This window comes from Rosa chinensis, chromosome 4, assembly GCF_002994745.2.
Source record: "Rosa chinensis cultivar Old Blush chromosome 4, RchiOBHm-V2, whole genome shotgun sequence".
NCBI lineage: Eukaryota > Viridiplantae > Streptophyta > Magnoliopsida > Rosales > Rosaceae > Rosa > Rosa chinensis.
In genome coordinates, this window is record NC_037091.1 from 9479350 (window position 1) to 9550235 (window position 70886).

Below are 70886 nucleotides of genomic sequence, written 5' to 3' on the forward strand. Positions count from 1 at the left end.
TAAATAGGTTTGGTATGGGCCTTTTGGCTCAAGTCCTTTTGCAAGAGCTGCCTTGTTTATGCTTAGAAGAACAACAGTCAGAGTCAAATTTGTCAAAATATGATTAAGGTGGGAGTAGTTAAATCGTTGAAACAATACATGACAGAGAAAATCCAAAAAGCACCAAGCAAGTTCAAACAAAATGGCCATTTTGTTTACAATGGGTTGGTCTTGGACTCATTCAATTGTCTTTACAATGGTTGATTCAGCTTTCCAGATTTTTTTCTCTCTTTATTTTCTTCGGATAGAAGGAATATGATCTTCATGAACACTATGTTTTGGATTGGAGAACAGTAGATAAATTTATAATTATAAACTCTAACACCTAATTGTACCATTGTTGATTAGATTAGCATATTAGAAATTTCTTTGGGTCCATTCAAAGACTTTAGAAAAGGGGGATAGACTCCCCGCAAGAAAAAAAGAAAAGAAAAGAAAAGAAAAAGGGGATGGGCCAAATTTGTAAGACTTGTAATATACTCATATATAAGGATATTCTTCAGTGGACTTTTTTACAAACCCTAAAAGTAATTATTTTTTTTTAAAGGATTTGATGTTATCAGATATCAAAGCGATGAAAACAGGTTAGAGTCTAACATGTACTTACATAAGAATCCGGTGAAACCGGAGAACCTATCTAAGTCAATACTAAACTCATTAGAGTCTAAAGGAACACTTGCTGGAAAACAAGCCTACAACGAGCAAGAACAATCTCGCTATTCTAAGGCAAAATCATTCATCTAGTCTAATTTGCCAGCACGCCATTGTGGTACAAATACCAACTAGAAACATCTTAGAACAACACATAGAGATTACTTTAACCCTACAAGGCTTGTAACTAGATGTCTAATAGCAGAGATTTAGGAAAATACTAGCTCCTCCCCCTTAGGGTTGGAGCCAGCACTATCCTTAGCCTCTTCAGGAGCCAACAACCTCGGCAACAGGTTGGTCTTGCTCTTCTTGTCCAAAGCAACTGTAGCAGACTCAACTAGCCCAAGCTAGAGCGGCCCGTTGACCCAAGCCCACTTCTCAAACCTACTGAAATAGGCCCAAGAGAGATTAGGCCCATTTGATCCAAGCCCATGCCCAGAGGCCCAAACCCAAGCAAGGATGCTAGCCTGAGCATCATGGCCCTGCCAGCCTGTCGCCGCTACCGTCTCTGCCCTGTCTAGGGGTCGTCTACCCCAGGCAGCCATCCTCAGAAGCAGCACTGCACTACCACACCAGTGCCTACCGATCAGTAGACCTCCAACTCAGATTGTCGATCGCCTTGACCTCGATTGCACCCAGACTAGATGAGAATCTAATATGTTAATTCGCCAGCAATCGTCCAACGCCGCCGTGTTTGCCCTTCACCCAAACCCCAGTCACGGCGGTACTAGTCCGACGAACCTACGATTGATCTGACTCGATTCACAGCACCAAGAGTCCAAGACCCAGCCACTAAGATCCTAGACAAGCGGATCCTTTCGAAACCTCTACCACCACCAAACAGACCCTGAGATCTGCCACGCACGACCAATGACGCAGGTTCGCCGGTGAAGACTACCACGCCGCCGCCGCCGCCACCCTCTGCTCAGAAACCCTAGGGCTCTGCTTTTTTTATTTCGAGGTCCTGACACTCACAAAAAGTAATTATATATAGTCTTCTAAGAGATTAATATAAATCAAGGAAGCCAAAAATTACAAAATAAATAAATAATAATAATAAAGATGATAATAAATAACTTCTACAGTATGGAATTGAGTCTTAAATTTGAATGTACATATACTATATCCTTCTGTAATTTTCATATTTATTTACTATATACTAATTCTCAACGCACTGTTCATCGGCTTATGAATAGTGCCGGCGGGAGCCGAGCCGATTGTGGCTGAAAAGACTATTTTATCCCTGCATAATCTCTCTTGCCCGACACCTGTTTATCGTTTCAAAGCTTTCGTGTCTTTGTTCTTCGCTTCACACAGTGTGTGTTTCTCTTGCTTTGACACCTAGGGTGCTGCTCAGCAATCGTGTCTATGAATCTATGATACCTCACTCCACTCTATCTATCTGGGGATAGAGAGAGAGTTTGAGACCGAAGAAGAAGGAGACGGGAAGAAGTTGATGGTCGATTCGAACAGAAATTGAGTGAACTGATCAACGTCCTGAGTTTGGCTTTGATAGTTTATTCTAATTGATTGCCATTTAAAGTGGTCTGTGCTTTGGGTTCATCTGTTTCTTTCGCATTACCTTTGTTATAGATTTTGTGTTCACATCGAATAGAGCCTGCAACGTAAGACAGATTGTATGCCTACTATTTTTAATTTTTCTTTTTCTTTTTTGAGGTTCTACTTATCGTTTATAAGCTCAAATGGTTTTTTATATGGTTTTTTTCATTAATTAGTAATTTCTTTATTCAGGGCACGAATGAGTTTTCTTCTCTGAATTTCTTGACTGCCAATTCTAATCCCTTTAACAGAGGTAAACTTTTAAACCTTTTTTCCTTTTGGGAATTTGATTAAAATTTGTTCCTTTTGCTTTGTGTGATTGAAACTTGGTTTGTTATCGATAGTTTTGAATCAGTGGTTCATGTTTTAGGGCATTGAACTGGGTTTTTTGGTGATTACAGAGGTTTGGGTGTTTTCTTTGTCTTTAAGTGGTAATGACTGTTTTGTTTTTACTCTGTAGGTTTTATGCAAAGGAGTATCTGGATTGTTCTTTTGCCGCTGTTCCTGGTTTTGTTAATTGTTGTTAGTTGGGTGTCCTGTTGTGATTCAGGTATCTAACTTTTGTCTTTAGATTATTGAATGTTCAGGTATTTTTGTGATTACTTGGCAGGGGGTATATTTGATAGAGTGTATGCAATGTTATGGTTGATTGTATAGAGATGGTTTATTTGGCCGTTGTTGTATTTGGATGATAGAATTTGTTTATGTTAGGGTGGTTTATATAGTTGTAATAGATGGTTTGTTTGGTTTTGTTCAGCAGATATTGGGAACAGTGTGCGATCAAATTTTGGAAGTGCTTTGGATTCAGGTATGTAAAGAGTTATGCTTAGTGTTATTGAATCAGTTTATTTACAAAGTTCCAACTATTGATCTTTATGTTGATAAATGTTAGTTTTATCATCTTTCTAAAAACTATTGATCTGAAATTTTTTTTTCTTCTATGATTTGCAGTCTATAAAAGGTCAAGCACTAAGATACGAAAGAGAAGACAACAAATCAGTTTGGGTTAGTTCTGGAAAAGGTACATGGAAATATTTTGATTTATAAGATTGATTGATCTAACAAGTTAGGTGGCTTTAAAATTCGAGTCAATTAAAGGATTGCAAGCCTGAAAATGTAATTTTGGATAGGAACCTTTTTTTAAGCCTGAAAATGTAATGTTGGATAGGAACCTTTCGTTAAAGGAAACGTTGGGGACAGAAGATTGTAGAGGTAAAAATCTATTGAAGCATAAACCAATGCCGACTTTTGCTCTGTCTCAACCAGATTTTATGTTTTTGCCTAGACCGGTTAAGGAGCTTGATGATGCAGCAGTCAAAGTTCAGAAAGTTTTGCATATCGAACTCGAAGAAACCTTGCAGATCGTGCAGTGGTGGCTGAGGAGGTATTATAATTATTTTGTTACTTGCTTGGTATGCTTAAATTTAAGTTTGTTTTGATACAAAATGGTTTGGTTAATTTGGTTATTTTCAAATGGTTTAGGTTTTCCAGCTGGGACTAAAGAGCTATGGTAATTACTATGGTAATTATCTAAGCACTTGATTATTATCTCTCACCATTGAAATTGTACTTGAATTTGGTTTTGTTTTATTTATTTATTTATTATTATTATTATTTTTATGGAAATGGTTTGATTGATTTGGCTATTTTCAAATGCTTCAGATGGAAAACTTTTAGATTCTGCAGCTCTCAAGCAGAGTTCTGTGACATTCTTCATGTTGAGAAGCCGGAAACTGCCTCTTTGTGGTGGGCAAGGGCTAGGACTAGGCTGCGAAGGTTTGTTCTTTTTCTTGTACATACTACTTTCTCATGTTTCTATAGCTTATTGGACATTCATTTTAGTAATAACTCTTGCTTTGTTATTTCAGATTGGAAAAGGTTTGTCTAAGGATGAGAAAGCACAAAAGTTAGCTCTTCAACATTGGCTTGAAGCTGTAAGTTCACACTTCATAATCCCGAAAGAGAATAAGGCTAGATATTTCTCTTGAAAACTTATATTCCTTGCAATGTAAAATATGCATGGTCTAATATTAAGCCGTTTACTTAATATTAGCACAACTTTTTTGTTTTCTGGAATAGAGGCTGTATTTGTTTTACGTACGTTGTTTGTTTCTTTGTTTTGTGTGTTTTGCTGGTTGTTTGTTAAAAAATTGTTGGGCTACTGTCATGTATGCTAGGGACACTTAACCACAGCTTTGTACTGTTATAAGTTCCTTAACCGAATCAAATGAGAGACAGATGGTGGGGCACTTTAAAGCACCAAAAAAATTGATCCAATTAAGGACAGCCTCTATAAGATCTCAAGCACAGCCTCTATAAAATGAGAGACAGATTGTAAGGCTGCTATAAGTTCCTTGATTGAATCAATTTTTTTCTACTTTAAACACTCATTCCATGGTTGTGGTTTTTGTTTAGAAAGTCATTGACTGGAAAAGTCAAAGGACAAGCCATTTCTATGGAGAGCTCTAAGAGGAGTTTCCACAGTAATATGTCCAAATGTATGCAATATCTACACCTGGAACTTACTGACTTAATTTTTGTCTTCCTATATTATCACGTAAAACATGCTCTGTACATTATACATAGATCCCAATTCACCAACTTTATATTGCTCTTACTTTTGATATTCTTAGATTATAATTTTGCTGTAAGCATGATATTGTAATCTATATCTACTATTGCAAAGCCATTTAGTTTCTTAGTTGTCGCAATCTTCTTGACATCATACTTCTTTTGAAACTGAAACTTTAAAAATGTCTTTTGAATGTTATTTCTTTTATCAGGATGGTTTCTTATCTACTGTTGGGACCTTGAAATGGGTAGACCATGTCATTCTCTTATCTCAGGTGCCTCTCTCTCTTCCTCTCAGTGTTAGAAACATCACCACTATAAGAAAGGAATAGTTTTTTTACTGTGATTAATAAGCTTAGCAGTTATCTGTTTACAAAGGTGCTGGTGGCATTCATGCTCTCATGAAAAGCAATGAAAGAAAATTAGCCGAAGAAGATGGGTCAATACTGATGGCCTCCGAAATCCCTTACACCATCATCAGGGCTGGTTTGTTACAAAACTCTCCATGTGAAATTCAAGGCTTTTGACTTTAAAAAGATTAGTTGATACCAAAGTTTTCTCCTCCTTTTTTATTTCTTGCAGCCATTAGAGAACTAACCGAATATATGTGGATCAATTATGCATAGTTTCTTCATGTCCTTTGCCAAATTTAAATCAGTCTGCTCTCTTTACATTGCTGTAATCTAATATACATGGGGAAAAATATGTACTGTTCACATTTTGTAAAGGAGGCCTGAATTTTTTTAACAATTGTAAGCAATCCTAGACGATGTCTGAATAGATCATTGTGTAAAGTTCACTCATATGATACAAAAGTGCATTGGTCGTAGGAGATTCTATGTGTGTTGCAATGGCCCTTTTTTCAAATGAAAGAGAAACAGTCCACAAACGAGTAGCTGCTGAAACATCCCATCCAGAATGCATACTTGGTCATATTCCCAAATTTTGGATTCTTATGATATGTTTGATAGATTTGCTTATATTTACCATGTGATCATTGGTTTCTTATGAATTACTACAATTTTTTTTTTCTATTGGTTTAGTCTGATCTTTATTTTAGCAAGAGTTTATATGTAACTAAGTGAATCACTCTCTTCATATGCTAGGCATGAATTTCAAATATTTAAATCATGGTGGTTCTGTGGCAGGTTGAAACTGAATTTGAACAACAATGGGAAGATGGTAAGGCGGAAGAATGGGAAGATGTGATTCACAATGGTGAACATGTTTGGGGTTAGTAGACTGTTATTCATGTTCACTATTTTAGCACAGTAGAAGATAAAAAGCTAAAAGAGGTAATGGTGATATTAGAAACTTAAAGTGAGTTAATAACTACTTTTAAAAGCTTAAAATCAGTAACAGGTCTGAAGGAGATGAGATAATTGATTCCCTTGAACTAGAGATAGGTCAGATATCTCATTCTTCACCAATATGTTGGTCTAAATTTGCTGATGGGATTCAGAAGTCTACAGTTTGTTACCAAATGTTTTAATTTTTACAGGTTACTCTTTTTGATGCAAATGTTCCAAACTGATAGCATCCACTTATCACAACCTAAAAACTTGCAGCAGTTTTCTTTTCAGTTTGATCTTCAGCTTAGAAAAAAAATTTGTTTACGAGGAACTACAATCAATAAACTTTTAGTAGAAAATGCAACTTCAGAATTCTACAAAGGGATGCTTTTATTCATATCTAAACTCCTTATCTGATGTTTATACTTCTTCACTACTTTAAACTCACAGTAGTATTGTTTTTTCTTTCATGTTCACCTTACAAAAATGATTTGTTGAGAGTTTAAAATTTCTTCCATGTGCTCACTTTCAATAATTTGACGTGCATTTATGCTTTCTATTTTGTATTTTGTGAATGAGTTAATAGCAATAACATGTTATAATTGAAATCATGCTCTGTTTTAATGTGATATGTCGTCATGTGTGGTTAAGCTGTTCTGACCATAATGACATTAAGAGATTGACTGTAGTATCTTGATGTCAGGGTCAAGTGAGAAATTGTTTTTAGATGAACAGAACAGAAGTCAATGCGACAGGAATAACTGAGGGAACCCATTCAAAGTAAGCTTTGTGGTTCAAGTTTTGGTCGCTCTGTATTTTCTTGCTTCTTATATTAAGCTAGCGTTTAATTTGAGTACATATAGGAAAATCTTCAAATTCTATTGTGATTCATATACCAACTGAGAGCTCGACTTCTGTCGCAGTTGTTCTGACCACTTCTTGATGTGCATTGTTATATCGAGCATCTGAAGCATGGATAGAGTGCCTAATGAAAAAATGAAAAGCTTTTCATCAGCAAGGTGATGTGGGAATAACAGCTTAGACTGAGGAACAGCAGCATGAGATGAATATCCATGCAGATCGTGTATCATTATGCACCATCCATCAAACACTTCTCATTATTGTATTCTGTTTATTCCTTCATTAAATTATGTATACCAAGTTTGATTTCTCCATCAGAATTAGTAATAAGTTCAAACCACAAACAAAATCTGTAAATTTCAACAAAGACAATTGGTACTATGTAATGTTACAAGATCAATCATAATCTCCACCATGTAACAATAAGTCCTGCAGCAAAGCGCGGGCACCTTTTCTAGTAACCTGTAATTATCATGTTCATTGATATTCGAGAGTTTTGGAATTAACTTTCATTGCCTGCATGCATGTTCACCATCTCTCTCAATCTCAATTAGAGAAAACATAATACGCGATTTTTCATATATGTTAGTCATGTTCTCATATTCAATCAATTTTGTGCTCAGTTATGCTCAACTGTCGTAAGACATAAATCCAACAATAGATAAAAGTCAACAGATAAAAGTTAAGAAAATATGTAAATTCTAACTATCTCATTATTCTCCACATTGTGATATGAATCCAACAACAGCTGAGCACATAATTCATCAGTAAGTGAACAAGATTCATATATGTATGGCACTCACCATAACATGTCAAAAATCAATGGTTATATTCCAATGGAGACAATTCACCTAATATAGTGGCTTTCTCCCTTATCCAATTCTTGATTTGATTTGGTAAGACATTTTATCATTAATTCCCAAGATTCCTTCTTCATCAGTCATGATTAAATATACACCATCACCTCGCATCACCTCTCCCCCTAATTTCATCTCCACATTCTCTTGTTTGAATATTTCTTCTAATGACATATATATACCTCTAATTATAATACGTGCTTTGCACCAAACAAGTCAATGCTGGATTGGCTTATTTATAATCCAGCTTCTTAAATCTCATCATCTTCTCACCTGAAGCAATAGGCACGGTCTTACGGTGGGATAATTGATCATTTTTTCATTTCGATGAATTGACTATCTGTACGTAATCGTTTTAATATTTCAATATGAATTGACTATCATCACATACTTTTCTTAAGATTCAAGCATGATAATTATTACTTGACCATAATTATTTATTTATAACTTAAAATATATAGAGGCCCCTCCCTCTTCTTCAACTCAAAAGACTCGTGGCCTTTGACGCAAATGTAGCCAAATGATCACATACACTACAACGTTCAGGAATAAAATGAAAAGCAATGGCCACCTTTTACACCTTCATAACTCCAATCATAAACAATTTGTTGAATAATTAGTCTCAATTAAAGGAAAAAGTTTTGCATCGATGGATTTCTCAATTTTGGTATTAGTTTTACAGTTACACCTTACCATATCTAAAAACAATGAGGTCTTGATATATGGAAACTCTTAATTAATAGTTTCTCTATTCCTTAACTCCATGGGTTTTTATATTTTTCATTTTTGGTAAAAACTTGAACAAGCAAATCTATTTACTCTTTACTCAAGTTTTGGATGAATGGATAGTATTTCTGTTACTTTACTCCATGGATTTTTTATCTTTCATATTTGGCAAAAACTTGAACAAGCCAATCTATTTACTCTTACTCCTCAAGTCAAAACGCCCTTTTTGGTTAATCAAACACCAACCACTTGCTAAATAGAGAGTGGGGGGGGGGGGGGGGACCCTGGGAAGGGCCTCAACGGTACCATTGAAAGGGACATGGGCAAATTCGTAATTTCAGTCCCTAAACCCTCAATCACTGTCACCAACTATATTATGATATCGCTCGTATATAATATGAAAATTTGTCCCTCTCGCCCCGGCACCTTTTTATGCTCTCCCTAATTTACCCCTACCTTGTCCCATATCCATATGTTTTTACACTAAGGCCTAAATCAAGCTCCTTTGTTTTTTTTCTTCTTCAGAGAAATATGGTCTCTGGTTGAGTTGGCATCCAAAGCACACTCCTTTGGATCCTCTCTCTTTTGTTAAAAAAGCAAAAAGCTTCTCGGTTTTTTTGAGCTAAACCAGGCACTTTCTCATTTGGGTTTCTTCTGAAATTGCCTCTATCTTTTAGCTCTGAGCTCATTTTGCCATATGGCTTTGGCTTCAAAGTTCTTCACTTACCCAATCAGTCTCTGATTTTTTCACTTTCCCAATTCATAAAGCCTGGTTCTTTGACCACCCTTTAATCGATTTCTTCTAAAAATGAGGTCTTCCACTCGGCTCGACTCTGCTCTGTTCCAACTCACACCCACTCGGACTAGGTAAAATCCTTTGCTTTTCTCAAATGGGTTGCCATTGCTTATTGTTTGTTGGTGAAGATTGGATTTGGGTTTTTTTTGGGTTTTGAGCTTATGACCAATGAGTTGGAAATGCATTCTTGTTTCTTTAGTGATCTGAGTGGTTTTTGATTTTGGGATTTGATGTTTTTGGATTGTATTAGTCTCTGTGATTCTTTCATTGTTTGGTAGTATTTGTTCATATCTAGTGTGTTGGTTTTTGGAATTTATTAGGTAGAAGATAGAATTTTGCACAAGGTGTAATCATATCACAGTGTCCTCATTTTGATTTGTACTTGTTGATAGGTGTGACCTGGTTATATCTGCAAATGGAAAGATGGAGAAGATAGCTTCGGGTTTGTTGGACCCGTTTCTTTCCCACTTGAAGACTGCGCAGGAACAGATGGCCAAGGGGGGCTATTCGATTATTCTCGAGCCGGAGTCTGGCAGTGATGCAGCATGGTTCACAAAGAGTACTGTCGAAAGGTGTGTTGTGGAATCGAATAACTCCGTCCTGCTTAGAGTATTTGCCACTTGTTTGATCTGCTTAGCTTAACTGTGCCAAGTAGGAACTGTTGCATATGATGCATGCATGTATGTTTGGTAATTTGGAATCAGTTCCTCAGTTTACTCGTTTTGTTTTTAAAATGTAAGGAGAGTGGTTACGGTGCTTCTATAGGCTAAACACTTTTGCCTACTAAGCTGTGACTGTTTAGAGCGGTTTGCCATGCAATATCCTGCACTACTATGATAACTCTCTCCCTGTGATATTGACATGCTGTACTAATATGTGGGGTGGCTTGTAGATTTGTTCGCTTTGTGAGCACTCCGGAGGTCCTGGAACGTGTGTACACTTTAGAATCTGAGATCCTACAGATTGAGGAGGCTATTACAATTCAAGGAAATCATGATATGGGATTTAATCCTGTAAGTAAAATGTGTCGATGTTCAGTGATCTATGTACGATCATTGCAGAAATGTAAATTGCAGTTTCTTTGTGGCAGGTAGAGGACAATCATGGAAAACCTATGGACAGCATAGAAGGTAATGTTATAAAACTAAGAATGCATATGTTCACACAATGATATTACTATTAGTAAAGCAACAGATGTTTGCCTGTGTTTGTTTTCTTTACATGTTTGCGCCTGACCACTGATTTGTGTTGTTTCCCCTCTGCTTTCTCGACACACTTTATGCCAATAGCTCTGGTGGCACCAGATTCTGCCTCTTTCAGGTGGCAACAGCCCCTACCTTTCCCTACCCTATTTACCAAAACCCATTTTTCTTCTGTGTATTTTAGCTTTTCGCATCTGTATGAATTAAAAGGGCTGGGTATTGGGGTGTGAGAGGGGATTAATGAGGAAGCTTTAGAAAGCTTGCTCGTTTCAGGACATGAGATCAGCTGAAAGTTTCACTATTCTCGTAGCTTCCTTCATCTTCAGTGTTTATCTTTTCATATATAGGGAGGCAAAGATTCCATCAACTAGATTCAATACTGTGATTTTGTTTTCATTTGCGTTTCTACTTTGGAAGTCTATGATTATCTTTCTTTTTTGTTAATAATTTTACCATTGGATTTTGAAACCCCAAGTTATTTTTGACAGGAAACAGGCCAGTGCCAGATACTAATGAAGAGAAAGCAATAGTTCTTTATGAGGTGAGATTTTATATCCTCTTATAATCTTATTTAAATTTTTAGTTTGATTAATGTCTTTTATAGGGGGTTTCATTTGATAAACTGACAGGCTGGTGCCCGTAAACCTGAAGCAAATGGTTCCGCTGCACAAGAGGAGAACTCAAAGTATGTACCATTTCATATTTTCATTTCATATGTAGTCTTTAATCAGTGATTGCCGTAATCTAATTTGGTTTAGTTTTTCCATAAAACTAGTTGAGATTTTTGTGGGTGCTAATTGTTTTTTTATATCTGATGTTATTGTAGAGTTCAGCTTCTAAAAGTTCTGGAGACACGCAAAAAAATGCTGCAGAAAGAGCAAGGTATGGCTTTTGCTCGTGCTGTAGCGGCAGGTTTTGACGTTGATCATCTGCCACCATTAATATCATTTGCTGAATGCTTTGGGGCTTCACGCTTGATGTGAGTAGAACTTCCTTCTTCCATCCGTTTTAATATATATTTTTTAATTATAATTTCTTTGATATAAGGCGTATATCAACATGTGGCAGAATATGTGCTTCAAATCTTTACTGGATTTTAAAATTTCAATGTCACAGGGATGCTTGTAGAAGATATAAGGAACTGTGGAAACGAAAGCATGAGACTGGCCAATGGCTTGAAATTGAAGCAGCTGAAGCAATGTCTAACCGAGCAGACTTCTCTGCCATGAATGCATCGGGCATAGTGCTTTCAAGTATGACCAACAAGCCAAATGAGTTGGCAGAGAATAATGGAAAAGCTACTTCTGCAGGTAAGACTTCAATTTCTAGGGGGGTGTCCTACAAATAGGTTACTAACCTAGTACAATTACTTTTCTCAAGAACTGCCATGATTTAGCACTTTCCTATTACCTCTGGAGTCTTCATTAGTTAGACTGGTCATCATTTTGCAGTTATAAAAAAGAAGTGTGAACACCAGCTACATTACTTTATGTGTATATATGCGAATAGTTTTGATGCTTTGACTGTGAGAAAGGCCCCAATCTTCTTTCATAATTAACTATGATATAGTTTATTGAACGTCTTAATCCACTACTCTTAGTATTTAGCTGAAAGTATCTGTTTGTCCATCTGTCCAGATGAAAAGCCTCCCTTGGAGCACCAACCATCGTTAAGCCACCAAGAATATTTTCCAGGCCAGTTTCCCCATCAGATGTTCCCTCCCTGGCCTGTTCATTCTCCAGGTGCATTGCCAGTCTATCCACCATATCCCATGCAAGGCATGCCCTACTATCAGAATTACCCTGGAAATAGCCCATTTTTTCAGCCTCCTTATCCAACAGCAGAGGATCCGAGACTCGATCAAAGTCAAAAAATGAAACAGAAAAGGCATTCCATGGATGGTAGTCCCGACAATGATGAATCAGAAGCCTGGGAGATAGACGCTTTGAGAACAAGATCGTCAGATGATACAGAGTTGGAGAGGGAATCACGAAAGAAGTCTAGCCGCTCTGGTAAAAAGAAATCAGGCACGGTTGTCATTCGGAATATTAATTACATCACCTCAAAGGGGAAAAATTCTTCTGACGGAGAATCTCAATCAGGTTCTGACTCTCAAACTGATGAGGAAGATGGAAATCTGCAGGATGGAATTCTGGAGGTTATGAATTCTCTTAAATCAACCAAAAGAAAAGGAAACCACACACAATCTATAGATAAATTTGATTCATCTGAGAAGGAAGCAAATGGGGACAACTGGCAGGCCTTTCAAAATTTCTTACTCAGAGATGCTGATGAAGACAATCGCAATGTTGACCAAGAAATGTTTTCTATGGAAAAGAAGGTCCAACAAAAAAGACGACAAAGTAACCTTGGGGATGATCCTTTACTTTCTGGCAATCGACATAGGGGGGAAAGTCGAGAAGGAAGCACAACAGATATAAGTGACTTTAGTGGAAATGTTAATCGCATGCCGAAGTCATCAAATGGTGAATTGTTAATGTCAGTAAGAGAGGGCCAGTTGGGTCACAGTAGGATCATAGATGGCCAAATGGATTTACGTTCAGAAATAGATGGCAGAAGGGTTGGCTATAGGAGGACTGCCAATGATGATTTTATGATTCATGGACAAGATAAGCAGTCTGGTTTTATAGGTTCACCATCCGATCCACTTGCTGTAAATGGATTCGAGCATGCAACCCGTAGTTCAGATAGAAGGTCATCACACAACATGAATGATGATTCCTACATAGTTCCGTTACGTTCAATGTCACTAGATCATGTTGAAAGCAGCGACAGAAATGCTATTGATATGGACTCTGAGTTCCCATCTGAAGACATGACTCATAAGATTGCGGCCCAAGTTAATTATGAGCCAGATGAGTTGAGTTTAATGCCCCAGCGTGGTGCAGAAAGGGGTTCAACAAGCTATGACCCTGCTTTAGATTATGAAATGCAGGTTCATATAAATGGTGGTGCTGCTCTGGATAAGAAACATAAGGATGTGGTGAGTGACGTTAAAGGGGCTAAGAAGCCTAGCAATGACAAGAAATCTAAGATCGTTCAAAATACTTCTGAAAAGAAGATTGGGGGGCCAATAAGAAAAGGAAAGCCCGCAAAGTTGAGTCCTTTGGAGGAAGCACGAGCACGAGCTGAGAAACTAAGAAGCTTTAAAGCCGATCTTCAGAAAATGAAGAAAGAAAAGGTTAGTCACTAATTTCTATTTTGTTTTCTATTCGGCAAGGTAAATTTACAAAGATAGGAGGGAGGTTAGGGTGACTTCAACTTCTATAGGTCAAGGAGAGGGCGAATACTTTCTGGATGGGTTGGTATAATCTACTTCTTTTTGAACTTTTAGAAATGCTTAATTCACACTGAAAAGTAGGAAATTAACGGAAGGGTAACCTTGCATATTCATCCATCTTATATTGCATGTTAAATCAGATAAATGTGTCAGAGAACAATGAAGCACAGACACTTTTACAAGCAGGCATGTCCTTATCTGACAATAGTTGATATAATCAATCATTTATGCCTTCTTCAATCATGTGAAATGCGGTATAAAGTTATGAAGCATAAAAGAGTATACAAGGTGGAGGTGGTCTCCCCCGCATTATTATTTTCACAGCTCTATATTCGTAGACTTTGGGTTGGTTTTCTTTGAGGGAAAATATTGTGGTCTCAAATATGAGTCTGAGACCTGAAAGGTTAAGGAGAAAAACCGTAGTTACAAAATTAAGGAAAAAAACAAAAAGTTAACATAACATTAATGCTTGTCTGAGTCGTAAATGTTTTATATTTGTAATCTCACCATATCTGTTCCATGTTGTACATTGCTTTCCATGTCTTTTTACATGGTTTTGTGGTGGAAACATTGCTTCTCGAGGTTTGCGCTAGCAATCTCATTTGGTTTGTTTATATGATTTTTATATGTTTGAATTTTGTTTTCAGGAAGAAGAAGAGATCAAACGACTTGAAGCTTTAAAGATACAGAGGCAAAAGAGGATTGCTGCTAGAGCCGGTAGCATCCCTGCTCAGTCACCATTGCCCTCACAGCAAACCAGGAAACAAGGGCTGACAAAACTATCACCAAGCTCTCACAAAGGATCAAAATTTAGTGATTCAGAGCCAGGATCATCATCTCCTCTACAAAGGTTCCCCATCAAAACTGCATCTACGGGCGGCTCTACTGATTCTCAGAAAACTGCCAAATCTAGCAAACTGAATACTGGAAGCCACACGGCTGGAAACAGGTTAAGCCGGTCTGTATCTTCATTGCCTGAAAAAAAGAAGGAAAACTCCGGTGTTACAAGTGATCCCAAGTCATCTGTGGCACGAATTAGAAGATTATCAGAGCCTAAGATGCCTAACAGCAATCTTGTTTCTTCAGTTAAGCCACGGAACACTGTAACAGTATCAAAGCCAAAAGCATCTGATGGGTCTGAGAGCAAGAAAATATCTGCTATCGTGAATTATGACAAAAGCAAGGCTGCTAGCCTTCCAGAATTGAAAATCAGAACATCCAAGGGACCTGCTGTTGCACAGAGCACATCAACAGCCAAAGAAATGAGCCAGAAAGATGTTTCAGTGAAACCTACCTCTGGAGGTGCTCAACTGAAGAGGAATGATGACAAAAGTACACATCGTAGTGATAAAGATGACAATCCAGTAATTGAAAAAACTGTTCTGATGCTTGAGAAACCTTCCATTCCTATTGTACATGCACCTGGAGGAAATTTGGAGGTTGGAAAGGGACAGCATGTTCAGGAGAAAACAAAGGTGGTATCAGATTATGCTGCTGTTTGGGCACCAGTTTCACCACTTACAGTAGATGTAGTCGATAGAGAACCCATTCATGAGCTATTACAGCAGCAGGTTCAATCTCATGAGGTACGGTTGGTCAAATGACAAACAACTCACTTGAGCTTTATATTTTTGGTTATGCCGACTGCAATGGACTATTATGGATGCACAGCTGGAAATTTGGAAATCTTTAACTAAAACAATTTGCATTAACCATGGTGTCTGATTTGCATTTGACGAGCTTACAAGCAAGCATATACGTGTGAAGTCTTGAAATCTGCAAAACTTGGAACTGTGATAAAATTTGTAAGGTTTACTTGTATGCATTCTATCTATATTTGGTTCAGTGCTCCCACCTGACAGAATGAAGTTGTACGTGTGCCCCTAGTCCCTTACTATTATTATAAGTTTGTGATTAGGTTGTTCACATGCCATAGCATCAGAAATTCTGAAATTTTGTTGTAAATCTAAGGTGGGACCACTGAACCAAATATATGTATGTTAGGTATAAGTGTGTATTTATATATGCAGGGCCCTTCCACTTCCACTGAGGGTTGTACATAACTATATCTTTCCTGGAAAAATAAATTTATTGTAGTCATTTAATTAACTTTTGTATGAACTTCCCATTGTTGTTGTGCTAATATCTCTTGGTAGTCTTAACATTTTTGTATACATCTTTGGTGAATAGGCCCTGGCGGATAATTCAGAGAAGGAAACCCCAAAGTTTTCCAGCAATAGTACTGTTGAAAAACCATATCAAGCCCCTTATGTGCGGCAATCCTCACTGGAAGATCCATGTACTGTGAATTCTGAGTATGGAAAAGCACCCTCAACAAGCTCAGAAACCATGGCAACAGGCACAGCAACTATTAGAGCATATGTATCTGAGTCTAGTAACAAGCTAGAAAAGATACCAGAAGCTGTTGAAAAGCCCCAGGTGAAGGAATCATCAAAAGGGTTTAGACGGCTGTTAAAGTTTGGAAGAAAGAACCATAGCTCATCATCAGGTGAACGTAACGGTGAACCAGATAATACCAGCATGATTGGTTCTGAAGCAGATGATAACGCGACAAACACTGTTTCTTCTAGTGAAGGTAACTTGCATTTGACCCAGAACGCACATTCTTTTTAGGTTTCTTTACATTCTCCTCTTTGTTAGACACACATTGAAAGTAATACACTTCAAGGTTTTTTGCCCCCCTGTTTTATCTGTCTTCTGTCTCCTGACAACACCAATCAATGAGTGGTCAGTGCTCGCGTGTAATCTTAGTTAGTGTTCAATGTGGCACTGAAAGGCCTGAATCATTTTCTCGTGCCATCCTTTTTCTTTTCTTTTTGTATTATCTAGGCTCTTTTTCATTGACTTGCTATGTTGCTGTATGTTTATGCACATTGCAAGTTGTGGATCTGTCAAGACTTAAAATCTAATATGGATGGGGTCTGTTGAGGCCAAAAGAGTGTTATATATGAAATTTGATAACAAGTACTTGCATAGTAAGCTGACAGCTTTTTGTGCTCATGATCAGTCTTTACATTAAAGAATCTGATATCGCAAGATGAAACTTCCAATTCCTCTGCTACATCAAAGGGTAAGTGTTTTATAACTCAGAAACATGCTTTGCTTCATTCATTCTTTTTCTCTTTCAATAATTGTAACAAAAGGATTTCTTTCATATGGTTACAGGTTCTCGCCATTTCTCCTTGTTGTCCCCATTCCGAAGCAAAACTAGTGAAAAGAAGCTGACAACATGAAGACGTAAATGCTTTACAAATTTGAAGATGAGGATGCGGCAAGCTAATCTTTCTCCACTCATCAAGTTATACAGATTCTCCGGTTTTGTATGTGTGAAAGTAGTATCCTAGTTTTGTTGTTGTAGAACTTGCTTTGTACATTCACATTCAGGGTTGCATGGGGAATTAGTTTGTAGTTCCCCTCCTGCTTAATCAAATGGTTGCAGGCTTGACGAAAATTGTTACTGGAAATAGTTTGCTGGAAATGCTTTGTACATTCACATTCAGGGTTGCATGGGGAATTAGTTTGTAGTTACCCTCCTGCTTAATCAAATGGTTGCAGGCTTGACGAAAATTGTTACTGGAAATAGTTTGCTGGAAATGGGATTGATATATTGCACTCTTGGATCTCACATGAAAATCAGAAGAACAAGTAGATTTCCCAGAGTAATCACTCATAAACTGGATTTGCTCCTCCAATAACATTTCGATGGTCACCCTCTTAAACGGGTATAATTTACGAGATTAATCATCTCGTTTGTTTGACTATTATGTTCTATTTGAATGTATGGTTCGAACTAGCAACATTACATGTTCGCTGCCTAGAGAGAGGACCCTCATCCTAAAATCTATTTTCCCACTTCCCATAGAGAGTTGAACATAGAAAAAACTTGGTATCTGTTCCAATGTATCCAACATGCGTCTCATCGCATGCTCCATTGCTAATTCAGACCTGTTTTGCACCCATGGAATAAAAACTGTGTATCTCGTCCCATATGAACAAAAGACAACGCGAATTAAGAAATGATATGTCAATCAAATCGAATGACCAAGCAAGAAATGTTGCTTCTGCTCATTCTATTTGAAGCTTCACTTGCCAAACACTCGGCAGCTATTTCTGGATTTTCAATGCGCCTTATGAGATTCACAGCCTCTTGATACTTCATCACCTGAAACACATGCCAGAGTCGATGAGTTACATGTAAGCTAGCTAGCTAGAAGATTTTGAGAAGTGAGATGCCAAATGCACATCTTACCTCCCATATGCCACTGCTTGCTAAAATGACAAATTCACTATCGTTCTCAATCTTTTCGGCCCCAACAACAAGATCTGAGCTTTTAGATTGCTTATTGTTTGCTGCATTGCCAGTATGATACATAAGAATGTGAACTAGTAAAAGTATGTGCATAACTTAAGCAACCACAATCCTATAAATGCAAAGGCGAAGTACCATCTACATACCTTTAAAGAGTCTATGTGTCCAACTCATTTTGGGTGATTGCTTCTGCCTAATGCCTATTTCATGAGCCAAACCCTCTCTGCAAACAATTGCTCTGTAGTCTCCCATATTCGCTAATACTAGCTTTTCACCATTGATCACCATTGCCGAAACTGAACCGACTCCAGTTGTCTCCTCTGTTCCCTGGGCATCTCTAAGCTTTGCTTTAGCATCAAGATATGCTTTTCTCATCGTCTCGTTGCTCTTTCCCTTTATGATAGACTGCACAGAAGAATATGACATCAAAATTTTGAGGAGTATGAAACTTGTCTTTGCATGCATCAAGTTAAATATAGCTGTGACATTGGTTTCAAGCAACATATAACCAGGTCTACACAATTGAGTGAATTGACTTTGGAACTCATGCTAACCACACTTTTATTTTATTTATTGTAGCTCCTCCCATTGAGTAAAACCTAACATCACAAGTGTTTTTTAGAAGACAAGATGTTCAATGAAATACCACGTAACTTTACTCATATTCAATTTCGTAAGCTATATACTAGGCCTTCTTAGTCAAATAGGGTCAATTCAATACTGTCATAACTAGGTGACCAGTGAAGAAATTGCTTGATGAAAAGAATTGTCATAACTTGAAACTGTGCTGAAATTAAAGGTAAGCAGTTGGTGTGAGGAAAGGTCTCCTACCTCTTTTGGCTTCTTATCAAACAGATGTGCCTGCATGTACTTGGTAATTCCGCCCCCAATCCGAGGATCGGAAACTCCGAAAAGCCACACCTCAAGCTCTTCAATCTGCTCTCTCTGAGCCACAACATAGTCACAGTCGAATTCATCATAACCCTCAACCACATGATGCCCATGTGAGACTGCTGGCATCATCCATGAAGGTTTTGTAGTAAAATTAGCCTCTTTCTTCTTAACCCCAGTTTTTATCTTGAGAATTCGCCTCAGCTGAAAGCCTTGCTGAAACAGAACATATAAACATTAGCACTTTCAAATTCTGATTGATCCAGAAAATTTTCTGGTGTTCTATTTAAGCTAGTACATAAATTTCTGGTGCATTATGTATCAGAAAGAACAAAAACCCAGAACTTTTTTTGTGAAACTTGAATGTTAATAGTGTTCATGTGCATAAAAAGCAAACAACTTTTGGATTTAAAAAGGTGATAATATGCATTATCTTAATGAAGAACCAAAACCCCAAAAAAGAATCAAACTTTGATTCTGGGACTATCATGGTTTTTGATAATAACCTTTGTTTCTAGGTTTCTCCATCTTCCAAACATAACTGCCCTCCTAAAAATTCTAACCACTATATCAAACAGAACCCAGAAAACAGAGAAACCAGAACACTCTGATCAATCCAATATGAGAAAAGGGTGTACATATATGTACATATGAAAATGAAAATGAGACATGGGGAAAAAAGGGTGTACCTTAAACTTGAGATGAAAATCTTTGAGACCCATGAATTTGCCTGAAATGTTATGATTATCTGCCATATCAACAAAATAATCACATTCAGGCAAATACAGAAAAAGGGAAAAAGAAGAAAGAAACTGTATCACAAGCAAGGTAATTTTTTTTTTTTAAATCAAATATTCAAATTACAAAGGAAAGAGAGGAGGAGAGAGAGCTATACTTGGCAAAGTTGGGTGGCGAGTCTGTCTCTCTTAATCTGATTACAATTCTATATAAAGTCATTATGGAGTCTTAAAAGCTCCGAGATATTTAGTCATTACCAGCATCTCCTATTGTTGGTAAAATAGTGAAAAGTTGTTAAGGCATTAAACAATAAGATTTATTAGCTTTAATCCTCTGTTAGAAACAAATTTAAAACTTGTAACTGCTCACTGCCTTTTCTGTTTTTTGTTAGGGTCCCTGAGTTATGGCAGCAGGTGGGCAAATCTTTCTTAATTTCTTCTCACTGCTTTCTATAAGTCAGAGTAGTAATGATGACTTGGAGAAAATCTAGGATAGTATCTATTTTTGCTTAGACAATGTTCATGGACTTTTAGGAGGCCAAAATGGAAGGGATATGGTCTTGGTATGGAGGTAGATGCAGTTAATTACCTACCCCCACAGTTAAATTCCAAGCTGTAAAACAATGTAACTTTCAGATTCAGCTCAGCGTATAAAAAACTCTAACTAGGCCGCAACGTGATACCCAAGACTGGACATTGCTCTTGTACAAATCAAGTTAGACACGTCTGTTTAAATTTTCTCATTGTAATGTCAAAATTTCAACCGTTTATTTTCAAATCATTCTAAAAAGAATGCTTATGCAAATAGATCCTTTAAATATATCTACCATATCAACATTTTGGTAAAAGTTAACATTTTAAGAATCCCTCACTATTTTTGAAACCATTTTTTTCATTAGACCACCTCGCATGCATCATACTTATCTTCCTCTTGACAACTTGATATAATTTTGAAGTGTATGGTAGTTCAATGACAAAACAGAATAACCCATTAAGAAACCTCAGACTGGTTTATAAAAATTTTCCCACTTTGGGATTTTTATGGCAAATTCCTAGCTGGGGCAAATTTGGTTTGTGAATTAGTCACAATTTCAGTTTGGTCACCAGCTTAGTAGCAATGGAGTTATGCGTACGTCTTGAAACTTGATGCCAAAGTCTTGATCCATAAGACACGTCTACTTGCCCAATAAGAAGGTCAGATCTCAACAATTATAAAGAAGTTTAATGAATCATAAATGAAAATGAAGTGCAATAGTGACATTCTACTTGCCGTATATAGATTTTTACTGCAAGATAGGGTTGATAGTTCCCTTGGGATCTTCGTATTTATTGACGTATCTACAGGTGAAGTCTATCTCCGTAGCATTAGAAATTTGGTTCAATCTTCCAACTTTTTCATTAACTGTAAGATGCTCGATCAAATGTCTAAAAGAAGAAGATGAAGTTGGAAATGTTCCGCGCTTGCTTGATCAAATTGTTTGAAGATTCTAGGGAAAACAAAGTTACTCTGACATTTTCAATGGGTATATTTCCAAGAAAAATTTTGAAGTACACAAATTGGCGTCTGTCTCGAGCCATGAAGTCATGGAATCAGACAAATATTGACTCGTGATGGACGGCAAAAAAGGTCTTTTTCTTTGATTCTTCTTCTTCTTCTTCTTCTTCCACTGAGGTTGAGATCTGAGGGCGTGGAAAGAAATTGTGAAATTGTCCTTGTCAAAAGTGACACGACCAACTTCTCTTCCATGTGGAAAATGACCATTTGCTTTTCTACACATAATTACAAACTTGACTTTCACGGCGACACATGGATTAAGATTGGCTCATAATCTTTCATGCCTATATATCTGATGGTTGAAAGTGATTTTGAAGTTCTAGTTAACATGATCAAACAGGGTGTGAATGATTTACATTCTTTCTAAAACTCTTACTGACTGCTGCAAATTCTCGATCTGTGAAATTAGCCACATCACGATAAATCAGGTTGCTGATGTGCTTTCTAAATCTAGAGTGGATGTTGAGATTGGAGTGCATGTTATGGAGCAACCTCCTCCATAAGTTACTTCCTTCTTGTTGGATGACTTGTGTGAATCTTAGAGTGTATTTTTTTATCTTCTTTGTTGCTAGGCCATTTGGTCTCCATTTATTTAATTTTTTTATAAAAAAAACAGTGACATAAAAATTTCGACTTTGTAGTTCTACCATTTGGTTCTCATCATCCTACAAAGCACATGGCATGTCCCCAGCAACAAGAGATCCGACGTCCATTGAGATTCAAATCGAAAGATAATTACTTGTAAAATACGAGAGTTTCACAGTGACAAATTAGAAGTGGAAAAAGGGAAAAAAAAAAAACCCTGAATGGCATCTAAACAAGGTTTCAATGAGGTTGCTCTCTTGACAAAGCTATCACTTGCATTTTGGCCTATACAGAAGTATAGCTACTGTAATGGCCTATGCAGGTTAATCTTCACCCACCCAATGATCGGAGGATGCCAAATAACCTCAATCACTCTAGGGGCTCTCCGCAACCGACACTTGCACCTCATGGAGAAATTTTTGGCTCGGCATAGCTTGAGTAAAGGCGTAAAGCTAATTTCTGGACTTGTGGGGTGGCAGCAATTCTGAACCAGCAAAGCCACTACTCCACCATACAGCTTATTGTGACATTTTTTTACTGTCTTGTAACCTGCATATGTCCCATGCCAACATGCGTTAACAAAACCAGTGAATTTATTCGCAGCCCCTGCGGAAGCATCAGTCTACCTGATGCATACATATTCACAAGTCACAACAAATTAAAAGTTTAGTTACTCAATTACTCTTGATTATTGGTAACACTCATAATTAGTTTCCTCTGTATCTTTCATTATACTCGAGTTCCTAAATGTTCTTGAAGAAGTGTTTGGACTTTGGAGTATTACATACTCCATCTAGTATCAAAGAGAAACTATATCTATCTGTTTCATTATAATATTGGTCACATTTGCCTACAAAACATCAACTTCTACATATAAAAAGTGAAAAATCCATTTGTCTTAAAAGTTGCCGGCTTGCAGCAGAAACATGTAACTAAGTCTAAGATTAAGAATAAATATATTTTGACGTATCATTTTAACCTCCTCTCCTTTCGAAACATCACAGACTGAAACTAATGGATGGACTGTAAGTGCTCGATTCAGGTGCCACATTATAAGCCAGTGATACACTCTTACCTGAAACTATTTGTTTCTTGATTAGTTGATTGTAAAAGATTTCAATCCCCTTGTTCTCTTGATAAGTTGGCACTTGCATTATAGTTACAATGATGGCTAATTAAAAAAGCTAGAGCTTTTTCGCTAATTAAAAAAGCTAGAGCTTTTTCAGTCTTTAATTAGTAACAGAAGGAAGCACAACTTATACAGCAACCAGTAATTGAAGAATCTTTGAATCATCGAAAGGAACCTGTGTCAAAACATTAAATTGTTGACACTCTGGGAACCCCATAGCTATGAAGAATCTTGGAATCATCAGCTGGGATATGGCTGCTCACTGCCTGAGTTATGTCTTATGGACTTGTGGGGTGACAATTCAGGAACCAGCTACCACAACCACTACTTCCTTCAGTAAACACAGCTTGTCTTCTTACTATCATCTTGACCTGCATATCATATGGTCACCATGCCAAAATGAGTTGACATTAAATCAGCCTAATTATACAAGGAAAGTCAACTACACAAGTAGCATATTTGAAATAGTGACTAATGAACAATACATCTCATAACAACAAAACATGCCAAAATGAATTGACATAATCAGCCCTTCCGGCCGGTTCACTTCCATGTCAATAGTCAATGATCAAAGCATCAGATTTTCTAAATAACTAGATACATGCATCAGCAAATCAAAGGCATTAAAGTTGTTATGGGCTGTGTAAGTTCATATAAGGAGCCTAATTGATAAGACTTGCTTTGTTAATAGTACATCCAATACAACCATAGAAACTTAGACAAAGCTTTACATTTTTCAAATGTATCATTGTTCTGGTTTGAGTAATGTGGACTCTGTCACACCTACCACCTCTTCAAGTCTGATGACAGAGTATACCAAAATTCAAACTCTGTGTAGCATGCATGTATATGAGAGCAGATTAGCATAAGGTTGTATACTTGGAACAAGTGAATTCTAGTACCTCCAATTGCATACTCTTAAAGCTACGGTAGACCAACATCATAGGTAGAAAAGCTAGTTATTGCAGATACCGGAAGGATCTGCATTCTTCATTATCCAAGGGTGTTCCATGATCTTCTGAAGAGAAAGCCTCTTAGAGGAGTCCTTCACGAGAAGCTGCAAACAATTCAACTTTTGTAAGTAAGGTAACCAATACTGATACCAACCACTGAAGTTCTGCATACCCACCAATAATTACAAACATTATGGCTGAAAGACTTACCTGGGTAATGAGATGTTTAGATTCTGCAGAAACTTGAGGGCTAGAAGGAAAGCTCAGGTCAATGTTCGTAATCCTGCATTCAAACGCAGTGATTATCCACTTATGGTTAAGATCATTGTCAAGGAACCACTTTAACCGAAGCATACAAACATTCATTTCATACCTTTTGAAAGTATCTCTTTGACTTTCAGCCTCAAATGGAGGAGTGCCATAAAGAAACTCATAGCAGAGAATTCCCAAAGTCCAGTTATCCACTGCATAATCATGAGCTCTGTTCTCCACCATTTCTGGTGCTAAATAATCTAACGTTCCACACATTGTTCGTCTCTTGCTGCTTGACTGTACAGACCATCCAAAGTCTGCAATTTTCAGTCGACCCTAGAAAAATGGTTTTGCAAACGATTAATTGGAACACAGTTCTCTTGAAAATTCGTTCAATGACAATGCATAAGTGCAGGCATAGAAAACAAGCATAAACAGCAGGCAAAAAAACCAATATCTGTTGAATATGTCTGTTCTCAATCTTGCAAAAAACATAATCACATAGCATTATTGTAATAGCAGTGCAATTGAAGTCTTAGCCAGCCACGATTTTATCAAACTATTTCTTGAACACAAAAAGAAATTACCAAGTACAAGGACGAAAAAACAACCAATATGCTTATATATACTAAACAACCACTTTCCTACAAACTTGCACGAAGAAACTTCATCCCTATAAAGCTAATGCTAGAATCAAAATGTTTAGCTACCTTTTCTGTCAAAAGGATCAAATCAGCTCATAAGACTAGTGGTATTATTACTTTTTGTCTCAACATCAAATTCTTGTCCATTCTTTTCTGTTCTAGTGCAACAATATAGAGTTGATCAACTGAACAAAATAAAAATAATGCCATTGCTTTTGTTTTTGGTAATTCAAATATAGAATATAATATACAGAGAAAAGAGAAGGGCTCAAAACGAGAGAGAAAACAAGACAACCACTTGGCAAAGCAGCGAGAAAGCACCAAACAAAAGAAACATAAAGGCACACAGGCCTTGCTCAATCTCAGACAAAAAAAAAATCTAAGCCTTTTCAATAAGAAGTCTCCATTCAAACACAACATCAGCATTAAATGAGTGTGTTCTTACTATCTTCTTAAGATTACCATGTATATAAATTACTTGACTGGTGACCATTTAAGCCCCAAATTCGATACTTCCCTTCTGTTCTTAACTTCCAAGCTCGAACACGAACCAAAACAAATATCAGAAATGGTGACAGTAAAGCACATACCTCATGATCAAGCAACAAATTTTCCGGCTTGATATCCCTATGAATCACATGCTTCTCGTGACAATAAGCCAAAGCCTGCGCCAGGCTCAGTATATACTAAATAATCACAAAAAAATTCAGATCAATTTCTCGATTCCGACTCGAATCACACACAAAGAAGCAGAGACAAAATATTACCGTGGCGGTCTGTTTCTCAGAGAGGTGAGTGTTCTCCCTGAGCAGCCCATACAGCTCGCCGCCGTGGGCGTACTCGAGGATCAAGACGATGCGTTCGTCGTCGTGGAACCAACCGTAGAGGCGAAGAATGTTGGGGTGTCTGAGACTGGTCTGGATCTCCATCTCTCTCTTCAGCTGGTGGTGAATCTTGTACTTCTTTATCTGCTTCTTGAACAACACCTTCAACGCCACCACGTACTTGCTCTGCATCAAAAAAAAAAAAAAAAAAAAAAATTTCCCCCCCAAATTTTTTCAAAACCCTAATATATGCGAGATTCGATTTTGGAAGAGAGAGTCCGAATTCGAGGTACCTTGACTTCTCGGGCCACGTAGACCCGCCCGAATTTGCCTTTGCCGAGAGGCTTTCCGATCTCGAAGTCGTTCAGGGACCACTCCCTCTTTGGGGAATCGGATTTCGTCGCCATGAGATGGATTTCTGGGTGGGATTTGAAAAAAACCAGAGAAACTGAGAGAAGGGAAAGATTGGATTTTGAAATCTGAGAAGCCACGAGTGTTTGATTTTTATCTGCAGAAATTTGAATTTTCATGAGCGCCCTACTGAAACGCACCGTATTGATGTGTTAACGTATCGACTTTATTTAAAATCACCGAAATTTGGAGATTTTAAAATTTTTGACTCTTTTCTTCCTCCTTAAACCAAACAGAAAAGAAATAGTTGAAAACATATTCTCCCAACACGACGAGACCAATTAACATAATAACTAGATAAAAGGGTTACACAGCTAGACAATGAGCAATCCTATTAGCATGACAACAACCATGGTGAGAAGTAGCTAAATTAACAAGTTCTCATATCAAGATGCAACAAAACATGCATCTCGGATATCCGATTCTGCATACATCTAAACACGAACATATGTTAAATGTCAAGGAGAGACCTTGATTGAGTATTAGGGAATCAGATAAAAAACAGACTGAAACCAAAACCACATATGTGAAAGCGATTTTCAAAACACATATATCACCTTCTTACTTTTTTATGAACACATTATCTCCTGATCTTTAACGAATCTTCCTTTGAGAAGTGTTGTTGCCCCAGCAGAAATGTTACACCTAAGTACATTTGCATGATGCTATTGTTTTTTTTTTTTTTTGAATTGAACATAGTTTTTACTAACATTTGTCTTAGACATGATTTTATAGATATATGATAAATAGTAACATATGGTCTGATATATGGGTTTTTTTTTCTTTTCCTTCTTCTCTCATACAAGAGGTTTGGCCACCGGCATACAATTGGCTGAGCTACGGATGTGAACACACAGTTAAGAGGGTGGGGATCTACTCCCTCCTCCCGTCCGGTTGGCTCAAGGTGAACAGGGGTGGAGGACTTCCTCAACGTGTTTCCCTGATTCAAGGCTTCACCTAATCCTAGCCGTCAGGCGAGGAGTGTTGTTTCCAGTGCCGACTTGGTGCATTCTCCTCTTAGTACGAGTTAAAGTGAGAGGATTGCAGCCCCCCCGGGGAGGGGGGAGGGAAGGAATGGAATGACCCGAATAGTCTATGCTAACCAAATACCTCGCCTCATAGGAAATTTATTTACCTGATTCCATCTGCCAAACACATCATTGTGGTCCGATGAAACAAGTCCTTATACAAAGGGTCCTAGAGATGATTATACTAGCATATATAGACTCAAGACAAACCGATCTACCTAATCGTGCTTGTCGTCTAACTAAACTAAGACACTAAATTAGGACAAAATCCACCGAAAACATAATGGCAATTTATTAGAAATACAAAAAGTAATATTGACATAAAAGAAGCAGCTCAACATAGCCGGAAGATGATTATCAACCCAAGGCCAGGCCCAAAAAGGTTGACCCAGCCCAACCCATCCCACCAATAGCAACACGATCTCAACACCGTCCACGACCATTGTCGCCACCATTCCAGAGTCGCCAGCTTAGGCCTCATCAAAAAGCCCGCGGATCAAGTGGGCCGATGGAGGCCCGCCGGCCCTGAGGGCTTTTAGCCCGGCCCGGCCCGTCAAAAAACCCGCAAAAGCCCGCCTTGGTGGGCCGAGGGCCGGCCCGCGAAAAGCCCTCAAAAACCCGGCCCGGCCCGCCAAAGGCCCGCTAGGCCCGGCCCGTAAAAGCCAGTAAAATATTATATATATATATATATATGTGTAGATATGTGTGTGTGTGTTTATAAATATATATATACACACACACTCACACATAGATATATATTTGTGTGTGTGTGTGTGTGTTATATATATATAGAAAAGATATATATGCATTACCACATAATAAATATATATATAGATATATATTATATGTGTGTGTGTGTTTATATATATATAGATATATATATATATATATGTGTGTGTGTGTGTGTGTGTGTGTGTGTTTATATATATATATATAGAGATATATGTGTGTGTGTGTGTGTGTTTATATATATATATATATGTGTGTGTGTGTGTGTGTGTGTGTGTTTATATATATATATATGTGTGTGTGTGTGTGTGTGTTTATATATATATATATGTGTGTGTGTGTGTGTGTGTGTTTGTGTGTGGAAGTTCTTATATTTCTATTATTCTATATAGAATATGTGCATATATATATATTCTACATATCGGTTGACCAATTCGATCGGATTCGAAAATATGGTGAAATTGGCTAAATTTTGTACCACACTCATAATTTATTGTAATAAACTCATCCAACGGTCGGTTTTTCTATTTTCTTTAAATTGATATGGGTTGCTCTTTGGAGTATATGATATATAAATATAGGTTTATAATAGTAACTAAGTTTGACCTAGTTGATCGAATTCGAAACGATAACCAAATTGGCTGGATTTTCTACAACCACCATAAAACATTACAATCTCTCAATCGAGCGGTTGGTTTCTCTGAATTCATTTTCCACTTCATGATTGCTTTAGAATGAACCTAAACAATTTAAATACAATGAATATGTCATACAACTTTAGGAGGAAAATTGGTATAGACCAATGTGTTTGTAATTTAAATTAATTTTTTTTATCTTATGTCCACGCACATCCATTGATGGAATATATACAAACGTGATGTGAAAAAATAAGCACGTTTCGAGGTTATCACAGCATCGGTTAACCAATAAAACATATAAGTGTCTACGGTTGACTAATCCGATCGGATTCGAAAATATGGTGAAATTGGCTAAATTTTTTACCACACTCATAATTTATTGTAATAAACTCATCCAACGGTTGGTTTTTTCATTTTCTTTGAATTGATAGGGGTTGCTCTTTGGAGTGTATGATATATAAATATAAGTTTATAAGAGTAACTAAGTTTGACCTAGTTGATCGAATTCGAAACGAGAACCAAATTGGCTGGATTTTCTAAAACCACCATAAAACATTACAATCTATTTATCGAGCGGTTGGTTTCTCCGAATTCATTTTCCACTTCATGGTTGCTTTAGAATGAACCTAAACAATTTAAATACAATGAATATGTCATACAACTTTAGGAGGAAAATTGGTATAGACTAATGTGTTTGTAATTAAAATTAATTTTTTTTATCTTATGTCCACGCACATCCATTGATGGAATATATACAAACGTGATGTGAAAAAATAAGCACGTTTCGAGGTTGTCAAGGCATCGGTCAACCAATAAAACATATAAGTGTCTACGGTTGACTAATCCGATCGGATTCGAAAATATGGTGAAATTGGCTAAATTTTTTACCACACTCATAATTTATTGTAATAAACTCATCCAACGGTCAGTTTTTTCATTTTCTTTGAATTGATAGGGGTTGCTCTTTGGAGTGTATGATATATAAATATAAGTTTATAAGAGTAACTAGGTTTGACCTAGTTGATCGAATTCGAAACGAGAACCAAATTGGCTGGATTTTCTAAAACCACCATAAAACATTACAATCTCTTCATCGAGCGGTTGGTTTCTCCGAATTCATTTTCCACTTCATGGTTGCTTTAGAATGAACCTAAACAATTTAAATGCAATGTATAAGTCATATAGCTTTAGGAATAAAATTGGTATAGACTAATGTGTTTGTAATTAAAATTAATTTTTTTTTATCTTATGTCCACGCACATCCATCAATGGAATATATACAAACGTGATGTGAAAAAATAAGCACGTTTCGCGGTTGCCACGCCATCGGTCAACCAATAAAACATACAAGAGACTACGGTTGACCAATCCGATCGGATTCGAAAATATGGTGAAATTGGCTAAATTTTTACCACACTCATAATTTATTGTAATAAACTCATCCAACGGTCGGTTTTTTCATTTTCTTTGAATTGATAGGGGTTGCTCTTTGAAGTGTATGATGTATAAATATAGATTTATAAAAAATTAGTGTCTTAAAAAATTTATTTATCAATAAATTAGTATCTATATATAAATATAGATTTTTTGGGTACAATATAGTTATATAGATATGTTATCTTTGGTTGTATTTGATCATTATCCATTGAATTTCCAAAGCTTGATTAAAAAAAAAAATACTTGTGTCTTTAAATATTTATTTATAAATAAAGCCCGCAAGGCCCGGCCCAAAAAAGCCCGCAAGGCCAAGCCCGGCCCGGCCCGAAAAAGCCCACAAGGCCCGCTTTATATGGACGGGCTTGGATCCTTTGATTTTTAATAAAGCCCGGCCCGGCCCGGCCCGAAAAAGCCCACAAGGCCCGCTTTATATGGACGGGCTTGGATCCTTTGATTTTTAATAAAGCCCGGCCCGGCCCGGCCCGCAATTATTTAAAAATATAGCAAGGCCCGGCCCGGCCCGGCTCGTTGACGACCCCTACGCCAGCTTGCTTCCGCCGACGCCACCACCCAAGCCAACACACTTGTGTACCCTTCCAATCCGGTCCCAACCAGAAATGAGCCGCAAAGTACACCAAGCCGCTTCGCAGAATGCCGCTATCACCTCGAGAACCAGCATCTCTCCAAGAACTCGTGCCTTCATTGCCCATGCCGTCAGTGAGAACGAATTGCACTGACCAACCGCTACCAAACTCCCTCCCCCACCAGCAATCCCATCGAACCACAGATAGGGCCTGGAAACACCACTACTCGTCTGGCAACCGCAACTCAATTAGCCTAACCAGAGGCCGACGTCATTGCGGGCTGCTGCCAAGCTACTTCGGAGAGTTGCTAGACTTCCACTTCGAGCCGCTAGGGTTTTTCTCTCTTGAGTTGATCCAAACTTGAAAAGTGGCTCGATTGTCTTTGAGTTTTGATATGTATAAAAATATTATAAAATTCTTAACAATATAGCATTTAATGAAATTCTTAAAAATCTGTATACTTTTGAATATCACCAGATTTGCATAGATAATTTTTAATCATAATTTTAAATGGACTCTTTAAAATCTCAAACAAGTGCCCACAGACTTTTAATTGAATACACCCAAAATGTAAACTCAGGGATGTAAATAAAATTTAAATTAAGTAACATTGACGAATATTGTTTTAAATTTGTGGTTTTTCTTACAAGTTTCCAAGTCGAGTTTTTCTTTTCCACTGGAGCACAAGGAGGGGTAAAATTTTATAAATCTATAAAATTACCTATTTAGAAATTGAAAGTATGCACAAAAGTAGGTTCAACGCCCTTGGAAAATATAAAATAGTTATCCGGACATTTCGGGTTGCTCCAGTTGACTACTTTTGGGTTATAATATCCCTTTTTGGCCACAATAATGCCGTTAAGGATAGCCAACCTACTCGGATTGACAAAAAAAAAAAATTAGGAAAGTATTCTGATTTTTTTTTCATAATTTTGTAATTTTGGCATTAGCTTTTGATTTATTTCCTTGAGGTTAATTAGGTTGCTTGTTTTAGCTTTATTAGGATTGGATTTACTTTCCTCTTTGTTCTTTTTCTAGTCTTATAAGATACATGCATTCTGAGTGCTAGCTCTCTATAAAACATGCAGCTCGAGATTGTATTATGCAATTCATTCAATCAAGTTCAACTAATCAATCAAAAAGTAAGAGAATTTTCAATGGATTTACCACCTTTCACCTTAGCTGGGCAGATCTTCGACTCATCGTACGAGGACTTGACATGGTCAGACCATCAAGTCGGTGATGATTTACCCCCCATAACCATGGCTGGGCAGATCTTGGGCTCATCGTACGAGGATGTGATGTGGTCAAACCAAAAAGATGGTGATAAGGGAGGATTGGATGGTGAAAACTCATGTCCCATATGTGGTCGTGCAGTCTCTGGGGGCATTAATGCTCTCTATATTCATTACTCAGACTCACACTGCTTACAAGACGAGGTCATGACTTGTCAAATGCCTGAAGTAAATCCTCTACCTCAAAATCCAACTCCCATTCTTCCTCTTCCAAATCCCTCCTCGCATATACTCGATCAAGATAACCAATCACCTCAGTTTCTTCAAGTCGAGGATCAATGTTTGACTACTGGTTATGCAGCATGCAGCTACGATATCATGGTCTCAGGTGAAAATGAAAAAGAGGTTTCGAAAGAAAGAAAACTCGATCAACGACTATAAAGACGATCAAGGGCCAGGGACGCACTCGATGAGTGATGACTCTAAATGATGTGGTTGTACAACGGTGTAGTTCTTATTGTTTTTTTTTTTTTTTAATGTTTTTTTTTTAAATTCAAATGTACTTGGTGTTATAGATTGTTATAATGAGATGGGGTAGGTTGCCTTAGTGGAGTGGACCCTTCGCTTTCAAGCTTGAGGGTAAAACTTGTTCCTTACATTGTCCGCCTCCAAGAAACTAATATCGCATAACCATGTATTTGCTTTGAGGAAAAAAAAGTCGTTAGTTTTGTTTGTATATTTTTGTTGTTTAAGCTTAAGAATTCAACATTTTAAACATTTCATTTAAGCCACACTGCTCCAATGGTTCTTTACAGTGTACAAAATAAATGCAGATTTGGTCCGCTATGAAAGGTTTCCATATGTACTTGATTACTAGAATATATGCCTAAGGGGGATCATAATGTATGAAAGTTGTTTACACAAACATTCTTCGTACTGCCACCCCCGAAAGAAAAAAAAAAGTCGAGGCTGGTCAAGTATATCCAGAATATGTGTCTGGTCCAAACTCTAGGTTACTTCTGTAAGTTGTAATAGGGTTAATCTTAGAGATATTCTCAAAGATATCTTCGTAGATATCCTTCATTGTACGATTATGTTTCCATATACAACTCTGATTCTATACTTGTAATCCTCTATATAAAGAGGCCCCTATTATCAATGAAAGACATAGCAATTCTCTCCTAATATCGTTTTCCTTAAACACGTTATCAGCATGAAGCCCTAACCCTGAAACAAATAGCTAAACCCTAAATCCGAACACAAAACTTTGAAACACTTTCTGCCTCCGATGCACAACTTGAAGCCCTCGACCCCAGTAATCCAGAACCAGCAGCAGAACCACCAAAATCGGTCGGAAACCAATTCAACCGGCCACCGGAAACTCCAAACCTCTTGTAGCAAAACCTCCATCGGTTCACCGCCTTCTGGACCTCTGATTGCCACCAAATTTTGTCAACAGTAGCGCCTCGAACTCATGATTCCAGAACCGGTCCAAAACCTGCCGAACCGGCCACCTGACTGACTGGACCGTAGGCAGAAAAACATGACAAAAACATTTTTAGGGTAATTCTGACCACAACCGACTAGCCATCAGCCGCCACCGACCAGAAGCACCTTTTTCCTGCCAAAAAGCTCTGGCGACCCCCCATTTGTCTATTTCAAGGTAATTTTTCATTAAAGTTCCCACTTTCAAGTACTTTCAACTTCCTTTCTTTTTCTCGGGGGCTTGTAACCTCATTTCTTCTACCCCCCTTTCTTCTTCATAGGGGAGACCATAAGCAGAACTATGGGGGTTCATGCTCACTCCAAGCTTGGAGCTTGTAGAGTCCTCCAAATTTAGAGTTTGTTGAGAAGTTATGATCGACCACAAATACATCATTATTTTGATCTAATCCAATACCTCTTGGAATTGAATTTTTTGGGAGCGATTACGCTCAGAAATGTTTTTTTCTTTCGTGGTAGCTTTTTTGGATCCGAAACTAACCATTTTTCTTGTTCTCTTCCAGGATGAGTAACCTGAACAAACTGGACTTTGCTCCATTGGGAACAACTGACTCTAGATATCACAAGTGAGTTCGTGATGTCCGCCAATATCTCAAGGTCGATGGAATCCTGAATACAATTCTTGAGCCTAGCCAGGGCTTGCTAACTGTTAAGAAAGCTCAAGCTTTAGAAGCAAATAGAGCAGCCTTGGAGGCAAATAAGGCAAAAGCATCATCCTAATGACTCGTTATATGGATGATTCGCTCTAGTACGAGTATATAAATGAAGAAGACCTCAGAAGACTATGGGTCTTACTCGAAGAAAAATTTGGCAATGTCCGTGACTCTCTGCTTCCTGACCTAGAAGTGAGATGGCATAGCCTCTACTTTTGTGATTTTGAGTCAGTTCTTGACTACAACTCGGAAACACTTCGCATTAAATTCTTGATGGAATTCTGTGGAAAAGATATCACAGATGCGATGTTGATTGGGAAGACTCTCTCTACCTTCCCTGTCTCTGCTTGGATGATTGTTAAGAACTATCTAATTGATGTTACTGCAAGATAGATCACAAGGTTTCATAAACTCATTGGAGCTATGAATGTTGCTGAAAAGCATGACAACATCCTTGTGAAGAACTATAATTCGAGGCCCGTGGGAACAAAGCATATTTTTGAGTCCAATTATAGTTGCGCCCCTAAGGGAGGGCGCCAAGAGCGAAACCCTAAATCTAGGGACATTTCTGAACGTTTTGGTCCATATTCTCGCTCTAATGAAGAAGGCAAGTGCCAAAATAGGTGAACACGTAACCGAAGAGGTCAACGTGGAAAGAGAGAGGGAGGCAATGCCTCTGGCCATGTTGGTGGCACCATCAACATTAAGAGCCATCCAAATGAAGCTTTCAAAGCACACATTTGTAGATCTCGTGAAGATATTTTCACCGCCTACAAACCATATTGTGAAGCAAGAGAGGCCCACTATGTGGAATAAGAAGATCAAGAAAGTGATCTAGAGTGAAGGGTTGAAGACTTCAAATCTGGCTGAGATCAATAGATCGCCAATTCTATTTAAGTCTTTATTTTTCCAAGAGATGTAATAGGAAATTGCCATATATTTTATAGTAGATGCCATTAGTTTAGTTTTTCTTCCACTAGGCTTATCCAAAGTGAGTATGATGTCTACGAAGGTTTTGAGATAAGTGGTATTTAAGCGAGCTTTGCTCCACCGACATCTCTCTACTCACCTGGTCATATTTATTTTGGAGTTACCGAAAGAAGTCAAACGACTACCATTGTTTTGATTTAGATAGAATTTGGATTAGATTCTCTTATTGGTTAAGAAACAATGATGTACTCCGTTGACTTATAAATAAAATTTCGAGTTCTTTTCATTATGACTCCATTTGAGATTCTAAGCATATTCCTCTATGACTACGATGGCCGGGCCATCATGATTAGTTCAAGGCCAAGGAATAGCCCAAATTCCTCTTGCAAATGGCACCTTGATTATTGTCACAGAAACTCTCTACACTCCTAAGGAAAATCGAACCCTATTGAGTCATTCGAGCCAACGGATTTCATGCGGAAACGCATGTAGAGAACGGAAATGAGTTCCTTTGCAATACCTCTAATGGTGGCGAATAAAGGCGCATCTTAGAGAAACTTATGTGTCTCTCTAATAGACTCTATATCACCACTATTTGAGCTATTAAATCCAATAAAGTTATGAGAGAAGATCTCTTGGATTTAGACACATAGTGGCTTTGTAACGACAGAATAGGTCATCCTAGTCCTGGCATGATGATCCATCTATTAAAGACTTCATATGGACATCTATTCTTTCGAGCGAAATGAAGCACGAATCAAAGGTTGATTCTCGGATTAAGTATGACCGCCGCTGCTGCCTTTGGCGCCGCCGTCGTCTACCACCAGCCTAGGGCTGGTACAATCCATATCCATGATACCATGGATGGTGTCCATCATGGTGATAGCGCCCTAGGTGATGCTACAATCACCAAACTTTGCTTCTAATAGCGTTACAGACCCTCAGGCCCAACCAAAATCCTCATTGGTTGCTTCTAAGGCCTCTTACTCATTCTACAAAGCCTATTCCTTATGGAAATAAGGATCGAGACTGTCTTATGAAAATGATACGAAAATACTCATTATGTTCTTACATAGAATCCGAAGGGATTTTGTGGACTGATTCAATCAACTTGCAGACGTTTAAATATTTCATGATGTTGGTCGCCACACAAACACGCTGGTCATGTGTTGTGCCATTGTCCACTTGTCATTCTGCTTATACTACACTACTAGAACATATTATATGATGACGAGATCACTCCCCGTATCATCCCATTCAATCAATGGGACTTGATAATGCTAGAGAGTTTACATTGAAGACTTTCGATGATTATTGCATATCACTGGGACTGATGTTGGACATTATATTCCCATGTACACACCCAAATGGTCTCTTGGAAATGACTATGATGGTAACCCAGACATGGATAATGCACACCAATCTCCCTAGCTATATCCACTTAGGGTGATGCAATATCGCATGCAGCTATACTAATTCGTCTACGACCCACCACCACTCAATCTATCTTTGCGTTATAGTTAGTGACTGGTACAAGTATCTCATAGTTACGCACATTTGAGTGAGTCATTTATGTGCCTATTGCGCCGCCACAATGCACTAAGGTTGGTCCACACTGACGAATGGGCAAATACATTGGATTTGAGACTCCAACAATCGTCCGCCACTTAATACCCTTGCTAAGTGATATCTTTACTGCATATCTTGCGGATTGTCACTTTGATAAGACAGTCTTCCCATTGTTAGGGGAAGATAAGAACACAGATGTTCACAGAAATGACAGAAATTTTCGTGGTCTATCCCCACTATGTCTCATCTCAATCCCTGTTAAAGTGACCAGATCACACATAGCTGCTGCAAATGTGCCAGCAAGGATGGACATTCTTACGAGAGGATGTAACGCCACCCTACACAGAGGTAGGAGTGGCACCAATGCCATAGAGAACAACACTCTGACATTACAGACCATGGCCCCAGCTAGGATGTGTGGGAGGCCCGTGGATTCAAAGGATACTTTGGCACAACTCAATCCTTTGATCATCGACACTCAGGATCCGTCTCATAAGAATGTTCCAGATTATAGTTATCGTTGGGGGATGCCTTAACATCAGAACCTATTCCTAAGAATATAGAGTGCTCTGAAAATTAATTACACTAGTGTACATGAGACGTGGGATAAAAACTCCATCATGATTGATAATGTATTTGCGCATTTCATAGTGCATGAGTTTGTTGAGTCTGATGATATCGAACCACACTCCATTGATGAATGAATGCCAACATAGAGAGATTTGACTTAAATGGAAAGATGGGATCCAGGTTAAGTTGGATTCTCTAACAAAAAGGAAGGTTTATAGAGTCAGTGATGCCAACCACACCTCATAACATAAATTCTGTTGACTAATGGGTCTTCATTAGAAAGCATGATGAGAAAAATAGATGGTAATCTCGCCTTATGGCCCAATGCTTCTCACAAAACGCCTAGAATTAACTACGAGGAGACATATTCTCTTGTAATGGATGTCATTACACTCCACTACATTGTTAGTTTGGTAGTTTCCGAATAACTGAACATGCAGCTTATGAATGTGGTCACTATGTATCTCTATGGGGATCTAGATATGGAATATACATGAAGGTTCATGGTGAACTTCATTTACTTAAGTTAAGTGGCTCTAAACCATGGAGTGCTTTTGCAATGAGGTTGAAACACTAACTAAAGCGACTACTTGATTGGGAAGGGATATGTAAATGTTCGCGCGTTTCCATAATAGGTTCCGGATTCTATCCCGATTCATGTTATCAACATGATCTTCATTGGAAACCCTTAAAGTGTTAAGGGAAACTGCTGAACACTTGAAATCCGAGTTTGAGATGAAGGATCTTAGGAGAACACGATTGTGTCTCGATTTGGAACTTGAGGATCGTATTGATAGATGCTTAGGCATTTTGATAAGGTCAAGCCTTCAAACACCTCCATGATCATCCGTAGCCTTGATCCTGAAAATGATCATCTTCATCCAAATGATGATGACGAAGACGTGCTAGAGGCAAAAATGCCCTACTTAAGTATAATAGGCGCATTATTATACTTAACTCAATGCACAAGACAGGACATCTCATTTGTAGCGATGCCATTAGACCGATGATATGGGCTTGTTCTATCTCTATAGAGAGACGATGGATTTGGACCCATCACACATCAGGAACACCGCCAACACTGGCCTGCGTCCTTTATCCCCATCTCAAAACAACATTAGTGTTTTGGAAGGTTTTGTTGATGCTGGGTACCTCTCTGACCCGGACAAAGGTCATTCCCAAACTATTTAAGTGTTCACCATGGGCAAGATCGAGATATCTTGGAGGTCTACATAACAGACTCTAGTTATTATATCTTCGAACCATGTAGAGATTATTGCTCTTCACGAAGCGGTTCGTGAATGTATATGGATTGGATCCATAATTATGCATCTTCGAAGCAATTGTGGTATGAAGTCTACCACAGATGAGCCTACCAGCATTTATGAGGATAATGCTGCTTACATTGAACAAATAAAGCAAGACTACATCAAAGGCGACAACACCAAGCATCATCAACAACAATAGATTCTCCTCAAGATCAAAGTGAACAAAGTTCGATATGAGGACAGTGTGGCAGACTTATTCACTAAGTCATTGCCTAAATTCCACTTTCGAGAAACATGTTGGTAGCATCGTTTACGGAAGTTATCCAAACTCCCATGACTGAAGTCATCAAGGGGAGATGTCTATATGTATGGTCTCGAAACGTGAAGCGTGTATCTTTTTCTTCTTCGACTGAGGTTATTTTTGTCTCATTGTATTTTTGTTACTCGGCAAGGTTTCTAACGAGGCAACAAGAGGAGCACTACGTTTGAGCAACACAAGGGGGAGTGTTCAAGTATATCCAGAATATGTGTCTAGCCCAAACTCTAGGTTACTTGTGTAAGTTGTAATAGGGTTAATCTTAGAGATATTCTCGGAGATATCTTCATAGATATCCATTCATTGTACGATTATGTTTCCATGTATAACTCTAATTCTATGCTTGTAATCCTTTATATAAAGAGGTCCCTATTATCGATCAAAGACAACAATTTCTCTCCCAATATCGTTTTCCTTAAACAGAGGCAAATTAAGAATTTCCACTAAATTGAATAGAAAGGATAATTTTTTCCTCATTCCATCCATCTTATGATACTAGTGAGATTTAGATCACAATATCGGTTATTTCAAATGACTAAACAAGCAATAATTTAGCCATGTTTTTTTTTGTTTCACTATTTACTTTGCAGTTCATGAATTAAACTGAGATTATACAAGTCAAAAAAAGAAAAGAAAAAAAAGAGTAAAGAAAGAAACCAAAATAGAAATGGGTCTCACTCCCAAAAACCTCTACAAAACCTTCTCTCATTGTTTTGAATGGGTCTTGCTGACTTAGCTCTATGGCTTCGCTTTCTCCCGGCTAGGGTTTACTCAATTTTCATTTGTTTAAGTTCTCATTGTTATGTGAGCAAAAGAAGAAAAAAAGAAATAATAGAATGTGATTGTTAATTAACAAAAATTTAAAGTAAATTATTTATTTTAATATCAGTCATTGAATTCAAATATTTTGTATTGCCACATTCGAAAATACTTGTTTAACTATTCATTTTAAATGAATTATTATTAGCCATTCATTCTGCACCAAATAAGCTTTGTGACCTTTGGACTTGTGGGCTCCAAATGTTGGGATCCATAACCCAAGTTGGTAAGTGCATAGACACAAATTGGGCCATTATTTTGTTTTTTTTTTTTTTTGCGCAATTGGTCCCGCAGTTGGCCCATTGATCCATTTTGGCTTTCGAACTTTAGATTCGATCCATTCTAGATCTACTTGAAGCCTAGTCTCAAAACTGTCTAATTTAGTTTGAGTCGCAAAATAAATAAATAAAAGTTTTTTCAAAACACCCCCCCTCCCCATTGCATTTATCTGAAAAAGTCAAGATAAATTAACGATCATTTTTTCCTCGCTCCATCCATCATGTTGGTAATATGATCTTCATTAGAAGCCCTTAAAGTGTTAAGGGAAACTGTTGAACACTTGAAATCCGAGTTTAAGATGAATGATCTTAGGAGAACACGATTGTGTCTCTGTTTGGAACTTGAGGATCATATTGATAGATGCTTAGACATTTTGACAGGGTCAAGTCTTCAAGCACCCCCATGATTGTTTGTAGTCTTGATCCTGAAAAGGATCCTCTTCATCTAAAGAATGATGACGAAGACGTGCTAGAGGCAAAATTGCCCTACTTAAGTACAATATGCGCATTATTGTACTTAGCTCAATGCACAAGACCGGACATCTCATTTGTAGTGAACTTGTTAGCTAAGTATAGCTTTGCGCCAACGCGACGCCATTAGACTGGTGATATGGGTTTTTTCTATCCCTACAGAGTGACGATGGATTTGGACCCATCATACATCAGGAAAGCCGCCAACACTGACCTGCGTCCTTTATCCCCATCCCAAAACAACATTGGTGTTTTGGAAGGTTTTGCTGATGGTGGGTACCTCTCTGACCCACACAAAGGTCATCCCTAAACTGGTTAAGTGTTCACCATGGGCAGGACCGTGATATCTTGGAGGTCTACAGAACAGACTCTAGTTGTTATATCTTCGAACCATGCAGAGAATATTGCTCTTCATGAATCAGTTTGTGAATGTATATGGATTGGATCCATAATTATGCATGTTCAAAGCAATTATAGTCTGAAGTCTACCACAGATGAGCCTACTAACATTTATGAGGATAATGCTGCTTGCATTGAATAAATGAAGTAAGGTTACATCAAAAGCGACAACACCAAGCATCATCAACAACAACAAACTCTCCTCAAGATCAAAGTGAACAAGGTTCGATCTGAGGACAGTGTGGTAGACTTGTTCACTAAGTCATTGCCCACTTTCGAGAAACATGTTGGTAGCTTCGTTTGTGGAAGTTATCAGAACTCGCATGACATGAGTCATCAGGGGGAGATGCAGACATTAGGGGGAGATGCAGACATCAGAGGGAGATGTCTATATGTATGGTCTTGAAATGTGAAGGGCGTATTGTACTCTTTTTCTTCTTTGACCGAGGTTATTTTTGTCCCACTGGATTTTCGTTACTCGGTAAGATTTTTAACGAGGCAACAAGAGAAACACCACGTTTGAGCGACACAAGGGGGAGTGTTCAAGTATATCCAGAATAAGTGTTTGGCTCAAACTCTAGGTTACTTATGCAAGTTGTAATAGGGTTAATCTTAGAGATATTCTCGGAGATATCTTCGTAGATATCTATTCATTGTACGATTATGTTTCCAATGTACAACTCTGATTCTATGCTTGTAATCCTTTATATAAAAATACCCCTATTATCAATGAAAGACACAGCAATTTCTCTCCCAATATCGTTTTCTTTAAACAGAGGCAAATTAAAAATTTTCACTAAATTGAATAGAAAGGATAAATTTTTCCTCACTCCATCCATCTTATGATACCAGTGAGATTTACATCACAATATCGGTCATTTCAAATAACTAAACAAGCTACAATTTAGTGATGTTTTTTACCGTATCACTATTTACTTTGCAGTTCATGAATTAAAGTGAGATTATACAAGTCAAAAACCTAAAAAAAAAAAAAAAAAAGGAGTAAAGAAATAAACCAAAATAGAAATGGGTCTCACTCCCAAAAACCTCTACAAAACCCTCTCTCATTGTCTTGAATGGGTCTTGCTGACTTAGCTCTATGGCTTCGCTCTCTCCCGGTTAGAGTTCACTCAGTTTTCATTTGTTCATGTTCTCATTGTTATGTAATTCAGTTGTTATGTGATCAAAAGAAAAAAAGAAATAATAGAATGTGATTGTTAATTAACAAAAATTTAAAGTAAATTATTTATTTTAATATCAGTCGTTGAATTCAAATATTTTGGACTGCCACATTCAAAAATACTTGTTTAACTGTTAGTTTTCAATGAATTATTTTTTTTAATATATTTTTTTATATCATATCCCTATTTACCTTTTGCAGTTCATGAATGAGAGTGGGATTTTACAAGTCAAAAACCCAAAAAGCAAAAAAAGACCAACCCAAAAAAAAAAATATTAAAAAGAAACCAAAATAGAAAATGGGTCTGATTCCCAAAAACCTCTGCAAAACCCTCTCTCGTTTTGTTCAACATTAGCAAACAGTGAGAAAAGATTGGCGAAATGACCCTCAATCGTCTCCTTCTTCTTCCAAAGCCGCCGCCCATTCATTTCCACAAACTTGGTAACACACCCACTTCTCCTTCTTCTACAACGCATTCGTGTATTAGAAAAATGAAAAAGCTTTATTGATTTTGCTTCTGAATAATTTTCAGGGCTTCCCAAATCAACAAGATGGTGTTCATCTTCGTCAAGCAGTGGTGCCCAGAAACCACCCAACTTGGAGGAGCAAAGAGCTGTAGCCACCGTGGAGGAGTCGGATAACAAGTGAGGTCTTTTGCTATTTTCTCTTTCTACATCAGTTGTTACTGTTAAAGCTAAGTGACCCACAATGCAAATTTTGAGTACGAACCTTAAAAATCACAAAAGACTGTTTCTTTGTTTCTTGTTTTTAGAGATTTTGTTCAGTTTTACAAGGGTAATGAAAAAACAGCAACAACATAGATATAACAGCACAAGTGTTAATGATATGTTTTCGATGTAACATTGGGAATTTCAAAAGAAAGAGGGATTGTAAAGGCTAGTCAGAAGTAGCAGTAGTGAGTTTGGAAGGAAAGATAGAGAAAACTAGGATTTGAGTTGCATCATGTTCGAAGCTTTTCATAGTTTATGTTTTGTTTTGTGTAATCGTTCTGTTTCTTTTTGGGGAGGATTACGGTGTTTCTATCATTATATAATGTGGTACATTTTCTTCCGTCGTGTATTATGATAGCAAGTAGGTTACGGACAATCATTGTTTCTACCTGCTAAATCGTAAAGCCTTCCTATATGCAATGTTTTACAGATATGTGGAGAGGCATTCAGGGACCTTTCTAAATCCAACCAACTTTGAAAACGAAGTGGGGGAATCGTGGCTTACTCTGAGAGGCATTTTTACTAATCTAAAAGCAAAGATGATTGGAACTCCCCAATCTCAGAAGGAAAACACTGTCGAGATAAATGATTCTACTGCTGATAAGACAGTTTCTGAGGTTATTATGACAGAGGATAGTCCACAAGACTCTGAGGTTGGCCAGCCCAAACATAGAATGCTAATGCCAAAAGTCATAAGAGACTCTCAGAGTTGCAAGCAGAATATTTCAACAGGTTTAAGATCTGACATAGTCGGGGAGAACTCTTCATCTGATGTGCTTGATGCTACAGCCTCTAACGAAGTCAAGGTGCCTAAATCTTTAGATAGCACTGGACCTGGTGAGGCTAAAAATACAATTCACTCCTCAGCAGATTTAGTTTTTTCTCCACAGAATAAGGTCGCAGTGACTGTTTCTGAAGTTAGGACAGAGAGTGTTAGGGAAAATGAATTAACAAGTGATCTGTTGCAAATAATGCGGAGAAGTTCTTTGGGGAATTCAGCTGGTCAGGTTGCATCTAATGGTAAAAGGCTGCATGGTGGTCATAAAGATGTTGAACATGGTATAAATGGAAGTTTGGTTCAAACCTTGGAACCCTTCGCGGATTCTCAAAACAATGAGAAAAGGGTTACAGAAACTGCAGCTTCCAATGTAATATGGAAAAGATCTTCCAAGGATATTGGTCAATCAGGAGTCAAGACTGAGTCACATAGGCAACTTGAGGTGGGCGTGTTTGGATCTGATTTTGATTGTCTGTCTTCCTTAACACATAAGTTACCAGGTGAACCTTCTAGGATACTGCACAAGGATATTGGAAATGCATCTACTGTAGTTGGAAATGGAAACCCTCAACCTGGCAAAAGAACGATATTTGATCAACCACCTACTGCAGGTTCTGACGTGGGTAAAATGCCTTCATCGTCTAGTGGCCCCCAGCAAGTGAGGGGGTTAGCAAAGATGTTTATGAAGGCAATGAATGGTCAAAAAGCTGATGTAATTACCAGTAAGAAGAGCGATACTTTGGCTTCGAATGTAGTTTTGGAACTTTTAAATGAAACAAATGATAAAACAGGTAAAGAAGATACAGGAAATAGATTTGACATCAATGGGTTGATTGGGTGCATCAAAGAGCTGCCAAGAGAATCATCAACCATTACATCTCAGAATTGTAGCACTCCCAACAATACTGGTCTCCTCATAAAAAAGGTAGGGTCAGTTAAAAAGGTTCGAAGCCACGCAAATGTGCGACAGAGTGATGCAAAAAGAAAAGAGAGTTTGCTGAGAGTTCATGCCATGGGAAAGGAAACTAGTAAGGAAGACTTGAATAAGATCCCAGGTACTTCCTGCCAAAAAGAAGAATCTACAGAAAGCAAGGTGTTGGTTAGATTTTTGCACAAACGTGTAGAGGAAAGTGCTATATCTAAAGCCTTTGACGATTGTGGGTCTATCATGAAGATACAACTACTTCCTTTAATTGAAGGAAGCAATTTTAGAGATGGTTACGTGCATTTTAAGGTAATGTAAACATCCTTATGTAAAGGCTCAAGCGCCTTTTTTATTTTCTACTTTTTCCAGTTATGGCTCTTCCTTTCATAAGTTCATGAGTTTCCCTTTCTAGCTGAAATGAAAACTTATTAATACTCTGGCTGTCAAGAGCACAGGCCATATATTTGTGCAATTGCATAATTTCACATAAAAGGCATTTTAAGCCACTTAAGAAGCATCTTCTTAAATTATGGCATTTTAAGCCATAATTTAGTTTTCGTTCCAGACTTCACCAATCTTTTTAATTACTGTTCCTTTAAATTTATTGCAGACTAGGGAAGGATCGCATAAAGCTCTCAGGAAAAGTGAGTTGGTTATAGAGGGTGCTCATGTTGTTGTGGATGCGACTTCTTTAGAAGATGTGCCTAATAAAATTTCCATTCCCAACCTGATTGGTGATCCTGAAGTTCCTCTCATGTTAGTAAAGAATCCGACACGAACAGTTATGATCAAACAGTTGACCCATGGTATAAGCTCACATCAGCTAAAAGAAGCTCTTGCCTTCTGCGGAAGTGGCATATCCAGCGTTTTCTTGGGTTCATCAAGCTCTGTTGCTTATGTGGAATTTGAGGTGAGGAAGTTTTTCCTTGGCTCCAGGTTGACTTAATCATTAGGCATCATTTATTCAAACAAATAAATAAATAAATAAGCTTTTTCTGGGTTGTTCACGTGAAGTCTATTAATGTTATGTGTATCTGTGTATCTTGTCTACGAGTGTTAACATCTTTAACCATAATTTCTGAAATATGGTCTAACTACCTAATACAGACAGAAGATGCCAAAGAAAGAGCAATTGCAGCATATTCCATAAATGTTCAAGAAAAACAGCTATTGATCTTCAGAATTGATGTGCCAAGAACAACAGTGATAAGGATAACCAATATTGATGATACAGCATTTTCTAGTAAACTGGTGCCCGGAAAAATCACATCAATTTGTAGTTCTTATGGGGAGCTGTACAAACAAAAGCTGAGAGGCAAGGCTATTTTGGATGTGTATTTCAAGCTTGCTGAATGGCCAAATATTTTGAGTATTCTCAACAGGTAATAACCTACAGAGATTATTTTTTATTTTATTTTATTTTTTCCAATTTTATCGGATGTTCCTGAAGGGACAATAACCTACATAGTTTAAAGATGTTTATGTGCACCATCTGGACGATGACTACTTATGCTGTCTGTCTAGGTTAAATGGAATGGAAGTAGATGGCGACCGATTGATTGCTCAACCTGCTCCTATTTTTCCTCCGCCGATCCTTCAAGTTCTTTGGAGTAAGCCAGATGAAAGAATTCATGTCAAATCTGTTTTGCAAAGATTGTTGCAGACCAGTGAACTACCTGTTGAACTCAGTAATATTGCTACGAAATACCACGGTGATAAATATTTTGAATGAGTTTCCATTTTTTTTTCCATCCAATTAAGATGTATTTAAATATTTGAAGAAAAACTCATCTTTCACCCTTTATAGTCCCTCAGTGCTGGTCCCAGATTAGGCCATACAGTTATCCTTTTTTGGCAAAGACGAGGCCATAGAGTTTGGACCTTTAGGGGAAGAAGCAAGTCCATCCGTTGGGCAAAGACGAGGTCAAGAAAAATGTGTTTTTTGGTATTATTATTTTTTCGTATGTTTTTTTAGAGAAGCAAAATAAGGGTTAATTTTTTAGAAAATTACACACAAGTGTCATTTTAAAACTTTAATTAGCCATAAGGTCATTTAATTTTTATTGTACATATAAGGTCACTTTCATCTTCCATTAATTTTTTTCTTGACAATTTTGCCCCTCTATAAACAAAACAAACAGTCTCTAAAATCAAAACCCTCTCTCACTCTCATCTCATGACTGCCTCCAACTTCCATTCTCTCCCTCCGTCTCAGCCATGAGCGCCTCAAACTCTGATTCTCTCCCTTCGTCTCAGCCATGGCCACCGTGCACGAATCACCCATTGGTCCAAGCCGTTCCTCAAGTACCTAATACTGGAGCCCTAGCCCAAATCCAAGACTCCAAATCAGCAGCTCCAAATCTCACATAATCAACTGGATCTCCAAGATTCTTTCGACTTTGCCGTTGTCTCTCTCCGCCGACTCCGATCTCTCGCAGATCACTATCGCCGCTGACGGATTCCATTACTTCTCCCACAGATCGACGCCGGAGACGAACGACAGCGACGACTTCGTCTCTGGCTTCGAAGGCAAGTCCAACCTCTTCTGGCGGCTTGATACTGGATCTCTGACTTTCTCCTCTTCCTCTCAATTCCATCGACCACATCTCCGTCTCAGGCTCCTCGACGACTCCCTCCAACTCCCTCCCTCCACGGTTCCGTCCTCCAAGGCAAGCACAATCGAACGCCAGCGAGTCCAAAGCATAGCGCGCCGTAGCCGAGAAGCCTCAGCAAGCTAAGGTCGTGGATCCGAACGATGATGTTCGACTCCCGAAACCTCCGATCTCAGCGAGTATTTTCGTCTCTGACCTTTTCAACTTCTAATCAAACGTTTCAGAATCGTGATCATTTCATTCTTTTACTCTGCTTACAATTTGATTTAGTGAATACTCACATTATTATCCTTGATCTCATGTTAACAAATCATCAGATTAGTTCCTTTGTTTGAAATTGTTTCAGTTTGATCTATATTCGATCAAATGATTATCGCTTGTTGCCAATGTATCGTTGTAGATCCATTGTGGTTTTCTAATTGGATTACATTATACTTGAGAATTGCTAAAGTTTATGTTAAGAAGGATTGTAGTTTTATTAAGTTCTTGAGTTGTGTTTGGTTGAAGTTGAAATCGGAAAAATTTGATTCAAGTATTTGAGATTTTCAATTTACAGTTGTTTTGATTTTTTGGAGTAGCTGTTGTATTGCTTGGCACTAGCTTTTATAGTCATTGGGAGTAGCTTTATTAGTCTCAACTTTAGGGGATAGCTTTTGTTGGTGGTGAGAATAGTTTTTGTTGTTAATGACAGTAGTTTTTAGACAAAACGCACCTGCACGCGCCTGAAGGAAAAATAGGGTTTTCTTCCTGTCCGGCGGCGTGCCCTTAGGCCGTCGTCGGATGGGCACTTGTCGACTTTGCGTGAGTTTGGTGTGCAGCGGGGTCCCTCGATCAAGGATCTCATTCTAATTGGGGAGATCATGGTGGATGGCAGTGAGGTGAGGATGGGGAAGATCGCGGCTGGTGGCTGGTGCTGTTTCTTTCTTTGACGACGGAGCAGATCACGGGTTTGGAGGCAGCCAAGAGTCGAGGCGTTCGGCGAGGAGTGGCTAGCAACTGATTGGAGCGACCCGATCTGGGTTGGGTCATATGAGCCCAATCAGGGTTGGCAGGTCTCCACAAAACTTCTCCATGGTGCGACGACGCTGTTTCTTCATTGCTTGGTTCTGATCTGGGATGCTTCTTTACCTACGTGCGTCGGAGATGGCAGTTCGTTGACTGCGTTCTGGCGAAGGTGTCGGAGAGGTGCTATGCTGGGTCCGGCGGAGTTGGGCCAGGTCTTGCTAGCAGTGTGTGGTCTTCCTCTTTCCTGGACTGTTGCTTGGGCTTGGGTCCCCCTTTTGGGCCAGGGTTGGGCTAGTTATTTTATTTCTGTTGTTCATTTTATTTATTGCAATTATTTAGTTTTGTAGCGTCTTGGGCATGTAATAAGCCCCTACACTCGTTGGGTAGGGCTAGTAGGGCTTTTTGCCTGTGTGTGCACTCAAAGTGCCTTGTTTGCTCTTGGTAGGCGGCGAGTTCCTTGCCTTGGTCAAATGGTCACTGCCTCCTAGTGGCAGGGTGAAACTTGATGTCACTGGATGTATTTTGCAGTGGCAACATGATGAGAAAGCTATGAGAATGGATATTATGCTATGCTGTCTTCGAGTTGTAGATCGAGTTATCTTTCCGTTGTGTCACCGCTGGGAAGCAAATAGAACCGTCTGGAGCGCATTCTTTGCTAGTTGGTGCGTTTTTGAATACAATTGTTTAGTAGAGACTCATGATATTATTTCAGGATGTACTCTAGGTGTCTATTGTAATCAGGGGTTTAGGCTCAATGTCCCCCCCTTGTATTCGACGGTTTCATTAATCAGAGCTTGAGGGCAGCTGCACCAGCCCTTTATTCAAAAATAAAATAAAATGACAGCAATATTTTTTTACCTTGCAAGAAATTTCACTGGCGTAGCTTTTATTGTTGTTGAAAATAGTTTTTGTTGTTGGTGACAGTAGCTTTTTCTGTTGGTGATAGTAATTTTTCTTAACTCGTCGGATATCTCACTGGGGTAACTTTTGTTGCGGGTGAGAATAGCTTTTGGTGGTGGTGATAGTAGCTTTTGTTGGTGGGAATGGTAGCTTTTGGTTTTGGGGAGTGCTTTTATTAGTGGTGGGGAGCGTAGCTTTTGTTGTTGGTGACAGTAGTTTTTGTGATCTAGTCGAAAGTCGCCGAAAATTTCACAAAAGTAGCCTTTATTGCTGGTGATAGTAGTTTTTGTTACTGGTGACAGTAGCTTTCATGACCTAGCAGGAAATTGCCGGAAATCTCACCTGAGTAGCTTTTGTTGCTGGTGACAGTAGCTTTTGGTGTTAGTGATAGTAAATTTTGTGGTAACCTGAAGTTGGCCGGAGACTCGCCGGAGTTGGCTGGAGAGGAGAGAGAATGATTGTTGATTTTGTGCTCTAGTGGCATTTATGTAAATATATTATTTTTTAATATCCAAAATATAACACCCTTTTTAATCTAGTGGCCTTATGAGAGAAAAAAATTAGTTGGTGGCTTTATAGCTAAAAAAACATTCAAAGATGCACTTATATATAATTAACCCTTATTTTTTTGATGGAATTAGGTCAGCCCTTTCATTATAATTCAGCAAGCAGTACAAAAACGAAACATCCCTATGGGGTCGACAGAAAGAATCGTTCCTTAGAACCTCATGAAACCCTATTCTAGAAGAATAAAATCTCAAAAAATCCCGAGTACACTCACCTTTTGGTAAATTCACACACTCTTATTCTAACAAAAACCTAGAAACCTCGAAGCCTACATAAAAAGGTCCCAACTAAGGTACTGATTTTTGCGACCCAGACAAAAATTAAACAGCACTATGGGCCTTAGAGACCCGATCCATCCAGCCCACTTGAGGCCCAATATTCCAAACCATCGCAAACCCTAGCATGCACATAATCTCCATCGACGGCAGCAATGCTGCCGGTGCCGCTATCACAACTTGGTCGTCTACCACCACAGCATGATCACTTCCACCATTACCATTTAGCGGATCCAAACCTTTTAACATGGTATCCTTGTCCCAATCTGCATCGTTGCTGCCAGCGCTAGCACGAGTAGAGAATTGCGACCAACACCCAAATGCGGCGCAACCACCGCTGTAGCCTAGAACCCCTAAATAGCTATCGCCGTCAGAGACACCACCCAACATATCTGGAACCCACAAGCCGTCACCACCACCATCAACCGATGTCGTCAACCAATCCGCCTCAAAGTCCATGAATCTAACCGGAAAGACCAAGAGCAACTCATGGTCACCAACATCCCAACTTAAGAAACCAGGAACATAATCTGCCCCATATCGATCTCCATCCCCAAACAATGATCCAATCTCAGCTTGAAATCCATCATGACGATGAATATCGCGATTAACCTCCGTCAAGATAGGGCAAACGGCTGCAACATCCACCACAATGAGGAGAAGAAGTAAGAGTAGGCCTAAACCTATAAAGATCTCCAAGGACAAGCCGTGGAGAAGGTGTAGAGTCGTAAGCCTTGAAGGTCGGCGGTCACAAACTCTAGCAGGGAGACAGCTAGGTCGGGAGAGAATTTTCATCCTTTTTTTGTCTTACAAAATAAGGGTTAATTCTTTCCCCTTATTTGAAATTTTATTAACATAGACAAAAAATACAAGAGAAAAAGGGGACTAGGCCAAAACTACTTTTACATGACACAAATAATAGAGAAGTATAGGACTATCAAAATTGCTACTAAAAGGAGCAAATACAAAAAAGAAAGAAATGCAAAGGCAATAACTAATCACAAACTGTAATAACCCGTCCCTGTTTAAGGAAAACTAAAATTGGGAGAGAATTGAGTTGTACTTTCATTGATAATAGGGGTCTCTTTATATAGCAGATTACAAGGCATATAATTAGAGTTGTACAAGGAAATGTAATATTACATTGATTGGATATCTCCAAGATTCTCTGATATTATCTCTAATTCTAACCCTATTACCATTAGGTCAAGTAACCTAGAGTTTGGGTCAGACACATAATTTGGATTTACTTGAATACTCCCTCTTATGTCACTCAAACGTGGTGCTCCTCTCGTTGCCTCATTAAAAACCTTGCCGAGTAACAAAAACTTTGTGGGACAAAAATAACCTCAGTCGAAGGGGAAAAAGAGCACAACATACTCTTTATGTTTTGAGACCATACATGTAGACATCTCCCCCTAATGTCTGCATCTCTCCCTGATGACAACAGTCATTGGAGTTCGGATAACTTCCGCAAATGATGCTACCAACATGTTTCTCAAAAGTGGAATTTAGGCAATGACTTAGTGAGCAAGTCTGCCACACTGTTCTCAGATCGAACCTAGTTCACTTTGATCTTGAGGAGAGTCTGTTGTTGTTGATTATGCTTGGTGTTGTCACTTTTGATTTAGCCTTGCTTCATTTGTTCAAAACAAGCAACATTATCCTAAATGCTCGTAGGCTCATCTGTGGTAGACTTCAAACCACAATTGTTCGAACATGCGTAATTATGGGTCTAATCCATTCACGAACCACTACGTGAAGAGTAATAATCTCTGCATTGTTTGAAGATATAGTGATTAGAGTCTGTTCTGTAGACTTCTAAGATATCGCAGTCTTACCCATGGTGAACACTTAACCAGTTTGGGAATGACCCTTGTGTGGGTCAGAGAGATACCTAACTTCAGCAAAACCTTCCAAAGCACATGTCGTTTTGGGATGGGGATAGAGGACGTAGGCCAGTGTTGGCAGCATACCTTATGTGTGATGGGTCCGAATCCATCGTTTCTCTGTAGGGATAGCATAAGCCCATATCAATTGTACATCTCAAGTACCGAAAGATATATTTTACAGCAATCCAATGGAGCTTCATTGGTGCAAAGCTATATCTAGCTAACAAGTTCACTGCAAATGAGATGTTCGGTCTTGCGCATTGAGCTAAGTATAGTAATGCGCCTATTATACTTAAGCTTGACACTTTTGCCTTTAGCACGTCTTCATCATCATCCTTTGGATGAAGAAGATCCTTTTCAGGATCAAGACTACGAATGATCATGGGGGTGCTTGAAGGCTTGACCTTGTCAAAATACCTAAGCATCTATCAACACGATGCTCAAGTTCCAAATCGAGACATAATCGTGTTCTCCCAAAATCCTTCATCTCAAACTCGGATTTCAAGTGTTTCGCGGTTTCCCTTAACTCTTTAAGAGCTTCCGATGAAGATCATGTCCAACATGAACCGCGATAGAAGCCAAAAATTGTTATGGAAATGCTCGGGCATATCCCATCCCAATCAAGTAGTGACTTTAGTGAGCGTTTCAACCTTATTGTAAACACGCTCCGTGGTCTAGAGCCACTTGACTTAGGTAAATGAAGTTCACCATGAACCTTCATGTATATTCTATATCTAGATACCCATAGAGATACGTAGTGACCACATTTACAAGCTCCATATTCAGTTATTCAGAAACTACTAAACTGACAGGGTAGTGGAGTGCAATGACATCCATTACAAGAGAATATGTCTCATCGTAGTCAATTTCAGGGCGATTTGTGAGAAGCCTCGCGCCATAAGACGAGATTACTATCTCTTTTTCTCATCACGATTTCTAACGAAGACCCATTAGTCAATAGGTTTTATGTTAGGAGGTGTTGGCATCATTGGCTCGAAAACCTTCCTCTTCGTTAGAGAATCCAAGTTAACTTGGATCACATATTTCCATTTAGGCCAAATTTCTCTACATTGGCATTCATTCATCAACAGAGCGTGGTTCGATATTGTTTCAGCTGTCTTGGGAAGCACTACAAAAAAAATTGCAATGGCCACGACGCCCTCCCGTTTTGAAAAGCTGTTTTGCCGTTGCAAAAAAGCATTCGGGATGGCAAAGCTTCTGACGCCGTTAGTGGTGTCGCCAATACCTTTAGCCACGGCAAAATGCCGCCGCAAACCACTTTTGCGACGGCAAAGAGATTTGCGACACTTACTCTGCGACGGTTTATTGCTACCCCTAATGCCGTTGCCATTACAAAATTTACTACGGCAAATTTCTCTCGCAGCATAATTAATATTATGATAATTATATTACTTGCCGTCAAAAATTTTTCCTGCCAAATTTTGCTACGGTCTCGTTGCCATAGCTTCGTGTGGTGTTATATAGAAATATATTTTTTGCTTCGGCAATTCACCGATGCTAGTAGCCAACCAGTAATTTTTTTTTTTTTAACAAAACCTATATTTTTGCAACATCCAAAAATGGGATAAAAATATCAATATACAACACATATATTTTTCATTAACTCATCTATTTCATAGCAATGTAATTAAGTTGCTGCATTCATCCAAATATGTAATTAGAAGAAGTACAAAGTTATGCCCAAAACCAAGCACCTAATGAAGACAACCAAGAGTAACACTTGACAAAAATTCCAATATTGCACTATCAGAATATGTGCAATAACATATTGAAACTCAGTCCATTGCTCTATCACAGCTTGAATCTGGATTCCCTTCTTCTCCTACAGACTCCCTCCGAATTTCATGGTCACTAGTTGCATCCAGAACCTAAGACATCAAAAAAAAAAAAAATTGATATATCATGTATGGCTTTGCATATCACCCTTTTTCAATGTTACACCATAACCCAATTCCAATAATTAATATCGCAGGTTGCACCATTCTTTATAATCATATTACAAAGAGAATGGCATTATGAGAGGAAATTTCAAACCAAGTGTCATCAAAGCTAGTGTTTCTTTTACAAGTTGATACTAGTATGTATATTTATCATTCATAAATTAATAAAGGTATATATGTGAACAATAGCAAAGGTCAAACAAATGCTAACAAATATTGGCAATAATGTATCACTTGAAACAATTGCAGGACTGAGGAAACATATGATCATAATAGAACATTATGATCCACCTGCCTACTGTACACATACAGAACTAACAAAATGACCTACTTAATTAAACAAGGAAAAATCTCCCACTAAAAAGACCTTTTAGAGACCTTTATACAAAACCAACATATGACCTATACTAGCGAAAAGGCCCGCCTGATGCTGCGGGTTTCTTTGCTTCCTGAATTTTATATGTACTAAATTGATTGAGAAGAAAGACATGCCAGACTCCGAACAATTTGAGAAGAGTCAATTGGCTTTCATTTTGGCACCCTAGCTAGATATGCAATTCTGTTGAAGAGAGTAGAGTATGAATTGTTAAGTATACTAACAGTAAATAAGCATTCCACCATGAGCATTCAGCAAAGCCACATCATTTTTTCCAAAACAAAGAAGAAAAGAAGACATCAACTAATTAAATGAAAAACCAAACTCTGAAAACCCCCAATCACTTGCACACAACATGTGGCACCTAAAGAAAAAAGATCACATAATCATATGTAAACAAATGATGGGATTTGAGCAGCTTCATTGTAAAAATTCTACCTCTGTCTCCTCTGCCTCTTGTTTCCTTCCATCTCTCTCTTCTTCTTCTTCTCCGAGAAGTTCAAAAGATAACTAAAAGTTATATCAATCATGAAGGATAGAAATATCAAAGATAAGAACTCACTTAGTCACTGCTGGCCATTGTACTTGTACCCAAACTCATTGTCTCTGCATCGATTCCGGCAACTTATCTAACAAACCAAAAATACAGGTTAGAGAAGACTCACTTGGTTTGAACCACTTATATAAATTCCAAATCTTCCAAACCTGAAAATAAAAAAAATAAATCTTCAATTCAAGGACTCAAACTTTAATTGGAAATCTGCATAAGCATGCCTTACCTTTGTATTTCTCAAAGTCTTCCTCTTTCTGTTTCGATCATGACAATTGCATCTGAATGGACCCCTGCAAATGTAGAAGAACAAAATCATGAAATTAATCCATCATTTTCTCCCATTTATAGCAAATCAGCTGCATATTAAACCAAAGTACCAAACAGTATAAAGTAAAAACTCAACCAAAATGTCTTTACAGTTCATTTGCTCTGCTTATGTTCCATTTTATATCTATTCATAACTTGAAATTATTCAAAGTTACACTACTATTGTGATCCTAATTGTCATTCTTAGAATAAAACCAACCCAACCCATTCTTAGAAGGAAAAAAAAAATTGCAAAAACAAAAATATAGATTTCAATTATGGTAAAATGTTCCAAGCAAAGATCAGATGAGTGTCAAAACTAAATTTCTTTGGAGCTCCTTGAACAAAAATTATAGCTTCAAAAGAAAAAATGAATCAAACCAATGGAAATCATAATTGCGATGACATGAAAAGGAAAATATAATTGCGCAATTGGTAAACACAATTTGATGGAAAAGGAGAAAAAAATGGAGAGGGAAATTTACCTGGAACAAAAGAAATAAATCATCTCTTCATCAAGATACCTGCAAAATTCAGAATAAAACAACAGCAAATAAAAACTGATGATCAGGTAGTTGAAGAGATTGAGGAAAGAGCTGAAAGCAAGAAAAGTAATTCAAAGACTTGAAGCACATTACCTTCTTTAAGAATTCACATTCCAGCACTCTTATAAATTACTTTACTTGACGAAATTCAAAGTACCTCACTATTCTGGAAATTAATCACTATAATCATCAGAACAATTACCTCACCTATCTACTTGTCCCATCTCATAGAAATTGAAAATTTAGTGCCATTATGCTTGAGTAAATGTGAGAACATCTCTTATATAGGTGAGAATGCAATGCTTTTGCACAAATGAGTTTGTGTATATTCCAACCATAAGAGTATCGATTATATGGTAGATGAACAAAAAGCATAGAAAATATCAAGAAGTGCTATTGAATCATAGGTAGAAACCCACACATAAGAATTAATAGTGAATGTGACATGTAAAGTGATTTGTGCTACTCATTATGGAGTTGCAAATTTCTAATGAAGGGTTAGTATTTATACCACCCTCATTGATTTTGATTTGGCTCTTCTTGCCAGATAAAGGATGGAGACTTGTGCAAAACACAATCTTTGAGCCCATGATCATCCTCTACTATTCCTCTTCATCTCGAAATACTGACCCTTGCTATTTGCTAACAACACTAGTCAATCTATAACCATTGATTCCAATACTCAGCCATTAGAGAACATGAGGGATTTCTTTCTTTGTGGAAACTAGTTTTCTGGGTTAGTTTGCTTCTTTAGCTAAGATTAAACTGTTAGCAAACCAAGCATTAAGGACCCAATTATAGTGAGCAAAATGAATATTATGATGAAAAATAAACAAGGCCACAGTTTGCAAGTAGCTAAAACTAGACATAATTTCAATTTCAAGCCGGTGGTTGTTGAACCTGTCACTAAGGAACTGCTAAGAAACATGTTAAGCTAAAGCTATTGAAACAGCAATGTAATCTGTTTGGTTTCCTTGCTAGCCTACAAACAATACTTTGATCGTGTTCCAGCTCCAATGAACTAAACAAACAAATCCCAGGATCCCTAACTCACAAGCCAAAACAGAAAGAAACAAAAAATCCAAAATTCTGATTTAATAAATAAAAATGCAGATCCCCGGATTAGAACAAAAGCAGAAGAAAAACCTCCAAAACAAAAGAAATCAAAATAAAAAAGGAATAGAGAATTAATTACCTTGAGGAGGTCGTTCATTGTGCAAATGAAGCTGGAAACGCAAACGGAAAATTGAGAAATCCAAAATTCTCTCTCTCCCGTTACCTTCTTGAGGACCTTATTAGTTCAAAAAAGACCAGAACAGGTCACTTAATCGGGGATTGCAGGAGAAAGTGAAAGGGAAACCAACGAAACACCCAATTTGTCATATCCAAAACCAAAAAACATAACGGTTCTTCCATAAATAAGCAAAATCGAAAGTAATTTCAGATACACAAACAAATTTTCTATACTTAATTCCTCTCAGACTACAGAAATCATACTCTTCCATTTGATAATTTGAACTAACTGAATTGAACCTACTGATGGAAGAGAGAAGATACTTGAGAGAGCAAATTGAACCCACTGATGGAAGAGAAAAGATACCTGAGAGAGAGAATTGAACCCAACTTGAGAGATCGAAAGAGAAGAAGGTCAGTACTGACTATAGCATATGAGGTTCTTCAGATGTAGAAAAGTTTTAGGGTTGAGGAGAGGAGAAGATGGAGTAAGAGGTTTCACTCATCGGGAACTAAAATCTATGGCGCACCTAATTTTCGTCTATTGGCGCATTGTAGAGCTAGGTTAAGTTTGATTTTGATTTTAACACCTAAATATTATATCTAAAAAATAAGTTAAAAAGTAAATAAAGGCTACGGAAATTGTAGCGAAGCAAGAATGGGGAATCTTGCTACGACATCCTCTAATGCCGTGGTAATTGAAGCATTTTTATGCTACGGCTCTCCTTTTCCATCGCAAACTAATTTTAATTTTACGACGTCTTGTTTCCCGTAACAAATTATGACCAACAGCGACGGCATTTTTGTGCCTACGCTAACTGGGGTGGCCATTGCAATTTTTATTTTTATTTTTTTTTGTAGTGAAGGGTCTGATTCAGCCAAATCAAGGCGTATCTTGGTCTACTACTATCGCTATCGATCTCGCTTATCTGTAAAACAAACGAAGGTCAGAGGGAAGACTGGGTGTGCCGGCCTTCAATGCTCTGATGCCTAAGTCAGTATCGTTATAAGATAATGATAATGGAAAGCGATAGTAAATGGTTACCTCTTTGGGTTGTTGGAGATGACCTTAATGTAGCAGATTTGCGGGAGTTTGGTTTCTTTTCTTTCGGTGTGGGACGTTTGGGGTTCCCGATATCGCCCAGAGGGGTATCGGGACCCTCAGCTAAGGGCTCTTTCCTTACTTCTGCATTGGCGATACGAGTCTTGTGCTTCCGATACTTGTGCCCGGGAGGTATATGCATACCAACAAGTCCCTAAGTCCCCGGTCAAGAGTTCTCTTGGGTGGGGAGTTTGTCCTTGGTAGAAGTATCAGAAGTACAAGGCGAGTTTCTGCCATGTGGCTTCCGTACGACCATTACCCCCCAGTCCCCCAAGTTCCCACCTAAGAGGAGTCTTGGTTGGGGTGAGGAGATCAATCTCGCTATTGTCATTGTGTCGCTATCTTGTATCTGTGGTAGGGTTTCATGTGTCTTTTGGCGCATATGTTGTACCCCGGTGACATGTGTGCTGTCGTCATTCGTTTTTCGTGTGCGGGAAGTTCGGTGTATTGGAGTCCGTAACATGTAATAATGGCATAATGGTAGGGAGTCTAGACGATGGCGCATGACCTCTATAACTCTTAGAGGTGTTAGACATATGGTGGAATCTGGCATCGTCTTCCTTGCACGTCTAACAGTCCCTGTACTCTCAAGGTCCCTATATATAGATAGAGGAAGGAGACAGGCGGAGGCTGTTCCCTTACTTTGACTGGAATCTAAAGGAGAGGTGAGTAAAGTTGGAGTCTTTAGTGTTCGAAGAGCTTGAAGCATTCGTTTGGTAGTGGGAGTTCCGGGCTGTTGGCGTTGTTGTATGTTTTTTTGGTTGGAAGAGTGAACAAGTACGTCGCCTATGACTTTTCTGGGTTTCCTTCTGATAACATTTGTGTCGTGGAGTGCGGATTTGCCAAGCGTTCGTTAGCCAGGGTTGAGGGTTGTCGGTAGATTTCGGGTCGTGGTGGGTTCGGTTAGGCTTTAAGGAGGGTGAATTTTAGTTGGATTCAGTGTTGTGGTGCCGAACAAGTCTGTTGGATTTTGAATTTTCATTGGGCGGGTCGAGGAAGGCGATAGGCAGGGATTGATTGACTTATCTTGGGTGTCGTTCGCAGTATGGCACGGGAGCAGCGTGGTCGTGGTAGGCTAGAGGGTTCTTCTCATCATGGTGGTGGCGAGGGTTCTTCCCGTGGAGGTAGTGAGGGCGTTTCTCGCGGAGGTGGTGAGGGCTCTTCTCACAGAGGTGGTGAAGGCGTTTCTCGTGGGGGTGGCGAGGGTTCTTCTCATGGAGTTCCAAGTAGGGTTGAGCATCTCGCGGAGGTTGTAGGGCCTGAGGTTCCCGAGGTGGCCTGAGATTCCTCACTCGCCAGGTGGGTGGCTGCTCCTTGGCGATATGCCTATTGACTAGCCGGGTCTGAGTATGACAGGAGAGTAGATCGCCGATATGAGGGCGACTTGGGGTATTCCAGGCGATGTACTACTACGCCCTTTGAGAGGTGGTGAGCGCTTTCGTCACCCCGAGATGGGGTGGGCATGCTTTTATGAGTACCAGCTCAGGTGTGGGTTGACGTTCTAGATACAGAGGAGCTACAATATTTGCTGTCATGTCTCAACATTGCTGTGGGACAGTTGTCGCTTAATGCTCTGAGGCAATTGATGGGAGTTTTGGTGCTATGGAAGCTTAGCAGGCAGCAGTGTCCCATCATCAGCGAGTTTAACTCCATGTTCAAGATGCAGTATTCGACGAAGGCTGGGGACAACGAGTGCGTGAATTATAGGGCACGCGGCCGCTCGATTATCGAGGGCCTCCTGTCTAACATTTACACTCGCTGGAGGGGCAGGCCTTGCCTGGTTGGGGGTCGTTGGTAGAACCCGGACATGGTGCATCGGGCTCAGACTCGTTTTCAGCCTATCTATGAGTATCGTGATTAATTTTACTGTTGGTGTGTGCTAACAGCGTGTCTTTATATCGTAGTGAGGCAGGAGACTATCTTGACCACGCTAGAGCAGAATCGTGTTGCGAGGGTTTTGGGCTCATTCCCCAAGGGGAATAGGGGTTTCTATCGCCTGTGTAGGCTTCCGATATATGAGTGGTTTGAGCTGGGGAGGCGTCCGGGTGAGGGGTTTTGTTTCTTTGTTGTTTACAATATGTGATCGTTTATTCATTTTTGATCTCATTGACATTGTACGTTCGTTTTGTAGTGGAGATGCCTAGCGAGGCCACTAGCAGGAGTGACGCTCCATATGTTGAAGTTGACACCGTTGTCATTATCAGGGAGTTATTGCAAGAGTCTGAGACGGCGAGGTGATGTAACGTTGAGTTTCCTGAAAAGAATGTATATGTGATTGATCATCGGGTGAACATGCAGCTACCCGTTGAAGTATACTTGAGGTTTCCCGATAGCGTGCTGAGGAGGAGGCCGGTGCTGAAGGGCACGTGGCTCAGGTCCACTAAGGGCCTGGCGTCGAGGAGGCAGCGCATTCTCTAGAGCGGGCGGATGAGGATGGTCAATATTCTCAAGCACTCGCTGGGGAGTGCCTGTCCCTCGAGATTCAAGTGGAGTCAAGGCAGTCACTCGGGGGGGGGGGGGGGGGGGGGGGGGGGGGTGGAATGTGGTGCCATGACCGAATACTCAGAGCCGAGGGTTGAAGTGGAGATCTATGTCGAGGAGCTATTCAAAGAAGCGGAACGGGGCCAGAGCGATACCAATGCTAGGGCTCGCCTGGTGCAAGATGTTGTGTTGGAGCAGTTTGATGTTGTTTTTGGTGATGATATCGATGGTCCGGGATCCCGGGAGGTTATCACTGTCAATAGTGGGGAGGCCGAGGTTACTCGCTAGGCCGTTGGCAGTGCGATTCAGACTGTTGAGGTTCCTAGAGCTCAACATGAAGTTGGAGAGGGCGACATCGGGGGTGTTCAAGTTGGCGAGGAAGTGGCCCAAGTTCAAGCAGGCTAGGTGGATGGGACCCGAGTGTCTGCCACTTGTGCTTGTATTGATGGGGCTGGGTAGAGGAAAAGGGCTGCCTCGCAGCTTCGTCTTAGGGGTCCCTCGGTGGGCGTTAATGTTGATTCACCCGAAGGGAAGACGTCTCGAGTTGATGGTGTAGCGCACTCGAGATCTACAAGTAGGGACTCTCGGGTTCTCGTGACGAGGTTGCTGGGGGTCTCGCACTCACAGTTAGCGAGATTGGGATTACAGATGGCGCCATTCTACACATGGTTGCCGATTTACGCAATTGCCTTCGTTATCGCAGCCGTGTGATTACTGAGGATCCTCGCCTTGGGTATCGGGAGGCCCATGACAGATTGATGAGGGTACGTCTTACGTTTTGAATGCATTCCGTTTCGTGTGTTATTGTTTTGTTTTGTTTTTTGTTTTTGAATGTTCTGATTATTTGGTGGGCAATGTAGGCTGTGAACATGAACTATCAGGCCTCTACTGAGTTGCTCGTGCATTTTGATAGGGAGATCACTTGGCTCCAGGGGGAGTTAAATGCCTAGAGGGAGCGGGCACGTGAGCTTTAAGGTGCGCTGGATCGAGGCCAAGCGGACCGTGAGGAGATAAGGCGGGCGATTGATGATGGGATCGTGAGGAGGATGGAACTGGAGCAATCACTTGCAGTGGAGGAGTCTTGGCGGCGGGAGGCCGAGGATGTTGTTGCCCCCCTAAGGGAGTCAAATTTGGACTTAACCGGCAAGTTGCAGCGGGCTGAGGTTGGTCTCAAAGCCTTGGAGGAGGTTAGGACTCAGGTTGGCATTGCTGAGGAGCGTTTGCAAGAGTTGAAGAGGTAGGTCAAGGAGCATGATGCCGAGTTGGAGCTTTGGGGTGTGGCTTTGGAGAGTTTGGCTCCCTATCCTGAGCGCGTGGTTGAATTGGAGGGTTAGCTCGGCATTTTTCAAGGAGAAGTGGATTGACTGAGGGTCATTAAGCGTCAAGCTGGCGAGAGGGATGCGGAGCTAGAGCGATTGAGGAAAGAGTTGGTCGAAGAGTGGACTCGGGCTAGCGCTTTCACTAATGATTGTATTCGCTTGCGTGCCGCTGCCGAGACGCATGTTGACAAACTTCACAAAGCCAAGCGAGATGGCACGGCGAGAGCGGTGGACCATAATCTTCTGTCGTCCAATTTCCAAGAGAAGATAAATAAGGCCTTCTCGGATGGGGCCTTTCACTCGATTCGTGAGGGTATCGCCGCTGGCTAGATTGATCAGGATAAAATGGTCCGCAATATGTAGGCGAAGAAGGCGGCGAGATCGCAAGCCAGTGCCGCGAGTGACTGTCGTAGTGGGGGATAGTTATCCGTGAACCAGTTGTTGCCATGAAGCCCGTCTTGAGGTAGGCTGGCGAGCGCAAGGTGGAGGGTGTTAATATGGGTGAGCAGAGGGAAGTGCGCATGGATGCCGAGGTCGAACCACAGGGCGAGAATGTTGGGGAGCGAGATCGGGTGCACAGTGCTGAGGGCGAGACATAACTTCTTTTATTTGTGCTTTGCTGGTGATAGGCTTGTTGAAGTTTAAATGCTTTGGATTTTGTGGAGACATTGACCGATTGGTCTTCCTTTTGGAATGTTCGTTTTTCCTTGGAAATATAAAAAGTTTATGGGGAATAGGCATTTTTTTGGGTGATAGTCCCCATTCGTTGAATGTATTTATTGCTTTGTCGATTTTGTGCGCTGTCATTATTGCAGGTAATCAAAGAGGTATGACCATTGGTCATCTGGGGCGGTTTGTGGCAGTGTGGGGTGGATCACATTCTCAACATGGCAAGGTGAGTGTGGGGTGGATCACATTCTCAACATTGCATACTCATTGTTTTTCATTATGCTTCTGCTCTTGAAATCTTTTCTCCCATTTGTCAGTTTTTGTTTCCCAAATTATGGGCTTTATAGCTTGATTTCATGCCTGGGTTATAAGCTTTATAGCCTAATCTCAGGTGGGCTCGGCGCGGTCACCACTTGGCGGGTTGAGCAATCGGTGCTCCTGCGAAACTGAGTCTCCGTCCAAGTGAGAGACCCAAGGGCACCTATTGCTGGCGATGCGGCGGGGCTACAACGGTGGAGATCGAGTGGCAATAAGGCGGAGAGTGGCACTGCCCCCAGTCTTTCCCACTAGAATTTGACTAGCCAGTCAACCCCCAGTGGCATTAATCTTCTTTTGGAGCTCCTCATATTCCAAAGAATCAGACTTGGTTGGAGGGGTGACGAGGAAAGGCATGTGTATCACATTCATGTTTCTAAGATGTATATCGTATTTGTATGCTAGGATGAATATCGCATTTATAGGCTAGTATGTGTATCGCATTTTTACGGAGTAAGGATCGGTGTATTGCTATTGGCCGCAAAGTCTTTGTAATAAAGTTCCTTTGTATACCATTCTGGAGTAATGAATGTATCACCTTTCATTATGTTATTTTCCTTTCATTATGTATCGCCCTTCGTGGCGTTGGAGTATTTGTAAGAGTTGGGCGTTGCTTTTGGTTGTTGATGCATATCATTATGCATTCCTTACAGTAATACTATATTAACATTTGGTATTGTATCAGGGCCCATGGCGAGAGCGTGTTGTGGGCCCTTGTCATTCTTTCGTTTGGAATTCATTGGGACTACCTTATTGGTATCGCATTGTTCCATTGATTTATCGCATTGTATCGCATATCGTTGATATTCATTATGTTTGATAATTGCATTCGTTGGTTTACTGCGATGTATCACATATCATTGACATTGGTTACTGTTGATCGCAACTGGCAATGCAAGCGTTTACGAGGGATAGCGTCTTGCTGTGTCAGCAGAATCGGCTGTAAGATATATCACATTTACATTAGTGGTAGCACAGAGGCAGTAAGTTGGGATTGCTATACAACGTGCCCTTGATTGTTGTGTGTTGAATCATTGTAGTGGCCGGCGTAGGGCCTAATCAGGATAGCGATATGGGAATACGATAGTTGACAGTTTAAGGGTCCGATGGCGATAATCGTTAGCGTTCTTTAAATGTGAATGAGAGGAAGTGATAATAATAAAAGCATTTCATTTTCTGCAAGAGCATTTCATTCATTACAAGAGCCATGGAGCAAGGCAATAGCGAAGAGGGAGTTGCAAAGTACATTTGGTTAAAATGACAAGAGGGTGAGTGGTGGCGGTTTTTATGTTGCCATGGAGCAAGGCAATAGCGAGGTGGCACACGCGTGGCCCTGGTGTCTCTCGCTACTTGGGGTAATAGCAGAGGTGTTGAGCGTTCTATAGGTGTAGGAGAGTTATACCGTCTGCTCCCCTTAGATAGAAGGTAGCGGATTCGATAGCTTCGGTGATCTCGTATGGCCCTTCCCATGTGGCTTTCAGCCCAGTTGGGGTTGGCATATTTTCTTTCATCACCCAATCCCTGACAGATAGGAGGTGAGGCATTACCCTTGCATTGTAATATAGGGCGATATGTTGCTTGTTGTTGATGTTGCGGAGGTGGGATCTCTCTCGGCGCTCTTCCAGGAGGTTAGAGTTGAGGTTCAGTCCCTCCGAGTTGGTGAGTGCATCAAAGTACGCCACTCTATCGCTTTGCACTTCTTGCTCAACTAGGATCACTGCCTCAGTGCCAAATGACATGCAAAAGGGAGACTCGCCATTGGCTTCCGTTGGGGCTGTTTTGATTGCCCAGAGGACCTCGGGTAGCTTCTCTGCCCATAAGGCCTTTGCGTAGTCCAACCTCTTCTTCATTTTGCTCGAAAGAATGGATGTCCATGTGAAGTCTTTAGTAGACGGATCATCATATCATGACCAGGATGACCTATTATGTCGTGACAAAGCTAATATGTATCTAAATCTAAGAAATCTTATCTCCCGACTTTATTGGATTTAATAGCTTGAATAGTGACATAGAGTCCACTAGAGAGATGCATAAACTTCTCTAAGATGCGCTTGTGTTCGCAATCATTAGAGGTATTGCAAAAGAACTCCTTTATGTTCTCTACATGCGTTTTCGCATTGAATCCGTTAGCTATTCATAGGGTGCAATTTGCGCTAGGAGCATAGAAATTTTCTGTGACAGTAATCATGGTGCCATTGAGCAAGCGGAATTTGGGCCATTCCATATCCTTGAACTAATATTGATGGCCCAGCCATCGTAGTCACAAAGTAATATGCTCATAATCAAAATGGAGTCATAATGAAAAGAACTCGAAATTTTATTCATAAGCCAACAGAGTACCTCATTATTAAGATAATCTAATCCAAATGCTAGCTAATGCAAAACAAAGGTAGTCATTTGACTTCTTTTGGTAACTCCAAAATAAATATGACCAGGTGAGTAGAGAGATGTCGGTGGAGCAAAGATCGCTTAAGTACCACTTATCTCAAAACCTTACTAGACATCATACTCATTTTGGGTGAGCCTATGTGAAGAAAAACTAAACCAATGACATATACTATAAAATATATCGCAATTGCCTATTACATCTCTTGAAAAAATAAAGACTTAAATAGAATTGGCGATCTATTGATCCCAGCCAGATTTGAAGTCTTCAACCCTTCACTCTAGATCATCTTCATGATCTTCTTGTTCCACATAGTGAGCTTCTCTTGCTTCACAGTATGCTTTGTAGGCAGTGACAATTTCTTCACGAGCTCTACAAATGTGTGCCCAATGACTGGATAATCCACATCGAGAACATACATCTATGTGCTCAGACTCAATTGATTGAGGCACTTTGAAGTGTCATTAGGATGGCTCTTAGTGTTGGTTGCGCCACTAACATGGCCAGAGGCGTTGCCTCTCTCTCTCTTTCCACGTTGACCTCTTCGGTTCTGTGTCCGACTATTTTGGCCGTTACCTTCCTTCTTAGAGCGAGAATATGGACCAGAACATCCAAAATTGTCCCTATATTTAGGGTTTCGCTCTTGGCGCCCTCCCTTAGGGGCACAACTATAATTGGACTCCAGAATAGGCTCTGTTCCCACAGGTCTTGAATTATAGTTCTTCACAAGGATGTTGTCATGATTTTCAGCGACACTCATAGCTCTAATGAGCTCATGAAACTTTGTGATCAGTCTTGCAGTAACATCGATTCGACAGTTCTTTGCAACCATCAAAGCAGTGAAAGGGAAGGTAGAGAGAGTCATCTCAATCAACATCGCATCTGTGATATGTTTTCCACAGAATTCCATTAAGGATTTAATGCGAAGTGTTTTTGAGTTGTAGTCAATAACTGACTTAAAATCACAGAAGCGGAGGCTATGCCATCTCACTTCTAGTTCAGCAAGCAGGGAGTGACGGACGTTGCCAAATCTTTTTTCGAGTGAGACCCACAACCTTCTGGGGTCTTCTTTATTCATATACTCGTACTGGAGCAAATCATCCATATGACGAGTCATTAAGATGATGGTTTTCGCCTTATTTGCCTCTAAGGCTGCTCTATTTGCTTCCAAAGCTTGAGCTTGCTTAACAGTTAGCACATCCTGGCTAGGCTTGAGAATCGTGTTTAGGATTCCATCGGCCTTGAGATGCTGGCAAATATCATGAACCCACTTGTGATATCCAGAGCCAGTTGTTCCCAATGGAGCGAAGTCCAGTTTGTTCATGTTATTCATCCTGAAAGAATACAAGAAAAAAAGGCTACCACGAAAACAATAAAAATTTTGAGCATAGTCGCTTCCAAGAAATCTGATTCCAAGAGGTATTGGATTAGATCGAAACAATGATGTAAGTAGTTGGTCATAAATTCTCTACAAACTCTAAGTTTGGAAATCTCAACAAACTCTAAGTGAGCATGAACCCCAATAGTTCGGCATTTGGTCTCCCCTATGAAGAAGAGGGGGGGGGGGGGGGGGGAGAGAAGGGAGATTGCAAGTCCCCAAGAAAAAAAAGAGAAAAACAATAAAAAAAACTTTCAAAAAGGGGATCTAATAGAACATTTAAAACATACATCAAAAATGTCAAAATTGTCGGAAAATCACTGGAAAAAGTCGCCGAAATTTGGTCGCTGGAGGTGGCAGGAAATCGTTGCAGGAATTTGATCGCCGGAGGTGGCCGGAGCTTGGCGATGGTTGGCAGGAATTTTCTAGTAGTGGGTTGTCCTTCTCCTCACTTTTCCTTTTTTTTTTTTTTTTGGTTTTTGTTTTGTTTCTGCCCAGGCCCACTGAGGCCTTGACTCTTCTGTCTTTGACCTTGACTAAGGGTGCTGTGGGCCGCAAGCGAGGTGTGGGTCGAAGGCCTTCTCCCTTTTTTTTTCTTTCTTTTCTTCTTTCTGAGCCCACCTCTCTCTTCCTCTTTTTGGGCAGCGTTTTTTTTTTTCCTTTTTTTTTCTTTGGCTTGGGTTGGATTGATGCTGGGCAGGCTGGAACAAAAGAAAGTAGGTTTTGGCGGTTCAAGGAGGTCCGGCACTTCTACAGGCTGGTCCGGCCACTTTTCGCCCGGTTTTGGCCTTTGTTTTTCCTGTTCTTGGATTGTAGGGCCAGGGTGTAGATGATGACCAACTTTGACGGTATCAGGCGGTCTGGAAAGTTGCAAACCAGGCAGGTATCTTTTCTTCTCTTTTGGAAGCTGGTTCAGTACTTTTTTGGCCGGTTCCTGTGACGCCGTCGGCGGTTCTGGGCTCCTGGGATCGAGATCTTTAAGATGGGGGTCGGTGGTTGCTAGGGTTTGAAGGCTATGATTTTAGTGTTTCAGGGTTAGGGCTTTGTGCTGATAACGTGTTTAAGGAAAACTGAAATTGGCAAAGAATTGAGTCGTACTTTCATAGATAATAGGAGTCTTTTTATATAGAGGATTGCAAGGCATAAAATCAGAGTTGTACAAGGAAACGTAATATTACATTGATTAGATATTTCCAAGATTCTCCGATATTATCTCTTATTCTAACCCTATTACCACTAGGTCAAGTAACCTAGAGTTTGGAACACACACATATTCTGCATTTACTTGAATAGTCCCTAAATTTTCAATTTTTATTTATTTTGTTTTTTCTGTTCCGAGTAGTATTATGTTAGAAAGAGAATTTTCTAGTTTGAAATTTATTATAGCTTTGTGGGTGTTTGATTAGGAGTTAATGCATGGATTTTCCTGGTTTGAAATCTTTTATGACTTGTGGAGATTTAATTATGAGTTATTGTTTGGAACAATTTTTTTTTTTTTGGAAACTAATGGGGTTTGGAACGCAGTCAAGATTGGAGGCTCATCCCCACGCCCATGTTATTATTAATAATATTTTGTCGCATCTGGGGGGACGTAATGCCTATACCCCGAGCATGCATAGTTGCGTTACAAATATCCTTATAGAGAACATCCTGTAAGAAATCAGGAGCCTCAACTAAAGAAAGATCCACAACATGATCTAGACTAACAAAGTGAGCAAACCTATTAGCTACACTATTTGCTTCACGATAAACATGTCGAATTCTAATATAATTAAAAGCTTGCATATAGTCTCTACAATCATCAAGAATTCGACTAACCTCTGAGTTATCATCCACTTGGCTATCCATGGCAGCAACAAGGATGGAACAATCACTCTCTATTTCCAACCTTGATGAATTGATAAAAGCAATCTTGCTCCGCAGGCCTCAGCTTCACTATGAAGAGCTGAACTCAAATAAGGGATCATTCTGGACCATGCTCCTTTGAAGCTGCCAGTATCATCACGGATTACAACCCCAATGCCTCCTCTCCCATCAGAGCTCCTATAAACACCATCAATTTTTATTTTTAGTCTCCCCTTAGGAGGAAACATCCATTTTGGAGCAACCCCTCTATTCTTCTTTGCTGGCACCTTTAGAGGATGAAGATGCTGATACTCAAAGAGCAAATGCATGGTCCAACTAACTGCATGCATGGGGTTGAAAGTCCCCCCATCCCGTACTAATCTATTTCTTTCTGACCCAATAGTCCAAAGTAGCATAAAAAACACATCAACTTGTTGCTTGGTGAGCATGTCTAGCATATCAAGAACCCAATTCTTTATGGACGTACTTGCATGGCTTCTAGCACGTAGCCCTAGAGAACTATATAACCAGAAACATGCAATAACATTGCAATCTTTAAAGACATGCAAACTGGTTTCAGTCTCACATCGACAAAAAACACATACCTGGTCATCTAACTGAACCCTTCTGCTCAGGCTAGCTTTCGTCGGAATAATATTCTTGCACAGTCTCCAAATAAAATTCCTCACTTTTGGTTGAACCCTAGCTCGCCAAATTAACTTCCATAATCTCTTATCACCTTCTACATTGGACGTGGAGGCCTGTGTAGGAAGAGAGGCAGTGCATCTTGCAATATGATACCCACTCTTCACATTGTAAACTCCATGCTTGTCAAAATGCCATACTAGTCTGTCGGCGGGGTTTCTCAAACTAAGTGGAATCTTACAGATCAACTCAACTTCTTCTTCAAAGAATAAGAAGGAGCCCTCTAGGTTCCCCATACAATAAAAAAGAGTATGATACCGTCCGCACAAACCCCATAATCTAATTGATCCAGGTAAGATGGAAACCCATACTACCCATCACAGCTTCGATAAAATCCCATTCAACCCTATCGTAAGCCTTACTCATGTCCAATTTCAAAGCTCCAAAACCTTGTGAATTACCAGTGCGCCTTTTCAAAAAATGCGACAACTCGAAAGCAAGAAGAGAGTTATCCGATATTTGTCTTCCGGGAACGAAGGTACATTGATTTGGTGCTATAATATCATGAAGAAGAGGCTTTAACCTGTTAGCTAATACCTTGGACCCCAATTTGTATATCACGTTACAAAGGCTAATTGGCCTAAGTTGTTGCATATGCTCCAACTCTTTCACTTTAGGTATCAGAGTGACAAAGGTATAATTTTAGTGAGTTTAGAATTTATTAGGGATTTATAATTTATTAGAAGATTTAGAATTTATTAGGAGTTTTAGAATTTATGTTACTATAGAAGGTTAACAAAGGAAAGGTTGAATTTTCAATATCGAATTTATGTTGCTACGAAAAGTTACGGTAGGAAAAGTTGGAGTTAAGTTTAGAATTTATGTTAATTAGGAAAGTTAAGGAAGGGAATTTGAGGAATTAGAATTTATGTTGATGAGGAAAATTAGGGAAGGGAATTATGGAATTTAATTTAGGGGGGTGGTATTGTATTTGGATTTATGCAGACTTTTTTTAAATGACAGACTTTTTGAAAAGTCCATAGACTCTTTAAAAAGTTGATAAACCGTTATGGATTTCTTAAAACCATTGATTTTAGCAACAGACTTTTATTGATTCATGAAAATCTATATACTCTATTATGAATGACTTCTACAGATTTTGCTAAGATGTACAAAATATTAAAAAAAAATTAAATTAAACAAATGCAGCCCAAACACAAAACAAAATAATAACTTGTTGTCTCTTCAATATTCCAGTATCTTCTAATAGAAATTGACTCAAATAAATGATTGTTAGTCTATCTAGCGAGTTTGTTCTCATTCCTAATCTCCCAACAATATAAATATACAATATAAATCACTTGATGCTTATGGTTAATTATTCTCATCAATTTTTTTCGCCGATTAACATATATTGTAGCAATATTGGTCAATGTCTTGATCTATAATCAATCAATTGAAATTCAATTGTTCAACCTTTTTTTGAACCATAATATAAATTCAAATTAATGAGAATAATTAATTAATAAGATAAAATTTAGTATGGTTCCAGGTCTTAGGGTTAGACCACAATATTTGAGTTTTAAGGTTTCATGAATCATTTTTATTGCTATTAGGGTTCGAAGTATTACAATTAAAAAAAAAAAAACAAAACAAAAATCGCATTCAACAACTACAATGAACATGTTGAGTATCAAAAAAGGTTGATATTATAAAAGATTAGAGAAAAGACAAAAAATTAAGAAAGAGAGATGATGAAGGACAAACTTCTTCGTGGGTAGAGAGAAGAACTTTGATAGACCCCTGTTTTTTTTTTTTTTAAAGAGGAAACTTTGATAGACTTTCTGAAATCTTTGGTCTGGAGGCTGGAAAATTATTGGAGTTTGGTATGTGTAGTTAACACTACAAAATCCATGATTATCCATGATTTTCTAATTCCATAAGTATGAATGATATTTTGAATACCTCAGTACTTTTATTCATTTTTAAAAGTCCTAATTGAATACCCCTAGATTTTGGTGGAATTCATGAAGTCTTTAAAAATCATAATTGAATACCTCAAGACTTTCATGGACTGTTAAAAGTCTATATTGAATACACCCAGACTTTTAAATTCCATAGATTTCTTTAAAAGTTCCACTAATTCCATATACAATACACCCCCCTTAATTTCATTAGGAATGACTTAAAGAAGAAAACAAATTGTAAGGAGAGTTTTATCCCTTTTTTTTTTTTTTTTTTTGTTCAACGAGAGTAAGGGAGTTTCAGAGAGTTCTATTTCTTTTCTTCTTTTGTTCAACAAGACAAAGAAGG

General features: G+C 39.1%; 4 protein-coding genes and 2 long non-coding RNA genes across 12 annotated transcripts; 4 read left to right on the forward strand and 2 right to left on the reverse strand.

Moving 5' to 3' along the window:
* Nucleotides 1-2093: 2093 nt before the first annotated feature.
* On the forward strand, nt 2094-3677 carry LOC112198106. 2 transcript variants are annotated; one of them, XR_002935861.2, is made up of 5 exons: nt 2094-2503; nt 2711-2800; nt 3008-3058; nt 3202-3271; nt 3536-3677. It is a non-coding gene; the product is annotated as an uncharacterized LOC112198106 (long non-coding RNA). The 2 variants fall into 2 exon arrangements; XR_002935862.2 differs by having other exon boundaries at nt 2095-2503; nt 3011-3058.
* Nucleotides 3678-3726: 49 nt separating this feature from the next.
* Nucleotides 3727-5092, forward strand: LOC121052462. Of its 2 annotated transcripts, none has more exons than XR_005809133.1 (5): nt 3727-3772; nt 3913-4026; nt 4119-4584; nt 4666-4748; nt 5034-5092. It is a non-coding gene; the product is annotated as an uncharacterized LOC121052462 (long non-coding RNA). The 2 variants fall into 2 exon arrangements; XR_005809132.1 differs by having other exon boundaries at nt 3766-3816.
* Nucleotides 5093-9076: 3984 nt separating this feature from the next.
* Nucleotides 9077-17328, forward strand: LOC112196354 (COP1-interacting protein 7). Its single transcript, XM_024336671.2, has 13 exons — nt 9077-9424; nt 9746-9925; nt 10246-10366; nt 10444-10483; nt 11044-11096; nt 11185-11240; nt 11382-11534; nt 11672-11865; nt 12193-13757; nt 14504-15442; nt 16047-16452; nt 16885-16947; nt 17043-17328. The coding sequence occupies exons 1-13, from the start codon at nt 9366-9368 to the stop codon at nt 17108-17110; spliced, it is 3897 nt and encodes a 1298-aa protein (XP_024192439.1). The 5' UTR covers nt 9077-9365; the 3' UTR covers nt 17111-17328.
* A 171-nt stretch (nt 17329-17499) lies between these two features.
* LOC112196355 (putative protein phosphatase 2C-like protein 44) lies at nt 17500-20067 on the reverse strand. 4 transcript variants are annotated; one of them, XM_024336673.2, is made up of 6 exons: nt 19973-20067; nt 19767-19825; nt 19018-19293; nt 18333-18591; nt 18127-18227; nt 17500-18039 (listed from the first exon to the last, which is right to left on the reverse strand). In XM_024336673.2, the coding sequence occupies exons 2-6, from the start codon at nt 19797-19799 to the stop codon at nt 17902-17904; spliced, it is 807 nt and encodes a 268-aa protein (XP_024192441.1). In that variant the 5' UTR covers nt 19800-19825; nt 19973-20067; the 3' UTR covers nt 17500-17901. The 4 variants fall into 4 exon arrangements, with proteins under 4 accessions (XP_024192441.1, XP_024192440.1, XP_024192442.1 ...); XM_024336672.2 differs by lacking the exon at nt 19973-20067 and having other exon boundaries at nt 19767-19944; XM_024336674.2 differs by lacking the exon at nt 19973-20067 and having other exon boundaries at nt 19018-19289; nt 19767-19834.
* A 2994-nt stretch (nt 20068-23061) lies between these two features.
* On the reverse strand, nt 23062-26240 carry LOC112200211 (serine/threonine-protein kinase Aurora-3). Of its 2 annotated transcripts, none has more exons than XM_040519047.1 (7): nt 26050-26240; nt 25700-25942; nt 25523-25597; nt 24410-24624; nt 24247-24319; nt 23986-24140; nt 23062-23454 (listed from the first exon to the last, which is right to left on the reverse strand). In XM_040519047.1, the coding sequence occupies exons 1-6, from the start codon at nt 26161-26163 to the stop codon at nt 24039-24041; spliced, it is 822 nt and encodes a 273-aa protein (XP_040374981.1). In that variant the 5' UTR covers nt 26164-26240; the 3' UTR covers nt 23062-23454; nt 23986-24038. The 2 variants fall into 2 exon arrangements, with proteins under 2 accessions (XP_040374981.1, XP_024197000.1); XM_024341232.2 differs by having other exon boundaries at nt 25523-25618.
* A 15819-nt stretch (nt 26241-42059) lies between these two features.
* On the forward strand, nt 42060-45994 carry LOC112196471. The gene is made up of 6 exons (XM_024336821.2): nt 42060-42215; nt 42307-42418; nt 42936-44517; nt 44819-45118; nt 45316-45590; nt 45733-45994. The coding sequence occupies exons 1-6, from the start codon at nt 42155-42157 to the stop codon at nt 45938-45940; spliced, it is 2538 nt and encodes an 845-aa protein (XP_024192589.1). The 5' UTR covers nt 42060-42154; the 3' UTR covers nt 45941-45994.
* The last annotated feature ends 24892 nt before the right edge of the window (nt 45995-70886 follow it).

Bases quoted from the DNA above. Each gene is read 5' to 3' on its own strand.
- LOC112196354 (XM_024336671.2), top strand. From the start codon at position 9,366: ATGAGGTCTTCCACTCGGCTCGACTCTGCTCTGTTCCAACTCACACCC. The intron at 10,367-10,443 runs GTAAGTAAAATG...TCTTTGTGGCAG, and splicing joins ATGATATGGGATTTAATCCT to GTAGAGGACAATCATGGAAA. The intron at 13,758-14,503 runs GTTAGTCACTAA...TTTTGTTTTCAG, and splicing joins AGAAAATGAAGAAAGAAAAG to GAAGAAGAAGAGATCAAACG.
- LOC112196471 (XM_024336821.2), top strand. From the start codon at position 42,155: ATGACCCTCAATCGTCTCCTTCTTCTTCCAAAGCCGCCGCCCATTCAT. The intron at 42,216-42,306 runs GTAACACACCCA...AATAATTTTCAG, and splicing joins CATTCATTTCCACAAACTTG to GGCTTCCCAAATCAACAAGA. The intron at 45,119-45,315 runs GTGAGGAAGTTT...TACCTAATACAG, and splicing joins TTGCTTATGTGGAATTTGAG to ACAGAAGATGCCAAAGAAAG.
- LOC112200211 (XM_024341232.2), bottom strand. From the start codon at position 26,163: ATGGCGACGAAATCCGATTCCCCAAAGAGGGAGTGGTCCCTGAACGAC. The intron at 24,625-25,522 runs GTATGTGCTTTA...CCATTTTTCTAG, and splicing joins ATTTGTTGCTTGATCATGAG to GGTCGACTGAAAATTGCAGA. The intron at 24,320-24,409 runs GTATGAAATGAA...GTTTGAATGCAG, and splicing joins CAAAGAGATACTTTCAAAAG to GATTACGAACATTGACCTGA.
- LOC112196355 (XM_024336672.2), bottom strand. From the start codon at position 19,832: ATGGCAGATAATCATAACATTTCAGGCAAATTCATGGGTCTCAAAGAT. The intron at 19,294-19,766 runs GTACACCCTTTT...GTTCTGTTTCAG, and splicing joins ATTTTCATCTCAAGTTTAAG to CAAGGCTTTCAGCTGAGGCG. The intron at 18,592-19,017 runs GTAGGAGACCTT...TCTTCTGTGCAG, and splicing joins TTGATAAGAAGCCAAAAGAG to TCTATCATAAAGGGAAAGAG.